Here is a 72,089-nt window from a genome sequence, read left to right as displayed (position 1 = left end):
ATTACTGAGCAGAGGACACTCCTGTGAGCATCATTACAGCACATCAATGATAAGTCAATGAATGCTCACATGTCAAAGGTACAACTGTGGACTTTGTGCAGAAACATGTACAGTCATCAGTTAATGTGTACTACTGCCAATATATGTATAAGGAATGGATGTGGAAATGTAACATACAACAAACATGTCATAATGTACTGTGACAGACTAAATTATCTTTACCATGGTTTATACATTAATGCTACATTGGAGTTTGATGCAGTTAGAAAAGGAGGACTGCCCATAGGTATAACATACCTGTATATTAACTCATAAGACATCAACATTGCCAACACATGGCACACAACACATCATGCCAGTGGGACAGCATGACAACTATCATCCTAAACACATGGGAAGTGATATGTTCTTCTGTTGCACATACGTGATATGGCAATACACAAATTTGAACCATACCACAGTGGTAGTGTTGGACTATGGACAGTATCTGTTTTCTGTCAGTTTCCCTCAGTAAAACACATTTACAGGCCAATTGTTGCAGCAGTATCTGCAGGTTAACTGCCACAATACATGGACAGTTGAATGTGATAAGAAAGTGTGATGTGTTAATGTGTGCCATGCACACATTGAAACATATTTAAATGCCACATGATGGTATCTGGATGGTATGTTTGCTCATGTAATGCATAAACATGGCAGCTACATGGTATGCATGCATGCACAAAAGTGCATAAACAGTTCAATCAATTATACGGCAGTCAACATGTTGGCAGCAGCATAACACAAATGGAACACACAGAAAATACTTATGAATCTGAGGACGAGGCTGATGGGGATGAACTTCATGAATGATCTCCTGGGCTATCTCTATGAACGAGATGAGCAAAGCCCATGCCATATCCTTGAAGAAGTTCCCCATCATGTCTCTCATTTGTGTTCAAAACACATCAGTCACAACCTCTCAGATCTCCTCCCAATAATCATTTCTGTGCCAGTCCTGGCTTTGTATCCTCTGGGGTGCAGTAGGCATGATGGTTCAGGCAGAAGCAGGTCCAGCTTCCTCATCACTGTCATCATCTGAGGACTCCAGCAGTGGCCTGGCATGTGATCATCATCTTATTGTTTGCGTCAGTAAACTGTTCATCTGAGTGTCTGACAGCATGTCATTATTTTCTTACTTTTTCCATTGCATATGTTCCCTGAGCAGTTGCCTGTGTCCGGATGTAAACTGTGGCCCCTACATGTAATGAGTCATATGAACAGCCACCAACTGACTGTTAAAATGAAGACAAAAGTGACATGACAATATTGTGGAAACTAGACAAGCCATATGACAAACATCTGAGCCAGTCAGCATGGTAATTGGCTGAACCCACATCAATATAATGAATATAACTGTATCAAATAATGTTCAATCATCACAGCCTGTGACATGAGAGTCTACTATATGTTGTACTAACAGCATTGCATGTGTAAAACTGTTTGTATGAACTTCTATCAATTATCAGTAATCAGTATCCTGCAGAATGCAAATACCCTGATGATGCTTGCCGATTATGAAATGTTACAAAGAAATGCCTGTCTGCACAAGTATCCACAAATACAGGATACAAGCATATTGTAACAGCAATACCCAAGGAGTTGCAGGCAGATTAAATGCCAATGCTGAACTGAAGGGTATGCCACACAGTCTGCAAACAACAGTGTGAACACTGGTACAGCAGACACCCATTCAGTCTGTGAGTAGGCAAGTTATGCACAGCAGATTGCTCACTGAGACACACATCCACATATAAAAATGTGCCAACACACACATTATAAGCAGCAGTGTATGCTCTACAGACATATATAAAACATTCACCTCAAAATACTTGCGGCAGATGCACCAATCCAACTGTCATTTAGGTTGTGGCCTACATTTCAAGAACTATTGAATCAGACTGCTAAGCACATGTATACCTTACTGATGCATGATGGTTATTCAGGCATTCAAAGCAATTTACATGGTAATATAAAAACACAGGCCTGTAACAGTGATCAGATGTATCTCATTTAATAAAACAGAAAAATTAAGTAACATACCTGTCTCCCTTCACTACTCCTCAAGCCTGTGCATCCACTCAATGCACAGGCACTATTCCAAGACCTGTCTTCATCAGCTGAAAAAGAAAAGAGCAACTATGAATAATGTAGTCCTCAAATAACAGGGATATACATTGCTCAGATCAGGTTCTAAAAACTGCAAACTTTGACACCTATCTGCCTAGCTAATCCATCATGACTAAGAGTATGTGTTGTGAATGCAGTTAAAAGACCTGGTATTATGACATCACCTGGATGGGAAATCATAGGATCACAGGATCATAGGAAATTACTAGGCTTTTTACCCAGAGGTCATTTCAAGCCTAGTCATTCTGTCACAGTCTAGTACCATAGAAATGTTAGGCAATACCCAAGACTGCATTTAGTAATGGCTGGGCTGTGGACACTATCCCTGGTAAGAATTTACGGTGCTCTATCCACTCATCTAGGTTCCTAACAGTATCAATGGCAAACAAGAACAATAGTGAAGTAGCAGCTTGTTGAGTAAGAGCAGCAGCAAGACAAACTGATATCAAAGTAAAAGTTTATTGGTAAAGCAAAGCTGTCAGGTACAACTATCCGTCTTCAGTGCAAGATAAAACACAAAATTCATTGCAACATTTAAATACCAATCACAATCAATCATTCAATTAAGCACAGCCAATAAAAATATGATATTAATCCTGTTCAACAATTACAATTTCACCCTAAAATAGTTGATATTAGTTTGTCTTGCTGCTCCTCTTGAACAGTGTCATAAAAGTGCTCTGTTTCACATGAATAGGTAGCCTCTTCTAAAGATGTGGCAGTCACTGGGGTATACATCTGTCCCTCCAGCATGTCCTACTTAAGTCACAGGCCATATTTAGGTCCCTGGAATGGGTAGCCCTAGTCACATTTCTAATATGAATCATGGCTTAGGATTTCAAAAAATGAACACGTGCTGGGCATATAGGTAAATACCAAGCAAGAAAGAATTCATGTCAGCACTGTGGTCACAGTTATTAACAGCAATGGAAAATCTTCATCCCTCAGCCAGTGGGACAGCGTCATGTATCACATAGCTTCTGTTAACAGAGACATAAAAGGTGCTGTACATCAGGGACACAGTAAGGTATGTGGGAGGACTACCTTTAAACATATTCCTTGGCAAAGTGCACATCAAAATCAAGTACATGCATCACAGTATCTCCCTGTTCTGCAGTTCAACTGTAACTCTGACCATCTGAATCAAAAGATAAGGTTGATGTGGTTGTTGAAGTGAATTTAATAATGAATTACAAAACAACACTTGATAGCACTTTTAGAAATAACACCATGTTGCACACATCTTTGTCAGACATACAACAGTCTGTGGCAAGCTTTACTAACCCTGCACTTAAAGAGCTGCTGTTAACAGACCATTACGGATTATGAATGCATTCGTAAGAATCTGACAAATAACCAAGTTATTTGTAACCATGCACAAAATAAGCATTAATATCAATATGATGTGTTTCTCCTATGTGGATTTGAACCCATAGCACACAGAAATGCAGGCATGTTGGCTGAGCTGGCAGGTAGCACATGTTTCTTTATAACAAAAAGGTGCTGCTTGTGCTTGTCTATATTCCTGCAGATAATGGAGGAATACAGAAAGGTCCAACACTTTATTGGTTATTATAATCTAAAGAAATACCAGTTATCAACACACAACTGAAAACAAATGTGTAATCAGTTGGACAGGTATTCCTCTTAGCTTAAACAAAGGGGACTAAGAAATGGTCATGTTTTAGGAGGAATGAAGTAAAGAAGTTATTTATAAGTTACTATTCAAACATATGCAGTTAGTAGGCAATACTGTTGTACTGTAATGCATAACTACGGAATGTATATTTCTCAGTTGCCTAGGCACTGTAGATGTCAGTGAGCACGAGTATAGTGGATGTGTGCTATGATGTCATTATATGTTGGAAAACAGATATACATCTGCAAAGTTCAAGATTATGTATATTATAAACATTAGTAAATAAATTAACAGCATGGCAATAGAACCCATACTCTTATGGAGAGCAGTCACCAGGTCTTCTGAATTATCCAGATGAGCCAGATGACCCAGTTGTCAGAACAGCTACATTAGGTATAAAAACCATGTACCTGATATATTTGTGACACAGCTATATCTCTAAATTCTGTAGGCATGCTCAGGTATATGTAAGATTGTGACACTTACTGTAGGGATCCATTGGGTGTCTCCACACCTTGTGGACCCTCCGATGAAGCTCTCCTGCATCACTCTGGTGCAGGCCATTGTAGGGGTGGTGAACCTGCCCTCTAGTCCAGTAGATCCATGTACTTCATTGATGTTCCATCACAAGCCGGTTCTAGATGTCTATCATTGCAAAGTTCCTTGGCTTTGTTCTCATCTGATGCTCCACTCCAGTTTAGTTCTGCTTGGTTCAGTTGGGTGCCTGGACATGTTGCAGCCTCCGGGACGTAGCCATCTTGATATTCCAATTGTAAATGTAGTGTAAATGGAAAAATGTTAGCCAAGGTCCCACTCAGTTTGCAGGTAGCAATGGTTTGATCTGTAAATGCATCAGAATCAATATTTAAAAGTGGCACTTATGTCATGTTATCAGATCATTAGATGATATGTGAGTCACAGGTAGCTGATAAGGTAAATTGCCACCTGCTAGCATTTCTGTTTTGGGGAATATTGACTCTCAACATTACTCATTTGCAAATGTACCTGTTTAGGGTTATTTTTATTGAAAACATGTCCAAAGCCAACTTCGTGCTACTCAAGTCAGAAGTGATAAACTTTATGACACCCATGCAGATGGGAACTGAAAGTTTGACTGCTGAATCCTACACTAAAGCTTTGTATGAGCATGTCCACTCATGCATGAATCATTCCATTCCAAATAGAACCAAGATACTTTCCTCCAAAAAAAGGAAGCCAATCTGGTGTAGCTCAGAGCAGATCTGAGCATTGCCATTTAGATTCTTGACGTATCTATAGAATGCCTTGTGGTTGTCTTTGGAATCTTTGGTAATTTTATTTTCGTAACTAGCTTTGGAAGATTTTATGAGGGATCCCAGCTTCTTACTGAGGCTGGTAAGGGAGTATTTTGCATCCTGGGATTTTCTTCTTTTCTACAACAGTTTCTTCCTTTTGTTGTAAAGTTTGTTTCTGGCAGGGGACCACCAGATTTGCTTCCTTTTTTTAGAGGAAAGCATCTTGGTTCTATTTGGGATGGCACGATTCATGCATGAGTAGATGTGCTCACACAGTGCCTTAGTGTAGGATTCAGCAGTCGAACTTTCAGTTCTCGTCTGCATGGGTGTCATGAAGTTTGTCACTTCTGACTTTAGTAGCATGAAGTTGGCTTTGGAGAAGTTTTTTACAAAGGTTTCCTTACTGGGAGGTGGGAGTGGGATGTGGATGTTAAGGGTGATATCTTATGGTCAGACCTGACCAATGAGGTGGTGACCATAGGTGTGAAGCATTGATTTCCCGTGTTGGTAATGACCAGGTCTAGGATATTGGAGCCCCTGGTGGGACTATGGATTAGTTGATCCAGGGCATTGGAATTTATGAATTCCCAGAACCGTTTGGCAAAAGTATTGGTACACGAGTAGTTTTCCCAGTTAATGGCAGGGTAGTTGAAATCACCCAGTATTATGGTGTTTGGTTATATCTTAATATTTTCCAGTATGTTTAGAAAGGTGTAGTGAGAATCTTGGGGCATGGTGGAGGATCTGTAGCAAGCTACAATTTGGATTTCAGTCTTACCTAGTGTCAGTTGCACCTGGAGAATTTCAGATGCATTGTTTTGGGCAACTAGCCTGGTGGTGTGAATATCCTTGGTGAATATGGACATTCCTCCACCCTTAGTTTTTCAGTCCTGGTTTGGTGGCCAAAAAGTGTGGTAAGAGTTGTAGCCTGGTATTGCAGGGGAGCTCTCTGGAGCCTTGAACCAGGTCTCAGTTACTGCACAGATATCGATGTTCTCCATTTTAGGAGTGCCTCAAGAGAGTGCATTTTGAGGTTTAGACTTCTAGCATTGAGTAGCATTACCTTCAGAATTTGCATGCTTGCACCTGTTATGGTGGTGGTTTTATCCTTTGAACTTTGCCTGAAAAAGGCACTATAGGGGTGGCAAGAGCCTTAGCCAGTAACCTGAATCCTAGGGGCAACAGGTGCAGATCATCTCTCGCAAAGCATTGTGGTCTGTCGATCATGTTGTCCCAGGCAGACAGATACTGGATCCCCTTTGAATGACACCAGAAGCTTAGCCAACTGTTGAAGTCAACCATTTTGTCCTTACACTGTGGTATCATTCTGGGCGAAGGCAGGATGCTACACAGGGCTAGGGCCATACCTACCTGGGCCACATTATCCGAGAGCTCTTCCATGTCTCTTTTCATGTAGTCCAGGGAGGTACGTCTCAAGTCATTCACTCCAACATAGACAATGACAGTCATATTTGTACTTGTTGTGGAGTGACTTGAGTGGATGTGTTATGTGGAGGATCCTGGCACCCGACAGGCAGCTGACTGTAATTTTCTCCTTGTTCAGACTGGTGAGTGGGACATCAGTGTGCCTGACTATAGAGTCACCTATGACTAAAGTGTTGGGTATGTTGTCTTGCCTTAGGGGCTGTTGTTGGGTGGCACACTGGTGTTGTGAGCTATGTGACACTTTGGTTGTGATTGATGTTTGAGTTTCAGCTTCAGAGGTCCTTGTTGCTCAGGCAGGTTACTGTTAAGGGCCTCCACATATGAGGGTTTAGTGTTGCTATGTGAGGGTATTGGTGGTGTGGGTTTAGAAGGGCTATGTGTTGTTTGAGGTGTAGTGCATGTGTCAACCTTCTCCTCATGACTGTCTAGCACAATCTTGGGTGGAGAGAGCTTTGCCTCCATTTTGGCTATGTAAGTGCATCTCTCGCAGGTTGTAGTGTTGGGTGGTAGGAGGAGAGGGTTGTCTGCATACACGAGGCAATTGCTGCATTGCCCCAGTATGTCCAGATTCACCAAGTGGACAGGAGAAATCACTGGAAGCTGACCCTTGGACATGCCTGGTTTGGTGATTTTTTTTTTGTAAAGTACAAGAGCTGTTTTCCCTTACCTTAACAAGGTACTTTGTAATTATAGGCTGTTTAGTGCCTATGATTAATTTCTCCTTATTAACAAGGAGAGTTGAGTGCTTGTATCAGTTTAAGGCTCCCTAGTGCTTTCCAGCAGGTTTTAGAACAAGTGGTAGTCACAGGGATGCTTAAAGGTAAGATGAAAAAAATGGTTTCTCCTAAACACTGCAGTGTGCACTAGAGGCGTTAGATGTAAAAGTCAGTAACTTAAGTTTTATTAGTCTAAAAAGTTAAGTTTTAGTGCAGAGTCACTATTTTTGAAACAGAAAGATTGAAAGGGGGTGGTCACTTTTATATTCTGGTACGATGGAATACAGTAGGATGGCAATGTTGATGTACTTGGTCAAAACAACCTGCATTGTTTGGAAAAGGTTTCTTGTGATCTACAAAATTAAACAGTTCTCTGAATTAAAATGGAGATGATGTGTTTTAAATGCATGTCAGCTGCAAACTCTTAAGATATGGAGTGCACAGTAATGAGATAGACAGAAGTGTGCAAGGATGATGAAACTTCCCTCTAAAGTCTCAAGATGCTAAGAAAGCAGTTAAAAGGTCAAATGTGAATTACTACAGGCCAGCACTGTGGCATAGAAGGACAAATCCCTGAATACAGCCCAAGTGACGTGAGTTTGATTAGTGGCTTGTGCATCTGAAGGGAGAGATGATCATGCCTGTCTTGTGGAGGAGAGAGGTGGACATGCACAGGGTACAGTGATATAGTTCAATTTCCCTGGTAAAGGCCAGAGAAACAGACATAAGGGGCTTCCTGAAGGGGGGAGTGGCATGCAACTGAGATTAACCACTTGCAGAGGTGACTGGGAGATTAGTGCTGATGCCTACTGCATGCCCCACCAATGGAGTGGTAACAGACACATGCAGTAAGTCAGAAAAATAGGATGACATCTCTCCCTTGCAGCAGTATGATGTTACCCAAGGGTCCCTGATCTCATTACTGGTTTTAGATATGCATTCTATATAACCCAGGGAGGCTAACTCAGACAGTGTGGATGAGGAAAGGAATAAGGGGCAGCTGATGGCCAACTGTGGGGTGCCAACAATGGGGGCAATAAAAGAATGAAGAAAGAATCAAATTCAGTGAATGCTAAACTCACACTTTGCAAGAATATTCAAGTTTTATTTTAAATAAAGATTAATCATTTTTTCTCAACATAATATCAGAATCTAGTTGCACAATGCCTGTCACATGCTTAAATAACTTTTGCTAGGTCATATGATCATTCAAAACTGTTAAAGGAGATATGCCCTAAAACAGCAATACAAGCTAAAAGCAGTATTTTGTTAAAAATCACTACACTTTCAAACTCACTTGTCAGGTGAATAACAAAACATATAACAATCAAAGACACATATAAACTAATATGTTAATTATCAGAAATACATAAAATGATGTGTGTTCTAAAAACAGCAATAAGTAGCATGAAAAAGAAACATTCCAGTGTTGAAAATAAAAGAAGTATAAGATGCACTCATTCATATATATTAATTTATATTTAGCAGATCTTAACTTTAGAACAATAAGCATGGAAATGTGGTCATTAAAGCCAAGGTTGTGTGTGGCATTCATCTGAAGCTGCCATGCCAGCTTCCTCATTTTCAATCTGTCCTCCCAAAGGCCCTCTCCTATATTTTTGTCAACATTTTCCAAAATAAAAATACATATATTTTTTTTAATTCCTGACACCTAGTTAAATGTTAGTAAAGAGCTTTGTTACTATTTCTGTTCTTAATATCACTACAGTGTTCATAAATGTTGGTATTTAATTTCCTTTCAGTTTTGTGTCTTTTGGCTTTTTCCCGGTTAGGGGTCGCCACAGCGGAACTCCGGTCCGCTAATGATTGGCAGTAGGGTTTTATGTGCTGGCTTGCTGGGTCTAACGCACAACCTTCAATGAAGGAATGCCCGTTCACGCATGTCGCCACACGGAAGACGCTCTAACTGAGGATCGAATGGGCAACGTCTAACTGTGAGGCGACAATGCTACCGCAGCATTACCTACATAAAAACTAGTACACAATGAACATAAAGCAAAGCAAACAACACTCTTACTGTAGCACTTAAATTGTCCTGGACACTATATACATCCCTCCTAGTCATGGACAGTGACATAAGGGCCTTCATGAATATACCTGCAGTGTGAATCGTGCCACACTTAGATATTCGCTTAGCACTGCAAAGATAGCTATTTATTACATATTCCACAATTAGTTCATCACCAAACTTCATTTTCATTTCCTGTCTAAAAACTGAGCTCCAGTTCTTTTTGGTGGCTGTCTTAATTTTATTAGCTGCACATGAACAGGGCTACACATGAACAGGGCAAGTGCATTATATCTAGATCTATAACAAGTCGTGGTATCCCCTGTTTGTTCAAGGTAAAAGCATTGTTGCCCAAAATCTGAGGAACTAGAATGTCTACTGATACTTCAGACAATATAACTATTGAGAAGGTCTCTGGGGCACCCTCTTTCAACAAACATCTGCATCATTTGGTCTGCCCCTTTCATGAAATTGTGGTCTTCAGCAATTAACCTTGATAGCTATACACTCTGTCCTTTGACTAAGTTCCATTTCTGGAAATAAGTTTGGTTACTGTTAAAATAGAAATAGTCAGACCTCAACTCATCATATTAAGAAAGCGTCTTTTCTGTAAATTTTAGACTGTAAACAATTGTTTACTGTGTCTTTTGTGATCAACACATCTAAAAAGTTGATCTTTATGAAGTTATGAGCCATGGGAAAGGAAGATTATTTCCACCAGGTTACTAGTGTGGCAATCAGTGCAGCTTGTATCCCACCTATTTATGCTAACATTGTCATTGGTCATCTGGGAAAGTAAGTTTGTTTTTGCGTTAAAGTTTAAGGGACACTTACATTCTTAGAACAGATTTCTGGATGTTATTTTTATTTTATGAAATGGCCTATTAAATGAATGTAATGATTTTATGAAGTATATCACAAATTTCATGATCTTTTTAAGGTTTATAATGTCTCTTTTTAAAAAGAGTAACTTTTTAGATGTGTTGATCAAGAAAAGACACAAAAACATCCTGTCAAACTTCATGTTGCAGTAAAATACCTGTTGGTCTGAAAGTTGCACATCATGTACAGCTGTCATGGGGGATGAGTGGGCACACACCCTAGCAGCAGTATGATGCTGCACCAGCATCTCATGTCTCCCCTCTCTCTTTGTATTTGGGTTGAGTTGAGACTGTGAAAGAAGATGGCAGGTTTAGCAGACTTAATGAGAAGAGAAGCTTATGGCAGTTGATGGCAAGCAGTGCCATGGTAAGAGAAGTGAAAAAAGGTTTCATACTTGCTGTCTCAAGGCAGTCTTAGATTCCAGTGCCAGAAATCTCACCACTGTTGCCTGAGTGTTGCTTTCCATTCAGTGCCCAGGAATGTTTCTCAGTGGGCCTTGACAGGCTTCATTAGTAATGCTATCAGCAATGCTGGATTTCAAAAATTGTTAGGTTTGCATAATGATTGACTGAATCATGAGGACTATCACCCAGCATGAAGTCAGAGAGATTGAGAAACTCGGGTATCTGGTACAAAAACAACATCACTTCCTCAATCACAACTGGTTTGACTGATTTTGATGCCTTCTTTGTTGATCTCAGTGCCTTAGTTGTACAGCTTCTTCAGTTTCTAGTTTCTACACTGCATTCATGGAAGTGATGTTTCTTTGAAAAATGGCAGCAGTAGAATACCTAAGACATTGTCTCCCAGGCACTAGGACAGCTTGGCAACCATTTATTCAAGTAGACTCAATAGAACCTAGATGCTAGACTTGGCTAAACTATAGACTACCCCTAGAAATCTTTACAATCATTTTGTGGCTTAATTACAAGCTGCCATGGAAACAGCAATTAGATTTTTTGTAAATCCTTTGCAATAATCAAAATTAGCTTTGTTTTTCTTCCACAATTTGCACTGCTGTATCCTTAAAATGGATAAGTCTAACTGTGGCAAAAGAAGTAACAGATACAAACAGTCCTTCTTTCACCCACAAAAAAAAGAAGAAAATTACTACACAGCATTTGCCATCACAGCAAGCTGCTAAAGTGCCTCAGCAGCAGTTATGTGACTCTGCTGTGGCCAACACTGCTTCCTCGGACTACTCATCTTTTTTTCCTGGCTCCCACTGATGTTGTCTCTATAACCACTATTGACTGGGGGTTAGACATGTCCACTGTGGCTTTGGAGTGTTCTTGACAGGCAATGGAGAGCCCACTACTGTCATTCTATGATAAGAGGCAGAGAATGTCACTCTGCCTAGCTGGAAAGATATGTTCTTCCTTAGGGAGTTTGTTTCCTGGCAAAAGTCTGTTTCTTCAAAAAAATCCTGTCAAAAAAGAAAAAAAATAAGACGTATGTCTTCTCCTGTCTCAGTTACTCTAGGCAGGAATGACTTATGGGGTTTATCTCAAGGTTTAATTCAGGCTCTCGACCCTTCATTTATAGCTGTTTCTGGTAAAAGATAAAGGGATTCTTCATTTTCTGAAGAGAGTCAAGAGACTGAATCTCAAAATGAGTATGACTTGAAAGACTTTGTTTTGCCTCCACAGATTTCTGATTCACATTTTGAGGACACTGTGGCTTTAGCCAAACCCTTTGAAGGACTCTCTTTCTCTGAAACTATTTTCAGAATGAACCAGATGTTTCAGTGGGAGAGTGATGCTTCTCTCAGTAATTAGTATGACTCGGTACCTTTAGAACCTACTCCATTTTCTCCTGTTATTTCTGCTTTAGATGATGTTTTTGTCATAGTCTGTAACTCGTCTGACAGCAGACTGCTGCATCCCCAAGAACACAGATAGACAATATAAACTTCCTCAAGTTTTTGAGTTTAATTTTTAATTATTAAATTTTTTTGCTCTATGTATGCTCCCAACAATTTTAATAAAGTTGTTGGCATTTTCTGCATGCCGAACAGCTAATTACTTCCTGAATGTGTGTCATCTGGCCCTGCTTTGTGATAATGTAATAGTGGATAGACATGTTTTCAGTACTTTGCAGCAGATTTCACTACAAAGTGGCACAGAATACAGCACAATCGTTCAGACAACAAACCAATAAATAAAGGATCACTGTACTTTAAAAACTACTAACTCTCATAACTTGCTCACTACTGTCTGCCAAACTTGATGCAAAAAACTCTTCTTGTAACCTAAGGCACTATTCACAAACAGTTCCTACTGTCACAACTTCTAGAGCTAACATCCACCGTACTAAACGAGCCTGTCTTGCATTGCTAATTCACTTTGACAATCTTTCCCAGCACACCTAAAAGAAAGTACCCACTACTCCAAATTCAGTGGAGAAAGTAAAAGATTTACCTATTAAAACAAGTGCAGTGTACCCACTTTTCTAATGGCCACGTCTCCTAACCTTTGTGACACTCATTCTTCCACTATCTGTGCTTGCTTTACTCCTCTTCTCTGCTTCCCCCCCGACTTGCAAATGCCAATACTAGTAATTTTTGACTGAATGTCAGCTAGATGTATGCTGCAACACTTATTCTGCATTAGATTAACTTCAAACATCTTTTTTTGTGTTAAATATCTTTACCTATCCTAATAGCAGTCTACACTTTTAGCAACTGTGAACATATTTTCTCCGAGTCAGTTTTAATCAGTGCACTACATGATGGTTAATATAATAAAATTATAAAGGATTATAATTTAGTCTGATTATAAAAAGCTTAGCATGTATCTGACGATAGGTAGGTATAACATAGGTAAAAGAGAAAGGAAATTCAGCCAGAGGATTTACGAGCATATGTACGCCATTAGGAAGAACAATTCTAATAATGCCTTGGCTGGGCACATCAATACAAATACAGACCATGATTTCTCTTTCATGGCCATTGATCATGTTGACATGGATGATAGGACACCATGGAGCCTCTATTTAGAACTAAAAGAATTGAGGTGGCAGATTTTGCTAAGAGCACATAAGTGGCCAGGCATCAATGAGATCACCTCTATCACACCTGTGTTAAAACTCAAGGCTTTAGAAAGAAATAAAGTTGTGGATAAGTGATTAAAGTTTAGTTATCTATGAAAGTCCAAATCACTATCAAGCATATGAGTGCATATACATACACATTTTAAACCAATGTATAATTTGTTGTTGTTTTTTCTGGGGACAGAAGGGTTAAACTTTTGGTGATGATGTGATTTTTACTTAATTGTTTATCCAATAATGCAAGAATGTGTATTATTTAAACCTTGCAAGGTTTTTATTCAGTTGTTTGATGAAGTTTATATTTTAATAAATGAAAGCGCTCACTTGTTTGTAAAAAAAAGTTTTGGATTTTTATTTACTTGGATCCAGTTTTAAACTCAAGACTTTGTTGTGTTTGCTGTGTGGTTTTGGAGGCACCTATCACTACCTATCTACTTTTCAGAAGTTGGTCTTTTTTTTTCGTTTGGTTTGCCATGGCTTTGGGTAGTGATTTGGACACCTGTCAACCATCCACAAGTCCAACTCAAAATGACCCGAATTTGGATTTTGGTCAACAAAAAAGATTTTACTGTATACAACTATACTGCATTAGATATTGAAGAAACAACAATGGGCAGGATTCGCGAAGCCTCCGTGTAAGAGATACAAGGCTTACACAGAGGCTGCAGTTAAACGGTGTGACATCAGCATGTCATGCATATGCATGAGGGCATGCTGAATCACACCTAAGGCTAACACGGTCCGTGGAAGAGAGTAGGGGGCGTGTCCGTAGGCTGAGCCCTGCAAGCGGACACGCCCCCAGAAGAGTAAAAGTGCCCAAAGTAAACACCCATGACAGAGTACATGGAAATGTGAATAAACACAACACAACACATGCTCCCACAGACTATGAACATAAAACTATATAAATGAACACGTTATATATTTTTTTTAACTGTAAAGATGTTTGCCCGTGAGTGCGCTCGTTGCGCGAGCGTGCCCGAAGCTCAGCCACAGTTAGCAGTAAGTGGAAAAGCATATAAGAACTAACTATGCGAAGTAAGCCAAAAAGCAATAGCATAGCAGTAGAGATGTCGGCTGAAAAGCAGGCAGTCATGGTTCGAGCCCCCAAAACATCAATTTTTATTTTTAGTGAAATAAGCACGAAACAAGTCCCTGACATATATGTACACATATAAAATTATATTTTATGTAAAATGTAATGACATAGGCCATTTATTTTGAAGAAATGTGAGATAACAAAATAATAAAAAATGCCAGATGTGCCTAGAGCTGAGCTACAGTTTAACAAGGTGAGTGCATCTGCCCGTGGGTGACCAGTGGTTTAACAGATGTAAAATGAGTGCCCAAAGGTGAGCAGTGGTTTAACACACTGAAACTGTGTGCCCCTAGCTGAGCTGAGCGTAATATGCGTGCTGACAGCCAAATGAGGCGTAACCCGTTTGCGCGGAGCTGCGCACCGAGCCAACAAGCTAACCGACGGGCAACGTTAAGCAAGCTGTAACAAAACTGCCTTTACACAGACACACCCCCTAGCCTGTCTAGACAGTCATAAAATATAAAAAGCAGTGGCCAGGTTCGAACCCAGGATACCATGCACCATAGTCAAGGCACTGAATCACTAAACCATGACAGCTGTACTTAGAAATGCAGTAATAGCAAATATATAGGAATAAATAGAAAGTGGAGCATGACAAAGCAAGTTTTGTGAAGTTGATACAATTCCAAAATGGCCAATCACAGATAAGTGCGGGAAAAACAGCATATATAAGCCCCATAGGCGGGAATACACAGCATAAACGATTGTAGAACTAACTTGCAGCCAGAATGTCAGGAGTAGGTGAGGGAAGTTGCTTTCGAGCACAGAGATGGGGCATTGAGGAGTCCAGATATATGGTCTGGCTCCTAGTCCACAATCATGAGGCCCAACTCATGCAGGGCCAGGTCCTGTGGGGAGCATATAGGGCTGAGGCGTGGGACCGGTTGGCTCATGATCTCACCAGTGCCACAGGGATTCCAAGGACTGGTGAGCAGGTCCGTCACCACCATGCAGACCTGAAGAGATGTAAGCAGGACCAATTGAACCTTTGAATCCAGGAGGCCCGGCAAATGCCCAACGCCCCACTACTAAGTTACATTTAATTATGTATGTAAGAAATTAAACTAGCTGATATTACGGAGATGTGTATTCCAATATTACTTCATTTATATTACAGCTGCAGGTGTCCGTTCTGCGAACCACAGAGCCTATGGCGATAGGCTGGTGCGGTTGCACCACCAGGCAGGTCAGTAATCCTCTCCCAGTAACTGTAAAGAAATATAAAAGTATGACAGTTAGCAAAAGAGTGCAGTGTAGTCACTAAGTAATAAAATGTGCAAGTAAGAGTGTTTGCAAGTATTGCTTGATTACAAAAGTGTGTTGCAGTCTGTAATCCAAACAGAAAAATGAAAATCTCTGAAATAAAGATGCCCCACCTGTAATATAATAGTACACAACCTGCAGCAGGATGAAAAGTACAGCTGCAGAAGATGAGCAAATCATGTGTGAAATATATCCCTGTTGAAATACTGAAACATGACAGAAGTGAGACTGCTGGAAAGGATTGTAATAACTACAGGTAAAATATGTCAATAAAGCCTAGAAGTAAGAACCATCCTGAATAGTAAAATGAAAACAAGTGAGAGAGTGTGAGAAAGAGTTATGAATCCACCAATAAAGTAGTAATAACCCCTGAATAAAGTATACTGCAGTCAGTACAGAATGAAATGAATGTGACAAGCAGAACCAAACTGCGAAATGTGTTCAAAGTGTTGCTGCAGCTGGAATGTGTATCCCAAAATCTGGATATGTTGCTCTCAGTCTGCAATATGCAGATAGTATGATTGTCTGAAATACCAAACATCCACAGTTGTCTATAGCTATATAAAGCAAATATAGCAGGATGATGTAGCTGAACAAAGCCAGATATGAACGTGTATGAATAACAATAAAATGTATATTGATGTAGCAGTAACAGTCCTATCACCAACTTGAAGTAGTTATCATATAGGAAACTGTAGTTAGAACAGTAGTGTGTATATATCTGCAGCTATTAGAAATGTACAGCATACGTATTGGTATTCGAAGGTGTTAATTATATTTTCTTCACCCCACCCTATAACCACATATAATCCATTCCATGTGAAATTGGTATGTGCAATCACAATTAACACCCCTGGACATTTGTCCTGTTGGGTCATACATATTTACATGTACGTTGATGCATCTGCCCTGTTCATAAATCCACACCTGATGGCCTGTTGCCATCAATCAACCCTACATATTGTTGGACTGTGTATTGCTGTTCAAATTGTGCATGTGTTATGCTCGCTGTACAATGGTGTGAATATCTGGGTGTTTGGTTAATGGGAATACTAATGCATGCTGTTACAACTAATTGCGAATGGTATTGTATGTTACTAACCCAAACTGTCATGACATAATGCAAAACATAGGACGACAGGGAAGGCAGGTTCCAGTGGACCCACCTCTCCCACCTCAGCTGGTGAGTGCACCTGGCACTAGTGCCCAGTCTGGACCCTCCTCCGGTGGCCCTGTGCCACCTGCGGGTGGAAGCGCTGCAGGGGATGGGGCCCATCCCCCCTCTGCAAGTGTGGCTGGAGGAGAACCACCACTCACCCTCCATAGCGTCCGGACTGTGGTGCGTAGGGAGATCTGGGACTCTATTCTTGGGCCCCTATGCCAGCTTGAGGCACAGGTGTCACAACTTATGGGCATGCCTGTTGCCCGGCCTACACAGCCCCCAGCACAGCCCCATCCTGGGCAGTGAAGGAACAGTGGAAACTGCCCATGGGTGGGGATATCAGTTCCACTGTTGCCATCTGTGGGCTCATGGGCTCTGGATATCCAAACATCTGTCCCTGTCAATTGTGTAACCCCCCCACACATGTCATACACCGCCCCTGTATGTGTCTTGTTTGTCTTGTCTGTTGACCTACCCAACCTACCTCCCCAGCTATACCGACTTCCTTTACCTGACATACCACTCTCACCTGAAAAAAAAAAAGGGCACTCTGTACCCACAAAAAAATTATGCCCCATACATAGCTGCCCATTCCACACACAAGTCTGCTGGACATGGAAACTATCAATTACAATTGGCTGTACAACAAGTATTATTGTTATCCTGACACCTCTCTCAGGGGTGGAAGGTTTCAAATGTCACACCAAATTACAAACATATGCACAGCTGTTGCTGATGAAGAAATGGGCAGCTATGGGCCTTACCTACATCACTCCTGCAAAACCCAAGCTTGTTTCCATACTGTTTTACCCTCTTTGTGACCCCTTTTTCACCACTTTCCTGTCTCCCCATTTTCATTTCTTTCAAAGAAAATAGCGCGGGTGTGTGCCAGAGTAAGCACTGTTAAGCAGTTGTAAGTGGGTGTGCGCGGAGCTGAACACCAGTGCGCATGCGGGAGCTCCACGCAAACCAGCGCTAACCCGGTTACAACTGCTTAAAATTGACTTAGTCACTCTGATTGTAGTCAGGTCAAAAGCAAAATAAAATCCCACTGTCAGTCCCGAACCCAGGACTTTGGAAACAGTAGCCTGCATGACTTACCACTAAGCCATGACTGTTATTCAAGAACATTGTGCTAAAATAAATATATCATGTAATAGTAGGAATGAATGTAAAGGGAATATAGGATGTGTAGTACACAAAGCATGTCATGTATACTTACTGTCAAATCTAGTGGATCTCTATAATAGTAGTATGTGAACAGAAACAGCCATGCTAGTTGGTAGCTAGTAGGTAATAATGTCAGTTAATATACATATATAAACGTATGTACACATATATATATATATATATATATATATATATATATATATATATATATATATAGTTGTAGGTGTCAGTGTGCATACACACTTAGTACAGGAAACAGGAGAGATGAATGGAGAAATGTGAATCTACAACACAGCCTGAATCATGAGAGAGATACTAACCTTTACACTCACAGAACAGTATCCACAGCATACCAGCATGGTCCCCGCCCTTACAATCTGAAAGGGCAATGCCTATCTCACATACCCTTTTATAGCACTGTCCTGAAATCACAGTAAGAACTGCAATCAGTACACAACTGGCTGCATGCAATTAGCAAATGCTGGCTTACAATTGGTGCAGAGGCCATCACATGGACTTATGCAGATACCTACAAAAGCATCCTGTACTCCCACTCCACACATGCAATACTTTCATTGCACCGTCTGGAGGCAGACAGAGAGAGAGAGAAAGAAAAAAAAAAAGAAAAAAAGAAAATAAGAACACAAAAAAAACACACGTAACACAAACTAAGTTGAAGCTGTCATCAGTGTCAGTATCAAGCTGGGCTAGCAGCAGCAGGAAGCTATAGTAACGGTAACGCAACCAGCTGCGACAAACACAGGTAATGTAAAGTAACAAGTTAATAGTCTACATACTGTGAACCCTCCATATGTGTCATTGGTCTGTATCTATAGGTATGTCCATGTGATAAGTTGTGTGCACATAGTTTCACCCAAAGGGGATGACTATACATTACATGTCATTCAGTGTTAGGCCATGATCCTGGCACCAGTTGTCCGTTTCAGTGAGGCCTGTCTGTAGGATGTGTGTGTCAGCTGGTGTAACGACTATGGCGCTTAGTTCGCAGTCATCTGGGAACTTTGTCATCCACAACCCGCACATGTTGGCTTTCACATCTGAGAAGTAAATGCCAAACAAGAGGGATCCTAGGAGAGAGCACTGTGGGATACCACATGTGACTGGTTTTGAGTCTAACATGGCTCCCGCAATATCGATATTATGGATTCTGTATTTCAACCAGTGTGCAACCCATCATGTGACATATGTAGTAACATGTAAGCTGATGAGCTTGTCTATGATGCCTGAGTGGAGTACTGTGTTGAAGACCCTAGGCAAGTCCAGGTAGGCTGTATGGACTGCTTTGCCCTCATCAATGGCTGTAATGACTGTTTTGAAAGGTCAACCAGGTTCAAAAGGCAGGATCAGCCCATCACAAAGGCAAACTGGGTGGGATCAAGTGTCTGCAGGTACCCAGTATCGCTGTATATGCGTCCCATAATGAATCATTCCATAGCTTTGCAGACCAGGCTGGTTAAGCTTATTGGGCGGTAGTTCCCAGGGTCAGTAGAGGTGCCTCCTTAGTGGAGTGGGACCACTGTTGCTGTATGCCAGTGTTCAGGTACATATCCTGTAGTATGGCCAAGGTTAAATATCAGTCTTATATGCGGTTGTATCTCCTCTTGGAGTTCACGTAGCACACATCCAGGGATACCATCAGGTCACATTGATGCTGTGTGTTCTGCTTTGCTGAGGCGGCCCTCACCTGGACATCTGAGATGATAGGGAGGTTACATTCAGCTGTGATAAGTATTTCTAAGTGTGGGGGAGAAGGAGGGGGGATACGTGCACTGAACCTGTCTGCCAGAATGTTGCCAATATCTGTGTGTTCAGTGAATGTTAAGTAGGTGTGTAGTAACTCAGAGCATATCTGAGGCATTTGGTCCATATGTCTAACATAACTGAAGAAGGCCTTGTGGTTATCTATAAGTGTCCGTGGCCATTTCCCTCTCAGAGTAGGCCGTGGATGTTGTTATGAGAGACCGTAGCTTATTACCAGTGCTGACCACAGATGCCTTCCCTTTATGTGAATCTGCTCTGTCCTGCAGTAGCCTCCTTCTATCGTTATACAATCTGCCTTTGGCTGGGGTCCACCAGACAGGATGCCTAACCTTTGTGCATAGGGTCTGGGCTAGAAATGTGTGTGCATGTTCCATGCATTCTTTGGGATGTCCATGGGAAGCATTCGCAAAGGGGTCAGCATTGTGGGTTGTGGCTTCCACTGGCCCAGTGGGCTGCATGGATACCATGTCAGTCCTAACAAGTGAATATCTGTCTATTCACATATATATCAAAGTAGTCTACTGTGCTGGTGGTGGGATATGTATATCCAGGCCGAGTAATTTGTGTCCAGATCACACTAGTGGATGGCGTTCCACATACAGTAGCTTGGTATGAACCCCCAGAGTGAGGTTGTGCATTGGACCTGTCTCAGTGTGCTGACCGATGGGGCTTGCTACTATGTTGTATGGAATGTGGCAGGTATTGTTGCACAGGTTTTGGCTGAGCACTGATATCTGGCCATGTACTTGTGTATCCACCAAGAGACACACACGTGCTACATATGGGAGTAGTAGTATATCACTACAGTTGAGTATCATGTATAGTATGTGTGCCATATATTGCTGACATAGTTTGCTGATATCCTGTTTGTGTTCTCTTTCAGGGACATGGCGCATCAGCGAAATCCTGCCTACTCTGCTGCAGAAGATTAAGAGATACACCGGAGCCTAGGGCGGGATTATGACATACTGTTTTCCCACACCAGCCAGAATCAGCAGGAGAGGGCTGCACTGTGGCAAGACCTTGTCCATAGGGTAAATGACATTGGCACGCATAATAGGACATAAGAGCAGGTACGACATCATTGCAGTGATTTAATCAGAAATGTCCGTCAGTGTGCGTCGGATATCCACAGGCAACAGGTCGCCACAGGAGGTGGGGTGGCCACACATCCCCCCCTCACCAGACTGGAGGGGCTACTCCTAAGTGTTGTAGCTCCAGCCCAGGAACATCAACAGCAACACACCTGCATTATGATGGAGGCTGGATCCACACAGCAACACGACATGGAGCGTGCAGGTAATATGCCATATGTACACTTGACTGTTTTGTACACTGTTAGTTTATGCATGTGTAAGGTGTGTCCGTGGTATGTAGCTGTCAACATAGTATGTAATTGTGCAGGTGTGATATTGCCAATATCAGCAGCTGATATATGAAAGGCAACTGGTGTACTACTGCACTGTATCATACGCAGTATCAATGGCACAGCTGTGCCCACTGACATTAATCCCCTCATTTCTGCAGGTCCCTCCAGTGTTACAGCAACGCAGCCCATCCATGCTGGTGAGTGTGTTTTAACAATACCTATAGTAGTCCTGATAGTGCTATTAATAATAGTGTAACTCAGTAGTGCTCTGTGTGTATACTGCGGGGTGTGCATGTGTGCATGTGTGCCTGTGTCCACGTGTGCATGTGTGCCTGTGTGCCTGTGTGCCTGTGTGCATGTGTCCACGTGTGCATGTGCCCACGTGTGCATGTGTGCATGTGTGCCTGTGTCCACGTGTCCACGTGTGCATGTGTGCATGTGTGCCTGTGTCCACGTGTCCATGTGTGCATGTGTACATGTGTGCATGTGTCCACGTGTGCATGTGTGCATGTGTGCATGTGTGCATGTGTCCACGTGTGCATGTGTGCATGTGTGCATTAGTGCATCACTGGTAACATTGTGTAGACATTGTAAACTGTGTTTCCTGTCTTCCTCCCACAGGTTCTGGTGCTGCTCTGGTGTCCTGCAGCAGAGAACCTGAATCTGGTGCCACAGGTACTGATAATGATGATATCTGTGTAATGGCACAGGAAGGTGTGTCAGGGTCCGTCATTGGTCAGCCAATTGACAGTACACAGCTGTCAACCCCATCATTGCGCACAGTCATCCTGCCAGTACATCCTATGTCTTCATTGTCCCTAGGTGATGGACAGGATACAGTGGGCATTGACCAGGGTAATGTGGTATCTGTGGCACATGCTTCCCCACACAGCAGACATGGGCAGGGTCCTGCAATGGTACCACACAGACAGTTGCCCATGGGTTCTCGTGGGAGCATCCGTGGGTGTACTGCCTCTGGCAGACATGCCCAAAGAGGTCTGTCAACCTCAGCTATGTTTCAGGCTGTCATGCAAGCACAGTCGCATATGGAAAGGTATATCAGACAGGGTCTGAGGGAGCTGAGAGCATGTCGCACAGCCATGACTGACAGTATGCATGACATCGCGGATGCTATCCGTAATTTCACCAATGTCATGGACAGACATTGTGGGGACATATTACAGCAGTTCCACAACCACATGTCCATGAGCCAGGGCAATGGTGGACGGTTGCGGCATCGACCTGGCCGTATGCCAGCAACAGCAGCAGCTGGCAGTCGGCGTGGATGACAACAGGCCCGCGGACACCCCCATAGTGCCAGCAGCAGCCCCAGCAATGCTGGGTCTGTGCTGTCATCAGACCACCCCAGGAGACCATGTGCACGTGGCTCTGGACAGTCCCAACAGGGACCTGTGTCCAGTCAACACACTCCCACTTCTGATGACAGTACCCAGTCTGGTTTAGTACCGGATACGGTCTGTAGCACCCCTGCCAGGCACAGGTACCGTGTCCGTGCCCACAGACACTGATCTGTATGACCTGCCAGGTGCAGTCTGTGGCTGTCCACAAACTCCAGTATATGGCAGCCATGAGGTGGAACTGTGTGCATGCATACACACATGCAAAATGTTAACACCTAGGACTACCACATACACGCACACACTGCACCAACAGTGCCCCACCCTGTACTGCTGTCCCTCACCAGCACACATACACACACATGTCAATTGGTGGTATCAGTGGCAGACTCAGGCATACCTAATTCACACCCTGTGCATATGATGAAACTGTGTCACCTCCTGCAATCTCGAACATCAGTGCAGGAACAGGTAAACACGTTGCTGATGCACAGGGTGACTTACATAGAAGTGTATTACTAGCATCATGTTGGTAACAGTACAGTGTGCTGATATGACTGTGTGTATATCCCAGCATCCCTGATGCAGTAACTGTATGACTGTCCTGAATTCTTATCTACACCCATAGTAAGTACCATAGTGTAACAGCTGCACATTATTGCATACCGGTGATAAGGATGTCAACAGATAGCCACATACATAGGTAGCACAGGGGAGAAGCTAATGCAAGTAGTGATACACAATAATGGACATGTACAGTAATGGTGGCATACAACGACTATGCAATGTGGATGTTTGTGCATGTTGATATGTGTGCAGTACCAATGTAATACAAATTACAATTAACTATGACATAATATCAGTTCTACCATGGACATCTGAGCTGTGCATTCCTGGGTACATGTTGATAGTGCCTGCATATTTGCACTGTTACCTACTGGAAGTGTTATCCCTTCTTTGTTGTACAATGGACTACTTCCAGCCCTGCTTACTGTAGCTTTGTTTGCATGCATGTTTACTTGGGGTTCCCTGGAACACTGCTTCCACCTGCAATGCAGAGTTACAGAGCTTCTGTGGATTCCTAATGACATCTGCATAGTGTACTATACGTATGTCAATTTTCCACATGACAGAACATCACTGTCTGTCCTGTTTGCATGTACGTTGCCTGTGACACATTGCATATGACTTACCTGGCATTTACCCACGTGTGCAGTCATATATGCCAGTGCTATGAAATCAGTAGCAGTACACCCACACATACTCACCTTCAGTATGTTGTTCCCCATTGGCCCTATGTGTTGGTAATCACCATGGCAATCACACTACTATGGTAGCATGTGCAAAGGTAACTTGTGAATCACCTCTATGGTCAAGTTGTGGTTTATGTGAGTCATGTGGCAATGTCACAGTTGCCACATGTATGCAGTCAACCCTCTCCCCTGGCCAGGAACATACAACACATGTGTGAGATGCCACCACATAGCCAATCTGGGGACTGAACACTCTGAACCCAGTACTGCCATACCCTGTCAGGTGGCATGACATACTACAGTGACTACAATACCAGTCTGACATAGACCCGCACTGACAGCAATCCGAACACACTGGGGCATACTTGGAGACTCAGAATAGCATCCTGCCTGAGCATCACACACCTCCGCAGCTGGCACACAGGCATACGTTAAGTCGGAACAGAGCACATGCCACACATGGCACACACATCCTGTGTGCCACACACTCACAGCCTGTAGGGCTACACAACACACCTGCTACAGATTTATCAGGTACCTCTCTTGGCCACTGCAGTGGGGTCCCACTCAACAGGCTGTACATGGTGAAGGTCACAGTGATATGCCCGTGGGGCACTATGGTCCACCACAAAACACATGCATACAGGTCAGTCAGAGGCATGGACTCATATGACTCAGTCATTGTCCATGCCACTATGGATGACCTGAGACATACCTCCCTGGACTACATGATAGGGAACATAGAAGGGCTCTCTCAGCATGTGGCACGGGCCAGGATGAGCCTGATCTTGGTTGCCATCATACCCTCACCAGGTATGCTACCACAATATGTAGGAAGGGTGTTCTATGTCTACATTCTGCTCAATCTCCAATGTCATTCATAGGGTATCCAATGGCTATCAACGTGTGCTTACATGCTAGGGAAGCCACAATGATTTGCGAGGAGCAGCTTGCACGTGACACCCATGGGCCATTGTATATCGGCGAAGCCCCTTGATACACACATAGTGCCTTTTGCTGCAGGACACTGATTACATAGCCACCTCCACGGGTATCACACAGGATAGGACACTAACAGTGATGCTACACAACACCAGCAGTGTACACCACAAGATGCATGCACTGGACACTGTCCTCAGCATGGTAAACTGCAATATCTGTGCAGTACCAGATTCCTGATTCATGGCTCACAGGTGCAACCCATCACTGCCAGGTTATACCTCATACCATGCCTGTCGTCCCCTACATATGTAACACACATGGACAGGGGGGTGGTATCTCAAGGCACTACAGATACACACACCTCCAGGTTGTTGGCACAGCACAAAGCATCAGGGCCTATCCATGAGCAGTTAACAGTGTGTTGGACTGCCTTCTGGTTCATAGCCTGGCACACACAACCCTCCCATACACAGGAAACCCACCTGTCCTCCCTAACAACACTGGCAATATGACAGTCTCTAGAAATGTCTTTATATGGCTGGACTGCATCCAGCCAAACATTGTGCGTGAGCATTACTGCAGCTACAACACACTAGCTGAAAGGTTCCCAGCATGTAGTCACTGAATTGCAGTGGAACAACATGTTACCACTCCCACAACAGGTGGGAACATGCAGCACCTGTTCATCGACTACATGTAGACTATATGGCCCAGACCAGATGTGTATCCCCTGCTGTTGGTATTGTACCATATACAACTCACACTGTATATACACATACCGCATGTGGCCCCTGCACAGTAAGACACAGTCATAATGTTATGCATTGCGAATACCATTTATCCACTTGAGGCACGTGTCAGACATGGTAACTACTGAAGGTCACAGGTATATATGTGTATGTGTCACACACATACATCATGTGCGCATTGCCATTGCTGGTTTAGGCAATGGCATGCATTGTTATGAACAACAACCCACACATGGTCATATTGTGTGACACAACCACATGTGGCAGTTGTGGGTTTCCAAAACATACCTATCTGTGCTCTGACAGTGGTAATAGACCCAGTAGCAGAGCGCACTATTGGCATTACTGGGCAAGTAGCCCTGTTTGGCTGTACTGATAGTGTGGTGACATCCCCTGTGTTTACTGGGGGAATATGCAGCATCTGGTGTATTGTAGTACTTGCCAAAAGGATCTGTTCTCTCACACTTGCAATTACACACACCCTACTACCCCCCACACACTTGCCATTTGCAGGATTTATACCCCTGCCTAACTATGTCACACCACGTGAGAGAGACACATTAGCGAAGCGCACTATTCGGATTACTAGGACGTTCCTCTTCTCCAGCTGTACTTGTAGGGTGCTGACATCATCAGTGTTTGGAAAGGGTAATGTGCATCATGTAGTGTGTTCTCCTGATTGCCAAAAAGCACATGTCTTTCATACAGAATTACATACACACAAACTCCCTCATCCAAGCACACACACTTGCAGGTTTCAAACCCCTACCTAACTATGTTAAGACAGGCACATTAGCAGAGTGCGTTATTCGGATTACTGGGAGGTTTCTCTTCTCCAGCTGTATTTATAGGGTGCTGACATCATCAGTGTTTGGAAAGGGTAATGTGCATCATGTAGTGTGTTCTCCTGATTGCCAAAAAGCACATGTTTTTCATACAGAATTGCACACACACAAACTCCCCGCATCCAAACACACACACTTGCCATTTGCAGGTTTCAAACCCCTACTTAACTATGTTATGACACTTAAAACAGACACATTAGCAGAGTGCATTATTTGGATTACTCCAAACACACACACTTGCCATTTGCAGGTTTCAAACCCCTACTTAACTATGTTATGACACTTGAAACAGACACATTAGCAGAGTGCACTATTTGGATTACTGGGAGGTTTTTCTTCTACAGCTGTACATATAGGGTGCTGACATCATCAGTGTTTGGAAAGGGTAATGTTCATCATGTAGTGTGTTCTCCTAATTGCCAAAATGCACATCTCTTTCATACAGACTTGCCAACACACACACTCGCCTTATTCACACACTTGCCATTTGCAGGATTCAAACTCCTACCTAGCTATGTTATGACACTCGTGACAGACGCATTAGCAAAGTGCGCTATTCTCATTACTAGGAGGTTTCCCTTCTCCTGCTGTACTTATAAGGTGCTGACATCATCAGTGCTTAGATAGGGGAATGTGCATCCTGTAGAGTGTTTTCCCAGTTGCCAAAAGGGACATTTCCCTCACACAGACTTGCACACACACTAACCCCCCTCCACACACACTGGGCAGTTGCAGGATTCAAACCCCTACCTAACAATATTATGCCACTCGTGACAGATGCATTAGCAGAGTGCGCTACTCGCATTACTGGAAGGTTGCCCTTATCCTGCTGTACTTATAGGGTGCTGACATCATCAGTGCTTAGAAAGGGGAATGTGCATCCTGTAGAGTGTTTTCCCAATTGCCAAAAGGGACATTTACCTCACACAGACTTGCACACATACTAACCCCCCTCCACACACACTGGGCAGCTGCAGGATTCAAACCCCTACCTAACTATATTATGACACTCGTGACAGACACATTAGCAGAGCGTGCGATTCGCATTACTGGGAGGTTTTCCTTCTCCTGCTGCACTTATAGGGTGCTGACATCATTAGTGCTTAGAAAGGGGAATGTGCATCCTGTAGAGTGTTTTCCCAGTTGCCAAAAGGGACATTTCTCCCACACAGACTTGCACACACACTAACCCACCTCCACACACACTGGGCAGTTGCAGGATTCAGACCCCTACCTAACTATGTTATGACACTCATGACAGACACATTAGCAGAGCGTGCTATTCGCATTACTGGGAGGTTTTCCTTCTCTTGCTGCACTTATAGGGTGCTGACATCATCAGTGCTTAGAAAGGGGAATGTGCATCCTGTAGAGTGTTTTCCCAGTTGCCAAAACAGACACTTCCTTCACACAGGCTTGCACGCACAACAACCCCGCTCACACACACACACACACACACTCAGCATTTGCATGGTTCAAACTCCTACCTAACTATATTATGGCACTTGAGGGAGACGCATTAGCAGAGCGCGCTATCCGAATTACTGGACATCTGTTCTGCACCTGCAGTATTTTTAGGGTGCTGACATCTTTATTTCTACAGAAGTATGTACATCTAGTACTACCTGTCAGGTGGGGGATAGCATATATATGCATTTGCAGCCACCTACTTCAGGGTCAGATATGCAAATTGCACTGGCAGGTTATGTTCTTTACCATGCTTCATGACCACAGGGCCTGTAACACACAACACAAGCAGTCCAGAACACCACTCCCACATCCAGGACACACACTTTGCTTCCCTGGGAACAGTGCCGGGATATGCAGGTGTTCACATACACCATTCCAGTTGTTAACATCAGGTACAGGCATATTGTGTGTGGGAACTACTCAGGCCTCTACAACATTACCCTACAGCCACTACAATTTGTGGGTCCATGTGCTATGGCAGAACCACTCACCACAGCCACATGGGGAATACATATTGCACCTGTCCATCTGCAACATGGGTACTCACTGTTCCACACCAGAGGTAGACCACCATTGTTGATATCTGACCATACCCACCTTTCCCTGGACATCCATATCCCATCCCCACCCCCAGGCAAGGTTGTCACTGCAAACAAACTGTATTTAGCACAAGCAGACTCTACACTTGTGAAGACTGGGGTGGAAGACTTCAAAGGACCCATGCTGGGGGACTATACTGGCCACTCTGCATAATCCTTGACAATTGCATTCTATGAGCATGTGTAAGGTTTGCATTGATCATGCTATCCCACATATACCCATGACTGCTCCACAACAGGACACCTGTCAGGTGTACACCAGCCATATATGAGCCGTCCAACAGACAGAGTGAGCTAATACATTGCAGAGGTGTAGCCCACAGAGGGAGGACATCTCTGAACAGTACCGGCATGACACTTCAATCCCACATAATCATCACAACACAGTGTTGACAGTGGAATTGTCCAGACAATGCAGATAGGGCTCCCCTCAGTCTGTTATTGATGCCCACTTACTGTTAGAGGTCCTCAGCAACCCTCTTCCATCACACACCAACAACATGGATGTGGATTAGCACATTCAAACCCTAGGATCTCCACTGTGTCCCTGCTTGACAGAGGCACAGCACACTAGCATCACAAGTTGCCTTATGTGACCTACTTTACAGTGGCACAGTAGCCTACTGTACTGGGGATGCAAATGCCAAGCACACTCTGGCTATGCTGTCATTCCCTAGGGCAAACAGCCTAGCATTGACCTCTACTCCCATATGTTTAATTGTCAGATGCACAATATTTGTTGCTGTTAGACTGTTTGCAGGTCTTTATTGCCATAGCATTCCCTGTTCCTATGAACAACTTGTGTATCTGTGTAAGATGTTTGAATATGAGGGCGATCCACTATATCACTTATGTCTCTGTAGTCATTTACTGTGTGCACTGGGCAGATTGCTGTGTTGTGGTTGGTTCCTGGAATGACACGTACAAATACCAGATATGTGTGGCCAACTGCTAAACGGAGATATGGCCTAAGTGTGTGAGCATGCCCAGTTCAGCCTTTCCATGGCATGTTGTCTGAAATATGCCTCATTTATCAAAGTGTGCGAGCATGCCCAGTGTGAGCTTTCCATATGTTGCTCTGCAGTCCACCACATATTTGAGTGAGTGTGAACTTCAACAATATCTCACGTTTATGGTTGTGTGTTGGTTGTCATGTTGTGTACTTACTGGCCAACTGCTTCGTGTCTGACCACAACAGGGATTATACTGTGCCTGCAGGGATTGCATGGGATACTTTGCATACAGTTGTCAACATCCTTTCATAATGACCTAACACTGTAGTACCGTATAGTGTACTGGTTCAGTACTTTCACTGTGGTGGACAGTATCCTGGGCTTTAGTCCTATCAGTGCTTAAAATCTTCATAGTGAGCACAACAGACTGTGTAGGGGCTAGTTGTGCACATATGACCATGTTGCATTATGTTCAAATATGGACTACCTACACCAGGCTTGTCCAACATTGGTAGTGTATTCCACAACATAGGTGGACATTGGCAAACACTAGTGATGTGCCCTAGGCCATTTCTGATGCTAGTCAGAGAGTGTGTTTGTCCTTCGACACACATTGTAACTGGAGTTTGCCATGACATATGTCATGGTTAGTATACTGTGCCTCCGTCTACCTGTGACATAACAGGGATACCCAGGGTAAACCTACCATCTCTCATCCACTCATCAAGATTCCTCTTGAGGGGTGTCAATGGGTGACTCTCTGGCTAACCTGTACTGGGAGTTTACTCAAGAGTGGGGGTGGCTTCTGTGCTATGGATCATTCAGTACAGCTTGTCCTATGTATGTAAGTGCTGGGGTTCAGGTCTCTCATGTGCATAGCTCACTGCCATTCAGATTGTACAAGGTGCAGCATGTTCATTGATTCCAGTTTGGACATGGCTTCATACATCAGGCACAGCTTGCCTCTGGGTGGGCAGTATGGCAGTGTGCGGAGCTGCAGTTTGTTTAATCAGGCAACACATGGCATCTGTTCATGCTCTTTGCTACTCCTGATGAGGTACTGTTGTGGACTTTACAGTTGATGGAGGTGGCTGCTGAGGTACATCCCACAGGGGCTATTGTAGTCAATTGTGACGCTGATGAAGGATGACTGCAGAGCTACAGTGACCTCCCCTTATCTAGATCTGACAACCTTCATGATTGGGTGGGTATATGGTATGTTTCTGTGAACACTACAGCCACATGTTTGTCCAATGCAGGATATCTATCACCTTGTGTCCCCAGGTCTCTCATTACATGTTAGGTACGTAATGGGTTAACACCTGTGTGGTAATTGGTGGGTACTTACTGTATATCCACAGTGGTTGTCTATACACATTTCTGCAATTAGCATGCTGACATGGCTATGGCACCAGTTGTCTGTTTCTATGTGGCCCTTTTGTGGGTTGCTTGTGTCAGCTGGGGGTCAGATATGGTGGGCAGTTTGTACTCCTCTGCATACATGTTCAGTCACAGTCCTTCCATGTTGGCCTGTACCTATGAGACATATATACAGAACGAGGGAGGTCCCAGGACCAAGCTTTGTGGGATGCCACTTATATCTGGTTTGTAGTCTGACATGGATGCAGCATGTCTGACCATGTCAGTTCTGTCCTTGGTCTGGTTTGCAACCCCTCTACTGACATAGGGGTTTATATTTAAGCTGGTGAACATATCCATACTGAACACGTAGGGTATTGTCTGGAAGCATTTGCACGGTCCAGCTACGCTGTGTGGACCACATTGCCCTCATCGATGACCTTAATGACTGTTTCAAATGGGTCAAACATGTTTAGGGGCAGGATCTGCACTTACGACAGCCACGCTGGGTAGGGTCCGGTGTCAGTAGGACCCCGATAGCTTTATGTCTGCGGTACATGATGATCCTTTCCATAGCTGTGCAGACCAAGCTTGTCAGGATCCTGGGGTGGTAGTTTGCAGTATCCATTCAGGCAATACCTTTGTTGTGAAGGACCACTGTTGTTGTACACTGTTCTTTGGGTACATATCCTGTGGTAAGGCTGATATTGTGCAGTAGTGTGATTTGGCATTCCATTCTTCTTTGAGTCCATGTTGGACTCAGCCCAGGACACCATCTCATACCTTTGCTGCTGTGTGTTTTGCTTTGTAGATGATGGCTGTTACCTCAGCATCTGCAATGTCAGGGGGCCAGCAGTCTGCTGGGATAGATATTTTGCATTCTGGGGGGGTTTGCGCTGCACCTGTCAGGTTGTATGTTGGCAATATGTGTGTGTGTTTGGTATGTTGTTTGTAATATCTGTGTGATTGGGAGCATATCTGTGAATTCCCAACATGGTTCCTACCATCAGTTGAGTAAGCCTTGTGATTATCCTTAGTGCCCTGTACAATGTGTATCTTCATAAGTTCATAGGTTCATACTAGGCTATCCACCCTAGGGCATTTGTAAGCCTTGCCAGAGTGTGTGTGTCTTTTGCCGCCCCTTGCTATGTGAATATCATGGCCATTTATGATTTACTTTACTGTGCCTCTGTCTGGACATGACACAGTAAAGACCCCCAGTGTACATCTATGATCATCCACCACTTGGCAATATTCCTGTTGAGGGGTGTCAGTGAGGGGCTCTGCCTAACATGGAGTGGGATCCTGTTCCAGGGTGTGGGGAGCCTCTGGGTTATGTATCTGTCCCTCCAGCACATCCTATTTCATTATGTGTTGAGGTTGGCATCTGTCACTCTCACAGCTCCAATGGCTTTGATTTCCTGGGGTGGAGCATGTCCATTACTCCTGTGTTGGACATGGCCTTGTACAACAGACATACAATGCCTCTGTGTAGGCAGTCTGTGACTGCATTCAGCTGGGGTGTCTACAGCCAGGCAGCATATGACATATATTTGAGACCCTTTATCCTCTTGGTGAGGTACCTTTGAGGTCTTTCTAACCGCTGCAGGTGTCAGGTAAGGTACATCCCATATGAGTCATTGTACTAGATTATGGGTCTGATAAGAGAACAGTACAGGGGCACAGTGACCTCTGTTGATGTAGATGTGAATCCTTTCATGATATGGTGTCCAATATAGACAGTCTTCCTAGCCACATTGGCATTGTGAGTGTCACATAACAGGTTACTGTTGACTTGTGTCCCTAGGTCCCTGATTACTCCTTGCATACATAATGGTTTACCACCTATGTGGTAATTTGTGAGTACCTTGTTTGGTATTTGGTGGGACATTCATACTGTCCAGTGTCTTCAGGATGTCTGGGTGGGGTTCCTGTGTGTGAGAGTGTGGTCTGTCGCATGCTACAGACTGTACAGCAGTTTTGACTACAGTTAGGTGCACATGGGTGGTCTCCGCTGCTTCGTGCATTGTCAGTTACCTGGCCATATGGGTGTCTGTGCTGCATATGGATACTCCCCCTCATTTGATGTTTTGGTCCAGGTGTTGGGGCCATAACGCATGATATGAGGTATAACCTGGTAGTGCTGGTGTGCTGTCAGTAGGCTTGCAGAAGGTTTCTGTCACTGCACAGACATCGATGTTCTCCATACTGGGAAGTGCCTCAGGAGCATGCATATTGCAGTTTACACATCTGGCATTGGTCAGCATTACCCTTATGTTTCTTACCACTTATGTTTTCTAGGGTGGTGGGTTAGTCTTTTCGGCCTTGCCTACGTACGGCTCTATGAAGGTGGCAAAGGCCTTATCCAGTATCCAGACGCCCAGGGGTAACAGGTGCAAGCCATCCCTGGAACAGCAGCATGGCTTGTCATGCATGACATCTGAAGCAGACAGACATTAGATCCTCTTGGACTGACAGCTGTAATTGTGCCAACTGTTAAAGCTGATCATTCTGTGTTTGTACTGTGGCATCATTCTTGGTGAGGGTTGGATGCTGCAAATGGCTAGTGTCATACCGGCCTGGAGTACATACTCAGAGAGCTCATCCATGTCTCTTTTCATGTAGTCCAGAGAGGTACATCTCGGGTCATTCACACCAGCATGGACAATGACTGCATTATATTTCTGCTTGCTTTGGGGTGACCTGCATACTTGTGTTATGTGGCGTATTGTAGCAGCCTACAGGCAGCTTACTGTACCCTTTCCCTTGTTCAGTCTGGCAAGTGGGACAGCAGTGTGTCTGCCTATAGACACAACTATTACAACTGTAACTGTTTGGCACACCAGCTTTGTGTACTATGTGTTGCATGTGCTATGTCTGGAGGTTGTGGTTGCTTGGGGTCTGCTTTGGAGGCCTCTGTTGGTGTGGTGTGTTTGCAATTAGAGCCTCCGGGAATGTTTTTCTGTGTTTATGTGTTTGGTTTACAGTTGTGATAGGTCTATGTGGGACTGGGTTTGTGGTGTGTGTGGTTACCTTCTCCTCCTGACTAGTTTTGACAGTATTGAGTTGGGGGGAGCTCAGCCTCCGGTTTGGATAAATGGTTGCATCTCTCACATATATTTGTATTTATTGGGGGGAGTTGAGGGTTGTCAGTGTACTTGGGGCAGGTGTAACATTGCCTCAGGATTCACAGATTCTACTTGTTGTAGCTGGCCTTAGTGGATTGTATGTGTGGACATATTTTATTGCCATACTACTGATCAGTGATTACTTCCCTTTTTATGTTTGCTCTATCATGTAGTAGCTTCCTCATTCTCTTGCATGGTTTGGTAAAGGCTGGAGTCCAGCATGCCAGATGTCTGTGTGTATGGCATTGTGTCTTGTTGTTATTTGTGATTGCATAATCCAACCATTCCTGGCTGTGTTCATGGAATGCCTGTATAACAGGTTCTGTGGTGTGTCCCATATTCTGCACCTGCACAGGGCCTTTAGTGGATTCCACATCAGTTTGGAGGGGTGCAACTTATGCTTTACACATGTTTTTCACTGTGGTTTTCTGGCCAGGGATTGTGGTCAGGATGTGTATATCCGGTGTGATTACTCTATGGTCTGGTCTTACCAGTGAGGGATACACTTCTCATCTTGCCATCCAGTACGCATGTTGCTGATTATCACATCCAGTATGCTTACCCCTCTTGTGGGAGTGGTACGTTGTTCCTGGGCATTTTGGTTTATGGATTCTAGGAACTTTTCTCCTATTGTGTTGGTGCTAGTATAATGCTCCCAGTGTATGTCTGGGTATTTTCAGTTAACCAATATAATGTGGTTTGGGGGGCTTGATATATTCATGTATTCTAACATAGGCCAGGTGCAGTTCCTGGTGTTAGGACAGTAGTCTGCAGCAGGCTATATACTGGGTGGTGGTTTTAGCCACTAGTACTTGACCATGGCTAATCCATGCTGCTTCTTGTTGTGGTACCAACATGGGGGTGTGGTTATCCTTGACAATTATTGCTAGTCACCCTCCTTTTGTAGCTTGTTCCATGTTTTGAGGCTGTACAGCACAGTATGAGGTGTAACCTGGTAGTGTTAGGGTGCTGATGTGAGCCTTGACCCAGTTTTCTATTACAGGACAGATATCAACATTCTCCATACTGTGTGTGTTTACACTGCACGCATCTTGCCGTTTAGACTTCTGGCATTGGGTAGCATTACATCTAGGTTCCTATCCCTTGTGGTACCTATGAAGGTGGGTTTGTGTTTTGAGACTTACCTATTCAGGGCACGCTGTGGGTACTGACAGCCTTTTCCAGTATCCATGGGGCCTGGACTGATAGGTAGACGCCACCCCTAGCAGGTGGTGCATCATATCATGCTCAGCATGTCTTCCCAGGCTGAAACACATTGGCTCCCCTTTGACTAACTGCATTACTTCAGCCAATTATTGCAATTGATCATCCCATCGTCATATTGTGGCTTCATGCTTGGTGAGGGTGGATGTTAGTCAGGGTCCTCAAGTGTTCATATAGTACATGGTGTTACATTACTTAACACATGGCATTCATGCCTCAGGTGGTGCTGCAGGGCTGCCTCTGTCGGATGCACATATTACACTCCCTGTACATGTTTGTGAGCAGGCCATGTCATTTTAGGCATCCCTGTTATTATTTGAGTGAGTCAGAGAGGGGTTTCATTCCCAGGGTTCCTACTGAGCCAGTGTATGTGCTATGCGTTGCCTCTTTGCCAAGGCCAGGGCATACTGGGCACTCGTCCTTCTGCCTACTGGGGCAGGCTCAGGTTGTTCATCCTCCGAGTCACGCTCTGCCTGTGATGGCCTTGGCAATGGTGGGGGGCTGTTTGGCCCGGCCCTATGCTGGTCCTGCTGCAGCTGTTTTCGCAAGATCATATTATGTAGCATAGCACATACCATGACAATTTGGGTACATGTAGTTGGTGAGTACTGCAAGGCTCCACCAGATGTGTCCAGACACCGGAACCGTGACTTGAGCAGCACAAGCACACGCTCTATTACATTACGTGTTTGTGCTTGTGCCTCATTATGGCGTTCCTGTTCAGGTGTGTGTGCGTTTCTGATGGGTGTCATCAGCCACGGCTCCAGTGCATAACCTGCATCCCCCACTAGGTGTCCATGCGGGATGTCCCCATTGGCAAATGTCTGGTACAGCTGCGTCAAATGCCAGATGTGGGAATCATGGTAGCTCCCAGGGCAGCCAGCACACACATTCATTATTATGCCCTGGGCATCACACATGACCTGGCAGTTGATGGAGGGGAAGCCCTTGCGGTTAAAGTAGGCCCTGCCCCGCTCACCGGCTGGTGCTTTGATGCATATGTGCGTGCAGTCTATTGCACCCACTACCTCAGGGTATTCCGCTATTTGCTGGAAGAGAAGCATATTGCTGGCCAATATCTCACGGGCATTGGGGAAATATACATGATCACCGACATGTGCTGACATGGCATCCAGGAACTGGTGCAGTACCCTGGAGGCTGATGCCTGTGATATCCCCATCATATCACCAGTTGGTCTCTGGAAGGTATCTGTTGCTAGTATTCTTAGGCCAACACATACCTTGGTTTCCACTGGGATGGGTTCCCCTCTGTTGGTTCTGTGTGTGAGGCATGGCCTGCACAGCTCGACAATTTGCTGCAGGAGGTCTCTGTCCACTCTATAGAGCTCTACTATCTCCAGCTCATGTAACCCGTGGTAGGTGACCCTAGGCCTGTACACTCTTCTCCGTCTCCTCACTGTGGGTTGTCTGGCACTATCTGCATTGTCACCACCCTCAGCAAGTCGCCTATGTCTCATTATGACAGCTATGGCAGCCCCTAGCATTTCTGCTCTGAGTTCAGCTTTTTCAGTTTTCACTTCTAATAGCATACTCCTGTCTTGCAGTGTCTCTTGAGAGAAACATTTTGCACTGCTGTTTGCAGAGTTTTAAGTGCTGGGCTGGGCTACTATTCTGCCTGTGTAATTGCCTGCTTCTAATTGTTTTCACCTGCTAGCTCCAGCAGTATTCCCTGCTAGCTTCCTACTAATTCTGTTGCTTCCTTTTTCCTTTCTGTTTCCTCAGGGGGGAGCAGCATGCATACCAGCAGAAACATGCTCACAGTGGCTTACACGTGCGCACACATGCTTACACGGTTCAGGATCTGCCTATTCAGGTTAAACCGTGCACACACCAGCACAAACAGTGTTACAAATCTACCAACACGCTCCCACATGCTCAGTCTGCCTTACACGCGCGCACACTGTCCTACTCGTGCCTCATGGCACACGCCCAACAAGAAACTTTGGTGTAAGTAACAGTGTACACCTTCCATTTCTTGACTTTCCCATGCTTATCTTGTGGCACTCCTCTTTCCATGATCTGTGTCTGTCATCTGTCATGTAACACTGACCTCCAATGAACTGCATTTCTTTCCACCATTCCCCCCTGTGATGTCACCTATCTCCTACTCTATTCCTCCCTCTTATGTATCTCTTACACTACTCAGAATGTGCTCATTTACTATGTGACTGTGGGATTCAGTATCCTAGCCCTCATTTACATCAGATTGCCTACTAATGCTTAGTTACATGTCTTAGACTCAGCTTCCCCCCTTAGCAACCACTACACGGTGGCCATGTTGTTTTTGGTCTGCTGGTCCCTGCATTGTCATTCCATGTATTGCATAAAACCCACATTTGTGGGTTTATAACCTTCATTTTTATGTTTTATACAGTGCAGTCCGTTTGCGCGGGGCTGCGCTGCGTTTAAACATCGGCGATCGCCAAAAAAAAACATTATTTTTTTTAATATTTGCATTGGGGTACCTTGCCAATGGCCACATATTTGGCCATTGGTATGTTGCCTGACACATATGCACCCTTTATTTGGAGCTGACATGGCTCCATTGTGATTTTTGCAGAAACGTACTCAGTTGTTAACTGAGTACATTTCTGCAGCTAAAACGGCTCTTACACGGGCTGCTTTCTGTTTCGTGGATCGCTACTCTACCTCATTTGCATGCCTTTCGGCTGCAAGTGAGGTATTTAGCATATCCACGCCCAGTCCATGTAAGAGACGTTTTAGCTGGTCTCTTATACAGAGTTTCGGGCTGTTCCTGGATCGCAAGGCTTGCATGGAGTGTTACACGTCTCTTACACTCCGTGCAAGCCTTCGTGAATCCTGCCCAATGGATTTTCTATCTAAAGGTATGACATTTATACCCAGTAAGAAATTTAATGTAGTTGATACAATTATTGATTTGAAAATCTACTTAAGAAAGTTGAATCTACATTTAATACATGGCATTTCAGAAATAAATATGAATAAAAACATTTTTAAGATCAGTTCCACTTACAATCCTCCTTTACATCCTAGGCTAACTGTCTATGAGAAGCTTTGTGAGCTAGATTTATATAATTTGCAGAAATGTAAAAAACCACTACACATGGTGACTCTAATATTAGTGAATTGGAACATAATTGTTTGAAATCATTAGAAAGACAGGATATAAGGATTATGAAGCCGGATAAAGGTGGTGGGGGGGGGGTCGTGATCATGGATGTGGAGACCTACACTCAAAAACTGTATAGCATGCTTGATAGTGAAAACTATAGAGAAATCTCACTTAATGAACTGAATGGGACCTACAGAAGAATTTCGGGACAATTAAATATGTTCATAGAAAGAAGAATTGACATTTCATTATATAATTATTTAAACAATATCACTCCAAGAGTCCCAGTATTCTTCAGTATATCCAAAATCCACAAGGGCCTCAATGACCACCCCCATGAGGCCGCTAGTGGATGGAAGAGACTCAATTTTATCAGCATGCACTCAGTATGTAGATTATGAATTTAAAAAAGTGTTAGTAAGAGAAACCCAAATTTGCAAGGATTCTTGGACCTTCCTTGCACCTTTTGACAGCATATTAACAACTTAGTCTTTGATAAAAATGACTTATTAGTTACAATTGATGTGAAAAACTTGTATACTGTTATCCCACATACAGTTGGTTTGGATTGGGTTAATAAAATTTTGTTAGAACACAGAATCCATCAAGAGAAAATGAATCTTATCTTAGAACTGTTGGAAATAGTGTTGTTAAATAACTTTTTCTCTTTTGATGGCAAATATTACCTTCATCAGACTGGTATAGCCATGGGTTCAGTATGTGAGGGTGCATTTGCCAATGCAGTCATGGCACATTGGGAGAGAAAGTTTGTATTCAAGTCTATGCACAATTCTCACATCAAAATGTACTACTGATACCAAGATGATATAAGTCTAATATGGGGAGGCCCCCAAGAACTGTTAGATTCTTTTTTATGTTATATCAATACCACTGCTTCTTTCCTACACTTCACTTGGGTAGTGGATAGTCAACATATGGATTACTTGGATGTCCATCTTTTTAAAGACTTAGGTAATAACATGTATGCTACCACTATCCATAGAAAAAAGATGTATTCCAACTCATTTCTTCATCACAGCAGTTCCCATCCCGAGCACCAGAAAAAGGTCAGTTGTTAAAGGCCAAATGGTAAGAGCGGCTCGGATGGTTTCAAGGGAAGAAGATTTTGAGTTGGAATGCACTAATTTGAAAAATATGTTTTTCAAGAGAGCATATCCAATAGATTTAATTAACAAAATATATGAAGAAGTGACTAGTAAAAGACAGTCTGGACATTTTAAACCCATAGTGGGTTTCTCTTTGGTAGACGAACATCAGCCTGTTAGAGTAATAGATCTAATATCACATCACCAGGCTTAGTTACTAATTTACAGACAAATGAAGACACTAATTACCAAGGAAAGGAAGTTTCAGTTCCCATTTCTACATGTGATATTCCTTTAGATCATCATATGCACAATAGCAATAGAGGAACTTTTTAAAGATCTTTTATAATTACATATAATACAGACTCAAGTGTTTTGAAGATGATTTTTCAGAAAAACTGGGACATTCTCATGTAGGATGTAGACATGAGGGTCAGTGTAGGAGATAGACCTTGTATAACATATAGAAAAGGCAGGACTGGGACATTCTCACGGAGGATGCAGACATGAGGGTCAGTGTAGGAGACAGACCTTGTATAACATATAGAAAAGGCAGGACTGGGACATTCTCATGGAGGATGTAGACATGAGGGTCAGTGTAGGAGACAGACCTTGTATAACATATAGAAAAGGCAGGACTGGGACATTCTCATGGAGGATGTAGACATGAGGGTCAGTGTAGGGGACAGACCTAGTATAACATATAGAAAAGGCAGGACTGGAACATTCTCATGGAGGATGTAGACATGAGGGTCAGTGTAGGAGACAGACCTTGTATAACATATAGAAAAGGCAGGAACCTAAGAGATCTTTTAAAGAATAAGCATCAGCCTGTCATACAACAACACCCAGGTACCTTTAAATGTGGTTCCTACCACGGTGTCATAAACTGAAGCTGGGAAATTCTTTTGAAATTAATGTTGTAAAATATAAAATCAAAGGCAAATATAATTGTTCTTCCAAACCACTCATATACCTGGCTGAGTGTAACCTATGTCCTGTGTTTTACATAGGTAAAACAGAAAGGAAATTCAGCCAGAGGATTTATGAGCATATGTACGCCATTAGGAAGAACAATTCTAATAATGCCTTGACTAGGCACATCAGCACAAATACAGACCATGATTTCTCTTTCATGGCCATTGATCATGTTGACATGGATGATAGGACACCATGGAGCCTCTATTTAGAACTAAAAGAACTGAGGTGGCAGATTTTGCTAAGAGCACATAAGTGGCCAGGCATTAATGAGATCACCTCCATCACACCTGTGTTAAAACTCAAGGCTTTAGAAAGAAATAAAATAGTGGATAAGTGATTAAAGTTTAGTTATCTATGAAAGTTCAAATCACTATCGAGCATATGAGTGTATATACATACACATTTTAAACCAATGTATAATTTGTTGTTGTTTTTTTCTGGGGACAGAAGGGTTAAACTTTTGGTGATGATGTCATGATTTTTACTTATTTTTTATCCAATAATGCAGGAGTATGTATTATTTAAACCTTGCAAGGTTTTTATTCAGTTGTCTGATTAAGTTTATATTTTAATAAATGAAAACGCTCACTTGATTGTATAAAAAAGTTTTGGATTTTTATTTACTGGAGGCACCCATCACTACCTATCTTCTTTTCAGTAGTATGTATCTGACAAATGGATGCCAAGAAAGTTTCCTCAAGAGCAAAGCTGCAGAAGGGAATCTTGGCATCCATGTCAAGAACACATAATAAAAGATCATGTTTGGTGACCCAATCAAAAATCTTTGTTGTGTATGGAGCTTTATCTGCTCTATGTACTGCCAGTTACAGGGAAAAAAGAAAAGAAAGAAAGAGAAACTGTAGGAAAGTGATTTTTTTATTACCAGCTTCGAAATTTGGCAAAATACAGCACTGCTACCTGTCAAGTTCTTTGATTAAGTATTCTGGACAAATCCAAAAATAAGGGATGACAAATGATAAACTCAGGGTACAGTTTTTAAATAATGCTGTAATTGACTAGAAAAGTTAAGAGATAAACAGGTTTTGCATCAACATGCATTTTCTGAAGAATAAAGTATGAAAATCTAATGACTGTCATCATTACCGACTGATAGTAATCCTCAGTGACAGTGATTTCCCAGAAATTCAAAACATCTGCAAGGGATAGTGCAAATATATGACCCAAAATAGGGAAAAGATGAGTAGTACAGAAAGTTGGAAAACAAAGCGCTCCTCTATAGAATGAACAACTTCAAAAGCTGTTGCACACTTCAGTATAACACACTTTCTGTTTGTAAAGGTGACACAAAAAAAAAAGTTAACAGATTTTAAAAGTTGGATAAAAAAGCTAGGAAATCACTCCACTGGTCACCCACAAGAAAAAATAAAGTCAGTTTTATTAAGCGCTTTTCTACTCTCCTTATAGGGAGACTTCTTCAGATAACAGACATGTACAAATGCAAAGTTTAAATAAAAAAGTCATCAATCATGTGACATGTAACACACACCTCCATTTAAAGACACCCTTCCCTATAACATCCAAATATTAACTATAACATTTATTTCAATATTTTGCAAGTAATGCCTTAAATATACTCTTACTAAAATATTTAGCCTAAAATTTGTAATCAACATTATTTATTTCATGTATATTTTTATTTTTAATGTCTTCATTCTGATGAAAATTAAAATATTAAAATAATTTATCCTGACCCATTCTGTCCACATGACAGCACCTTACAACCAGAGGGTAAGGACTCAGTTACAACTTTCATGAGTTTACCTCTCTAGATTTTTAAAAAGTTGTTCAACCTCCTGTTGCTACTCTTTGGTGGTCATTACTATATACTGTTATTCTGACTTTAACAGCATTTAGATGTAATTAACAAGCTTTTGTTAAGCACCTGTAAGTGCTGCTAAGTTTGGGTCTTGGACTAGAAGTTCTTAACAAGTTTATCTTTTTCCTGATTTTGGAGCATAATCATGGCACTCTATGCACTACAAATAAATCCCTAGTAAAATGTATTTGTACTTGGCATACAGTGTAATAACACAGAAGTCACACTGTAGTAAACAGCTGTATATCACACTGTAGCAAATAGCTGTATATCACACTGTAGAAAACAGATGTATATTATACTGTAGTAAACAGCTGTATATCACACTGTAGTAAACAGCTGTATATTATACTGTAGTAAACAGCTGTATATCACACTGCAATAAACAGCTGTCACACTGTAATAAACAGCTGTATACTATATTGTAGTGAGCAGTTGGCTACTATCAAATGATCACTTTGCTGCATCTTCATTTCATCAGTGCACAAACTCTTCCAAATTTTTTATTTCCAGCACCAATCCCTCGTTCATATTACATACAAATTCACTGTATAGTAAGGCTATCACTCAGGTCATTCACACCTGCATAATTTTCTCCCCAGAAGTGATAAATTCATTGGTAGGCAACTATTTATTAAAGTTTTACATCTGCTTTATTACACTGTATGCCAAGCACTATACAGCTCATTAAGAATCTTACCCTGTTCCATATTACTTTTGTTACCTTCTAGTTGACTATAGCTGCATTTATTTTTTTATTTATTGTCTAACTGAGTAACTGATTATTGTGCAATCTGGTTACTTTGTAATAAAATCTGCTGCAGTCTACAGAACACATGCCTACCCACCAAAAATGGTTTCTCTCCACTACTACATCATCAGAAGTTGGGGCTGGATGACATGGAATCAGGATGTAATTGGACAGTTGCTTATAACAGAGTAAACAGGATCACAAGTTTATTACACTTAATAAATTTAGGTCCAATGAAGCAACTAAAGGAGACACTACATATGTTACAATCAGATAACCCACTTTAATTGATGAGGGTATAATTATATAACAAAAATGGTAAAAAACATTTGCACAAAACTATTCCTTCATTTATGCTTAAAGTAGTATCCGAGCTTACCTTAAGCCAACCTATCAATCTCCCTGTCTTTTTTCCAGAGCCCAAAAATAAGGGAGAAAGAATACTCCACACTTTAAATGCTCACAGACAATTCAGGTATCATGTTTACACAACATTTTTTAGAACTTCTGATCAGTTGTTAATTTAATGTGGAGACAAGAATAAAGGACGTGTCAAAGCAGACTGTTTCCAAATGGTTGTCCCATTCTATTTCCTTTTGCTATACCCATCACAACAAAACTATTTCAAGGAGGATTAAGGCTCATTCTAACAGGGCCTTGGCTAGATCTTTGTTTTTTAGAAATGGTAGTATTCTGGAAGTATCCCAGAAGCAGCAACTTCATTCTCTGTTCATATTTTTATGTAGTACTATAAACTAGATTCCTTCACCAGGTCTAGGACAGGCTTTGCCAAGACCATTGTCTAGGGGCTTTTGGGACCTAATCCTTTCTCCACCCAGTCACATTAAGCTATGGTAATCTACCCATATAGCTTAGACTACTGCAGCAGTGATCCATATGAAGAACATGGCAAAGTTATGTAAATGAACTTACCATAACAGTAGACATTCAAATGATCATTGCTGTAATATCTGCTCCCTCCCTCCAACCTCCTTGAGTAGTATGTTCTTAAAACCAGGCTGTGGACATTTATTATTAATTTCCTATCATTTTCCTTCTCAGTGCTTTAGACTTTCTCTCTCTCCTTGTCTCTCTCTTGGCATGAGATCTCTGAAGGAATTGATGCCCAAACTTTGTCTTTTAGGCAGCTCAGCTCAAGCTAATGGTTTGGGCATGTGGAAGGTGTCCTGATGCTGGTCAGATGTTAAATCCTTAGTAGGGTATAACCCATATAGCCTAGGCTATTGCAACAGTGATCATTTGAACAGCTACTATTATAGTAAGATTACTTAGACAACTGTAATGTTTCTGCTCCAGGCCCAGATCATAATGTTACAATTGCATGGCTTCAACAGGGGAAGTGATTCCTGCAGGCCTTCATTGTACAACAGCAGCTCCATGTGAAACAGTCTCATTAGTGTATATGCACTAGCTGGGTGGCCTCTAGTTATTTTCAGTAAAAAAAAAACAGTGAAAATTTAACCTGAAACTGAGACAATGTGCTGCTTATGCCATATCACCCCATTCCTACTCACGGCAACGTTAAACCAGACATACCAAAAACATGATTAAGTTACAAAACAAAATCCTACCTAAATAATATCTTAAACATTTAATACTCAACTATGTTTTGTTCCAATCTGATGATTTTTGTTTTTAATGTGTCAGACCATGTAACATGTGAGTCCCTATTGGGAACATTACTAAACCACGGGCCTCCGCTGAAAATGGACATATATCCAATTGGATTATCCCGGTCAACAAATGTAAACTAAATAAGAGGTGAAAAGAAAGTGAGGAAAAGTGGTGCCATAAAGAGAAATAGGAGCTTGCTAAAGATTGGGCACAGCACCCTTATGGCTTCCCCAGTACCAATGTCCACACATTGTGTAACAGCCTTCTTCATCACATCAAACACCATCTATAGTCACCATGTGCTCTTCTTGAATACCTTTAGCTAGCCTGGAGGTCCCTGAAATTTCAGTGTGGTCCTCCAATCCCAGGCAATACAATGGAAATTATCTTGGTAAGTTAATTCTCCCAAGTCTAGAAGGTTTAGCGACCATTTTTTCTATTATAGTGTCACTGCTGGGTCACATTTGGAGGCAGCCCTCTGATTTATTCTAACTCTACCTACACCCAATTACTGGTGTATTATACAAGGTTTTATCTATACTGCCACCTGCTGGTGCCAGCAGTCCTGAATCTGCAAATGATAGTCACGGGGACTTTTAACCCCTTAACACTGGATGCTGAAGTAATTCCTAACCACAAGGGGCAATGGCTAGAATACTAAGTGTTGAGGTAATTGCTTTGTGGTATCCTTTACATTTTATTTTAATACCATGAAAACTATGATTTAAAACACTTTATAATGCTGACGTTATTTCAGAGATAATTTATTTAGTATTACTAATAATGTAATTCAATTATAACCCTAACTTTCAGTAAAAAAATTAGTGAAAATTTAACCTGAAATTGAGACAATGTGCTACTTACGCCATATCACCCCATTCCTACTCACACATTAACAGGCTTCAGCCAGCCAATCCATGGTGTATTACTATGAGAAAAGCACAGACCAGCTACTCAGAGCAACATATATCACTATTTACTCGACCATCTGCAATGGTTTTACTGTATATCATCTTTTGGACATGTGGCCAATTTCTAATTTTTTGTCATATTCCCAGACCCACTTCCAGAGATATGTTTGATATTAATGAACTTCATCTGTAAGCTTTCAATTCTTACATATTGTTTGTTATATTATGGTGTTACTATGGCTGTGTGGTAGAGTGTGAGAGGAAACATCTATGTGGAAATGCATGGGGGCACTTTACAGGCAAAATCAGTTTAGATATTTGTTTTGGAGGACTGTGTCTTAATAGTTTATGATCAATAACTTTACATTCTGGGATTGTATGCAGTGGAACCTTATGCATTAAATAAGCAGACTATGATCTCCAGGCAAGATTTTTACTCTTGTCTATTTACAAAGATTACTAGCACAACAAAAGATAAATCTGTTAGCTATTATAACTCCAAATACTGCCAAAAGAATTGGCAGAATGTTTAAAAAAAGCAGCACATGCTGCTTCTGAAAGGGCACTGCAGTAAACTCACCACCAAACAGTACATGCACATAGGGACAAGGTGAAATACATGACTTTGGCCACTGTTTCTTTCAGATGATTGGAGGCAATTATCAAAAGTGATAAAAGTCAAAAATCTTTTGGGGAAGGAGGAGCTACCTTGTGCATAAAGACAAATGACATAGCAGTTAAATTATTGCCAGTATGATTTGTCAATAAGGGTAGTGCATGTGACTTACAGCAAGAAAATGAAAATGCATTACTGTGGTCATTATCAGTTTCAGACAATCACAAGCATAAAATGTAAAGACAATAAGAAAATTATTACATTCAAGGGTAGAGAAGCAGGCTTTGTCTGAAGGTAAGAAATGCTTTCTTGATCTTAGTTAAATGCTCACAGATATGGATCACTAGGGAGGGGCACTGTGTGTGTGTGTGTGTGTGTGTGTGTGTGTGTGTGTGTGTGTGTGTGTGTGTGTGTGTGTGTGTGTGTGTGTGCGTGTGCGTGTGCGTGTGTGCGTGTGTATGCCAGATAACTCAAATAAAACAAGATACTGTGTGCATTATTTCTTTCACTTGATCATAGACAAACTTCAGAGGTGTACACAGTCTGTGACAGTCATTAACTTTTAATTGTTGGGGTGGAGGAGCAATCTGTGTGTAAAAAAAAGCTGTCCCTCACCATCACTGCAGCACAGTTAAATCATCTTGGTTCAGCTTATCAAGGGCAGTGTGAAAGCACATGAATGTTTGTGCATGTTGGGAGGTGGGGGAGGGCTCTATGTGAATACCATTACCTTTTATTTGTGAACTTTTTGAATAACTTCACATGCAAAGGAGGTGTAACCTCAAACTTTATGGTGGGAGCTCCAAAACATGACTGCTTTATAATGATCTTCATTTTGGTCATAGGGATATCATCTAAAAAAATTAAATACTGAAAGACTAATACTGAGGAGGTAGTGCTTAATGCACATAATAAATGTTGCTAAGTGAATGAGTAAAATACTTACTTGTGTTGTACAGTTTGCTTTCTGGCATTTTTTCACTCTCCCTTCCTTAAATACTTGCTCAATACAGTGAGGAAGTACACAGGGGCATGGACTGCCTTAAGGAAGTCATCCAGGGCCAGCAACATGGTATCAAAAATGAAGAAAGAAAACAAAAGATATTGTTAGAAAATAAAACAGAAAAAAATGACCAAGTTCACAGCTCCAGGAGAGGTAATCTGTGAATACTAGGGCTTTCAGAAAGAAAAAAAAAGAATGGATTGATTTCTTTAAATGCCAATGAAAATAATCCAGACAGAGATATAGACATGGAATCAAAATTCACAGGACTACATGAAGTTTGGACCCTAAGGATCAGACATAGCATGTTTTATGCAAACCCGAGTTTAACATAAGCAAAGAATGGATTTTAACCAATGTAAGGAAATCCAGACTCAGAACTTTGGATGGTCATGAAACAATAATCATACCAGACTATTCAGCACACCTCATACACACGCACACACAATAGCATCTGATAGTATAAAAGAATAGTATGAGTAGGGGAGAAACAGAGGAAACAAAAGAAAACAATGGCTCTTACAATGTAATTACATCTGTGACAAAATTAGATCACAGTTTCGTCATTGTATTGTATTATGTAGCATTTTACAGCATTTTTATGCTTTTCATTTCCCTAACCTTCTTCTGCATTCTTGCCAATACCTTTCCTGTTTTACCTTGTGATCTTACAAAAAGTATGGGCGGCACAGTGGTGCAGCGGTTAACGTTGTCGCCTCACAGCAAGAGGTTCTCCGGTTCGATTCTCGGCTGGGGTGCCTTCTGTGTGGAGTTTGCATGTTCTCCCTGTGTTCGCGTGGGTTTCCTCCAGGTACTCCGGTTTCCTCCCACATTCCAAAGACATACATCTGGAGCGTTTCTCCCCAGGCCTCCGCTGAAAACAGGCTCTGTGGAACCTAGTCGGACATTCCCGGTCAACAAATGTAAAATAAAATAAATAAATAAAAGATCAGAGAAGGCAAATCAAAGAACCACATGTCAAGGAGGTTAGCTTAATGCAGAACATAGAAAAAATTACAAAAGTAGACAATGAAATAACATAAAGAAAACACTTTTTGTAAGATCACAAGGTAAAACAGGAAAGGTATTGGCAAGAATGCAGAAGAAGGTTAGGGAAATGAAAAGCATAAAAATGCTGTAAAATGCTACATAATACAATACAATGACGAAACTGTGACAAGGAATGAGGGAGAAATTAATGAAGAAATCAGCTTTAATCAAGGACATTTAAAGAGGCATGGAACAAGACTACTGTAATGGAAGGGAGATACTAATGAAAGATGAGAGAGAGACAGAGGCAGAGAGCAGACAAGCCAATCAGTGAAGAGATAGACAAGAGTTATTGGCAGATTTAAAAGGAGACAAATCCCATAAAATAAATTGTAAAAAAGTGAGAGCAGATTTGGTAAAAGTATATAATAAAGACAGGGAAGAAGGGGAATTTCCTAAACTCAAGTGGAAGGTGTAGATCATTGTGTGCATTGTACCTTGTCAGCCAGTGTAGCTAGATAGCTCATGCATATAAGTTACTGAGCACATGCAAGATCAGTGCCATTTTGTATAGTTTGTCAGAGTGAATGCAGGCATGAATGAAGATGCAACATGCGAGTGTGTTTGAAGTACCAAGTCAGTCAGTTAGCTTATGTAGTTCAACATATATGTTCTTGATACAGCTCCTGATGTGTTTATGTACAATAAATGACTTGAATTAATACCCAGCCTCAGTGTCTCATTTGAATATGAGACATACGACATGGTGTCAGAATGGGATTCGAAGTTGAAGCAACTCACAAACCATGAGGCACGCAGTTAGAAGTGGAGAAATATACAGGAGCCAACTCACAAACAGGTCAGCAGTTATTCAAAGGTACTTAAACTCGTTCAAATGATGTTTCAGTCACCAAATAAGTGCTAAAGCATTCAAAACATTCAAAATAATTAGTGAGATAAACAAAACACCAAAATAGAGATATACTGATAAATGTATTCAAATAATTACAGAAGTGTTCAAAATAATTTCTGAAGTGTTTAAAATGTACAAAAACACTAAAACAACTGCATTTTTTCACGATGTACTACTTTTTCACATTAACTAAAACTTTTAGAAGTATTCACAGTTTCTGGAATGTTCGCAGTGTTAAGTAAAGCCTTTTCAGAGAGATTGCTGTTCAGTTGAGCATAATTAGAAGTACCTGGTCTATGCTTATATTTAAATGAATTTTGTAGTTATGGCAGAGGTATTTCATAGACCTGGACTGCTGGTGTTTGATAATAATACTGCAGAGAATTGGCAAGTGTTTGAGCAAGACAATGATATTTTCATACAGGCTGCATTTCCTGATAAAGACACATGTACAAAGGCATTCATACTTTTTAACTGAGCTGGCTTGGAAGCCATTGAGAGGGAACGTTCATTTATATATGCACCTGGCATTCATGCAAGGGAGGGGGAGAACCACCATATTGTGATACAAGCTGAAACCTGGGAAGATCCTGAGTGCTTAAAACTTCACTTTAGAGAAATGTGTAACCCTCAAATGAATATTACAATGGAAAGGCACATTTATTATTTTTATTTATTTATTTTACATTTGTTGACCGGGATAGTTAGATAGATCCAGGATCTACTTACAGAGTTTGCAAAGAGAGAATCACCGGCTGTGTTATTAATTTTGCTAGTTTGAATTAGTAGTTTGTTAGAGGATCGAAGTGGTCTAGGATTGTTATAGGGGGTGATAATATTTTTAAGTGCAGGAGTATTGTCCAGATTATAGAGGATTTTATAGGCCATAATCAGTTGGTTATACTGGATTAGGCTGGGTAGTTCAAGCCACCCAAGCTGATTTAGATTGATGCAATGATGTGTCCTAAAAGGCAGCCCAGTGGCAATCCTGGCAATGTGGTTGTAGCAAATTGAGAGTTTGTTAAGGACAGTCTTGTTTAAATTCGAGAGTAGAGGGGATGCATACAGAAGGGTTGAAAGAAGGTGAGAGCGAGCTATGGCAATTTTAGCTGGAGAGGTTAGGAAGGCTTTTATTCTGTAAAGTGACCCTAGTTTTTTATTGATGGATTTGATAGTTTGGTTAACATGTAGGTCAAATTTTAGATTATTGTCTATGATGACACCTAATAGTTTTGTAGATGGGTCAGGGGAGATTATTGTGCCATCATTTGATTTTATGGTAAAGGTGAAAGTGGTAGACCTACGTGTTGGTGAAAATAACAGCATTTTAGTTTTTTTGGGATTTAGGATCAGACAATGTTCAGAAAGCCAGTTTTCTATTGTATTAAAGGTGGTCTGGGTAGCTGACCATAACTCTACTGGAGATGTGGCTGAGCAAATCAGAGTAGAGTCATCAGCATATTGGATACAGCTAACTTTTGGGATGACAGTATAAAGGTCATTAATGAAGATAGAGAACAGCAAGGGCCCTAGTATAGAGCCTTGTGGTACTCCAAGGGTGTTAGGTAGAAGGTGAGAGAGTTTGTTCTGCCAGAGGACAGCCTGCTGTCGACCATTCAGGTAGGATTGAAACCACTGGAGGGCTCCAGTATCTACACAGAATGTTTGCAGGGTGTGGATTAAAAATTGGTGATCAACCATATCGAATGCCTTGGAAAGATCCAAAAAGAGGGCTGAGGATATATAATTATTGTTGCGATTATGGTTTATGGTGTTAGTAAAGGCTAGGAGGGCTGAAGTAGTGCTGTGATGAGGACGGAAGCCATGCTGAGTGTCTGCCATAAGGCAATTTTGGATTAGGTGGTGCATGAGTTGTCTACGAATACATTTTTCCATAATCTTTGCAAGTGGAGAGAGTATAGCTATTGGCCTATAATTGGAGAATTCAGTAGAGCTGCCTCCTTTGTGAAGTGGGATGACATAGAATATTTTCCAGATGGTGGGAATTTTAGCTTCTACTATAGTTCGATTGATTAGTATTGAGACGGGGTAAGCAATAGCATCAGCTGATTTTTGTATGTACTCGGCAGGGAGTTGATCAGCAGAAAGTGTAGTGGGTTTTAATTTTTTGATCAAGGTACGGATAAGTGAAGTGGCGACTGGTTGGAAGCTGAACGTGAGTAGGTTTCTAGGGGTGCTACTTTTAGGACCAGGGGAGCTAGGAGGTAGTTGGCTAGCTAGGGCTTGAATTGTCTCAGTAAAGAATTGGTTAAAACTATCAGAAACATCTTCATGGGTTTTATCAATAGTAGCAGCAGGGATTGGGGTTGAAGTTTGTCCAGGATGTAGTAGATTATTTAAACCTGCCCAAAACTTCTGAGGATTATTTTGATTTACTGTCTGTAAACTACAGTAGTATTGTTTTTTGTCTTGTAAAATTGATTTTTTGGTTTCGTTCCTGGATTGCCTGTATTTAATGTGATCTTGAGGGTCTTTAGAAGAATGCCATAAAGCCCATGCTTTGTTTCTAAGGGTAATTTTCAGTTTAGACTCTATAGAAAGCCATGATGCAGTTTTTGCCTTGGTTCTCTTTGAACGAACAGGTGCATGCAAATCAAGGATCTCAAGGAATTTGTTGTTAAAGTATGCTACTGCTTCCTCTAAGGGGAGGTGTTTTAGAATAGACAAATTACTTGAGTTTAGTTTTTATTGGAATTTGGCAGGGTCAATGTTTTTATTGTTTCTAACCTTTCTGAGTAAGGGTTGTTGGGAATTAATGGTTTTATGCTTAATTACATATGTGAGAAGGTGATCGATTAGGCCATTAAGGAGGGTACCAGAGGTGTACAGTTGGGGGTGACTGTTTATGAGTACCCAGTCAAGAATACTTTCCTTTTGGTTGGGTTTACCTATCCTGGTAGGGGTGGATATGATTTGTGTAAATGCATGCAGGTCAATATGGGTGGTTGGGGATTCTGAGGAACAGGTGCCCCAGTCTATGTTAAAGTCTCCAAGTAGTAGGGTTTCTTGGGGGTAGTGACATGATAGCCAGTGCAGGATATCTTCAAATGTAAATATATTGTTACCTGGAGGAATGTACATACAGATGATATTAATACATTTATTTTTATTAAGCTGCAATTTGGTGGAAATAATCTCTGAGTTATTAATCTGAGGAGGTTGTATTACATCTATGGTGACATTCAACTCAGATTTATAGAGTACAGCTAGCCCACCCCCCATTCCTCAAAGCATGATCCAGCCTGTGTATGTTGTACCCAGGTGGTAACACTTCATTGTCTTTAGTGTTAGGTTTTAACTAGGTTTCAGATAAACAGAGAATCTCAGGGGAGTGGACATCCAGAAGTGCATGCAATTCATGTACCTTCTTATTAATGCTTCTAATATTGAGATGACAGACTAGGAGAGAGTTAGTTGGCCTATTAATTGTAGGTTTGTAGCTTAGATTGCAAGTAGAAGGGGTACGTGTATCTGAAGTGAGTGGGCCAGGGTTGGGGTGAATATCACCACCAAGTATTAGGTTGAGTCTATACTTGGTGATGAACTTCAGGAATTTGTTTATTAGTTTGTGGTAGTGTTTGGATCTAGAGCTAATGTGCCTGGGGTTGAGATGTTGATAGACTGAACAAGATGTTGGATAGGATCTGGTACTGTAAGTATGGTTGAAGATGGAAGGATTTACAGCTGGGGTGATAGGATGGCCTTTTGGGACCTGAAATCCTGTGAGAAACTGGTTTTCATACAAGGTAAGGAGGTATGGTGTGAACAAGAGGGGTAGTAAAAAGGAGTATATCATTATCTGTGATTCAGCTAGTGAGTTAAGGAACTGTTTTAACTGATGATGCAACACCAGAAGATTGAGTGGTGAAGTAAAGGTACTGGAAGGGGGATGGGAGAATGCCACATGAAAGCTAATAGGTGCTATTAAAATGTAGGTAGTAGAATGGGGGTGGGTGGAATTATACCAGTTGAAAGCAGATAGGATCTAGAAAGTGGGGGAGTGGCTATAGTACTATAAATTTAGAGGTACTGAGGGTGGGAGGGAATTGGAGGCAGGGAGGGGAGCGAAGAGAGCCTGAGCGTAGCGAGGTGAATGTAGCAGGGCTATTGCAGTTTACAAGGTTTCCTAAGGTGTCCTAAAGCTATAAGGTAAGTATTACAGCTCTTAATGTAAGAGTCAAATTTACTTCAGTTACAGGGGAAGGAGGCAACCACTCAAGTAGAAACAAAGAGCGCTATGGCTGACCAATATGGTGACCTGCTTAATTACAAAGCACTGTAAGTGAAAGCTTAACAAATGCTTTTTTATGTGTGCAACCTACTCTGTTTAAATGTTGAGAGAAACTGATTGCAGTCCTGTAGACATCGTTTTGTAGGGAACTGTATAGTTCAACTAGGAAAAGAGAAAAGCAGAGATTCTAGGGTAAGCATGAAGGCAACAACAGGCAGTTATTATATAATAATGCATTCAGAAAGGTTTGGTGTGTGTGTGTGTGTGGGGGGGGGGGTAATGTAGCATACTTCAGAATGAACCAAGATTTATAGCTAAGAAACCTAAGCAAGAGAGCAATGCAGTAAATAAACACTTGCCAGATTTTAAAGATATACCAGAAAAACTAAATCAGTTATACACAATTGTACAAATGGAAAATTGCCAGTAATAGCACTTCTGGTATAGCTAGCCCAAGTTATTCAAGTCATAAAAGCACTTCTTTAATGTGTGTATGCAATTTAAAAATTAAAAAACACATGCAGCAAGGAGGAGTTCTGATTATACACTTTCTCTAGGTACAGGTTCAGTTTAAACACAAATATTACCACAGAAATTCAGTAAAGTCACTAGCTACTTATAGAGCCTCTGAAAGAAAATACAGCAGTCTGTGCAGAATCAGAATTTAGCAGCAGGTCATCCAGTTACACAAAAAACAGTAAAAGATCCATACAATGAAGAAACTTACACTAAGTCACACCAGGTCAGCCAAAGCGGGAAGAGAGAGGGAAATCCTAAGCACCTATATTTGAAAATGATGCCTGTACTGAATTGTAGCAGTTTAACCTGTTTGAGGAAAGAGGGGGCTGGGGGGAAAAGAGAAGGCAGTGGGAGTGGTTAGAGGGATACCTTGATTGACTCAAGACACCACTCCAGAGATAAATTGAATGTAAGGGCCTAAAATCTGCACTCAGCACTGTGTCATTTGCACTCAGTACTTTAATTTTAATGTTACTTGCACTCAGCACTGTAATTTCACTTATGTTTAGCAGGAAAGACAGACCAACAGTATACAATTTTGGGAATTTTTACAAGGGTCACTTGTTCAAATGTCAGGCTATTGCAGTTTACAAGGTTTCCTAAGGTGTCCTAAAGCTATAAGGTAAGAATTACAGCTCTTAATGTAAGAGTCAAATTTACTTCAGTTACAGGGGAAGGAGGCAACCACTCAACTAGAAACAAAGAGCCCTACGGCTGACCAATATGGTGACCTGCTTAATTACAAAGCACTGTAAGTGAAAGCTTAACAAATGCTTTTTGTGTGTGCAACCTACTCTGTTTAAATGTTGAGAGAAACTGATTGCAGTCCTGTAGACACCGTTTTGTAGGGAACTGTAGAGTTCAACTAGGAAAAGAGAAAAGCGGAGATTCTTGGGTAAGCATGAAGGCAACAACAGGCATTTATTATATAATAATGCATTCAGAAAGGTTTGGTGGGGTGGGGTAAAGTAGCATACTTCAGAATGAACTAAGATTTATAGCTAAGAAACCTAAGCAAGAGAGCAATGCAGTAAATAAACACTTGCCAGATTTTAAAGATATACCAGAAAAACTAAATCAATTATTCACAATTGTACAACTGGAAAATTGCCAATAAAAGCACTGCAGGTATAGCTAGCCCAAGTTATTCAAGTCATAAAAGCATTTCTTCAATGCGTGTATGCAATTTAAACATTAAAAAACACATGCAGCAAGGAGGAGCTCTGATTATACACTTTCTCTAGGTACAGGTTCAGTTTAAACACAAATATTACAATAGAAGTTCAGTAAGGTCACTAGCTACTTATAGAGCCTGTGAAAAAAAGTAGAGCAGTCTGTGCAGAATCAGAATTTAGCAGCAGGTCATTCAGTTACACAAAAAAATGTAAAAGATCCATACAATGAAGAAACTTACATTAAGTCACACCAGGTCAGGCAAGGGGTGAAGAGAGAGGGAAATCTTAAGCACCTAGATTTGAAAATGATGCCTGAACTGAATTGTAGCAGTTTAACCTGTTTGAGGAAAGAGGGGGCTGGGGGGAAAGAGAAGGCAGTGGGAGTGGTTAGAGGGATACCTTGATTGACTCAAGACACCACACCAGAGATAAGTTGAATATAAGGGCCTAAAATCTGCACTCAGCACTGTGTTATTTGCACTCAGTACTTTAATTTTAATGTTACTTGCACTCAGCACTGTAATTTCACTTATATTTAGCAGGAAAGACAGACCAACAGTATACAGTTTTGGGAACTTTTACAAGGGTTACTTGTTCAAATGTCATGCTATTGCAGTTTACAAGGTTTCCTAAGGTGTCCTAAAGCTATAAGGTAAGTATTACAGCTCTTAATGTAAGAGTCAAATTTACTTCAGTTACAGGGGAAGGAGGCAACCACTCAAGTACAAACAAAGAGCCTGATGGCTGACCAATATGGTGACCTGTTTAATTACAAAGCACTGTAAGTGAAAGCTTAACAAATGCTTTTTGTGTGTGCAACCTACTCTGTTTAAATGTTGAGAGAAACTGATTGCAGTCCTGTAGACACCGTTTTGTAGGGAAATGCAGAGTTCAACTAGGAAAAGAGAAAAACAGAGATTCTAGGGTAAGCATGAAGGCAACAACAGGCAGTTATTATATAATAATGCATTCAGAAAGGTTTGGTAGGGGGGTTAAGTAGCATACTTCAGAATGAACTAAGATTTATGGCTAAGAAACCTAAGCAAGAGAGCAATGCAGTAAATCAACTCTTGCCATATTTTAAAGATATACCAGAAAAAACTAAATCAATTATTCACAATTGTACAACTGGAAAATTGCCAGTAATAGCACTTCAGGTAGAGCTAGCCCAAGTTATTCAAGTCATAAAAGCACGTCTTCAATGTGTGTATGCAATTTAAACATTAAAAAACACATGCAGCAAGGAGGAGCTCTGATTATACACTTTCTCTAGGTACAGGTTCAGTTTAAACACAAATATTACCACAGAAATTCAGTAAAGTCACTAGCTACTTATAGAGCCTCTGAAAAAAAATACAGCAGTCTGTGCAGAATCAGTATTTAGCAGGAGGTCATTCAGTTACACAAAAAACAGTAAAAGATCCATACAATGAAGAAACTTACACTAAGTCACACCAGGTCAGCCAAGGGGGAAGAGAGAGGGAAATCATAAACACCTAGATTTGAAAATGATGCCTGTACTGAATTGTAGCAGTTAATCTGTTTGAGAAAAGTGGGGGGGGGGGGGGCGGTAGGGGAAAAGAGAAGGCATTGGGTGTGGTTACAAGGAATACCCTGATTGACTCAAGACACCACACCAGAGATAGGTTGAATGTAAGGGCCTAAAATCTGGACTCAGCACTGTGTTATTTGCACTCAGTACATTAATTTTAATGTTACTTGCACTCAGCACTGTAATTTCACTTATGTTTAGCAGGAAAGACAGACCAACAGTATACAATTTTAGGAATTTTTACAAGGGTTACTTGTTCAAATGTCAGGCTATTGCAGTTTACAAGGTTTCCTAAGGTGTCCTAAAGCTATAAGGTAAGTATTACAGCTCTTAATGTAAGAGTCAAATTTACTTCAGTTACAGGGGAAGGAGGCAACCACTCAAGTAGAAACAAAGAGCCCTACGGCTGACCAATATGGTGACCTGCTTAATTACAAAGCACTGTAAGTGAAAGCTTAACAAATGCTTTTTGTGTGTGCAACCTACTCTGTTTAAATGTTGAGAGAAACTGATTGCAGTCCTGTAGACACCGTTTTGTAGGGAACTGTAGAGTTCAACTAGGAAAAGAGAAAAGCAGAGATTCTAGGGTAAGCATGAAGGCAACAACAGGCATATATTATATAATAATGCATTCAGAAAGGTTTGGTGGGGGGGGGTTAAGTAGCATACTTCAGAATGAACTAAGATTTATAGCTAAGAAACCTAAGCAAGAGAGCAATGCAGTAAATCAACTCTTGCCAGATTTTAAAGATATACCAGAAAAACTAAATCAATTATTTACAATTGTACAACAGGAAAATTGCCAGTAAAAGCACTTCAGGTATAGCTAGCCTAAGTTATTCAAGTCATAAAAGCACTTCTTCGATGTGTGTATACAATTTAAACATTAAAAAACACATGCAGCAAGGCGGAGCTCTGATTATACACTTTCTCTAGGTACAGTTTCAGTTTAAACACAAATATTATCACAGAAATTCAGTAAAGTCACTAGCTACTTATAGAGCCTCTGAAGAAAATAGAGCAGTCTGTGCAGAATCAGATTTTAGCAGCAGGTCATTCAGTTACACAAAAAATAGTAAAAGATCCATACAATGAAGAAACGTACACTAAGTCACACCAGGTCAGCCAAATGGGGAAGAGAGAGGGAAATCCTAAGCACCTAGATTTGAAAATGATGCCTGCACTGAATTGTAGCAGTTTAACCTGTTTGATGAAAGAGGGGGGGTGGGGGAAAGAGTAGGCAGTGGGAGTGGTTACAAGGAATACCCTGATTGACTCAAGACACCACACCAGAGATAAGTTGAATATAAGGGCCTAAAATCTGCACTCAGCACTGTGTTATTTGCACTCAGTACTTTAATTTTCAGGTTACTTGCACTCAGCTCTGCAATTTCACTTATGTTTAGCAGGAAAGACAGACCAACAGTATACAGTTTTAGAAATTTTTACAAGGGTTACTTGTTCAAATGTCGGGATATTGCAGATTACAAGGTTTCCTAAGGTGTCCTAAAGCTATAAGGTAAATATTAAAGCTCTTCATGTAAGAGTCAAATTTACTTCAGTTACAGGGGAAGGAGGCAACCACTCAAGTAGAAACAAAGAGCCCTATGGCTGACCAATATGGTGACCTGCTTAATTACAAAGCACTGTAAGTGAAAGCTTAACAAATGCTTTTTGTGTGTGCAACATACTCTGTTTCAATGTTGAGAGAAACTGATTGCAGTCCTGTAGACACCGTTTTGTAAGGAACTGTAGAGTTCAACTAGGAAAAGAGAAAAGCAGAGATTCTAGGGTAAGCATGAAGGCAACAACAGGCAGTTATTATATAATAATGCATTCAGAAAGGTTTGGTGGGGGGGGCTTAAGTAGCATACTTCAGAATGAACCAAGATTTATACATAAGAAACCTAAGCAAGAGAGCAATGCGGGAAATAAACACTTGCCAGATTTTAAAGATATACCAGAAAAACTAAATCAAGTATTCACAATTGTACAACTGGAAAATTGTCAGTAATAGCACTTCAGGTACAGCTAGCCCAAGTTATTCAAGTCATAAAACCACTTCCTCAATGTGTGTATGCAATTTAAACATTAAAAAACACATGCAGCAAGGAGGAGCTCTGATTATACACTTTCTCTAGGTACAGGTTAAGTTTAAACACAAATATTACACAGAAATTCAGTAAAGTCACTAGCTACTTATAGAGCCTCTGAAAAAAATAGAGCAGTCTGTGCAGAATCAGAATTTAGCAGCAGGTCATTCAGTTACACAAAAAACAGTAAAAGATCCATACAATGAAGAAACTTACATTAAGTCACACCAGGTCAGCCAAGGGGGGAAGAGAGAGGGAAATCCTAAGCACCTAGATTTAAAAATGATGCCTGTACTGAATTGTAGCAGTTTAATCTGTTTGATGAAAGAGGGGGGTGGGGGAAAAGAGGAGGCAGTGGGAGTGGTTACAAGGAATACCCTGATTGACACAAGACACCACACCAGAGATAAGTTGAATGTAAGGGCCTAAAATCTGCACTCAGCACTGTGTTATTTGCACTCAGTACTTTAATTTTAATGTTACTTGCACTCAGCACTGTAATTCCACTTATGTTTAGCAGGAAAGACAAACCAACAGTATACAATTTGGGGAATTTTTACAAGGGTTACTTGTTCAAATGTCAGGCTATTTCAGTTTACAAGGTTTCCTAAGGTGTCCTAAAGCTATAAGGTAAGTATTACAGCTCTTAATGTAAGAGTCAAATTTACTTTAGTTACAGGGGAAGGAGGCAACCACTCAAGTACAAACAAAGAGCCTGATGGCTGACCAATATGGTGACCTGTTTAATTACAAAGCACTGTAAGTGAAAGCTTAACAAATGCTTTTTGTGTGTGCAACATACTCTGTTTAAATGTTGAGGGAAACTGATTGCAGTCCTGTAGACACCATTTTGTAATGGACTGTAGAGTTTAACTAGGAAAAGAGAAAGGCAGAGAGTCTATGGTAAGTATGAAGGCAACAACAGGCAGTTATTATATAATATTGCATTCAGAAAGGTTTAGTGGGGGGGGGGGTAAAGCAGCATACGTCAGAATGAATTAAGATTTATAGCTAAGAAACCTAAGCAAGAGAGCAGTGCAGTAAATAAACACTTGCCAGATTTTAAAGATATACCAGAAAAACTAAATCAATTATTCACAATTGTACAACAGGAAAATTGCCAGTAAAAGCACTTCAGGTATAGCTAGCCTAAGTTATTCAAGTCATAAAAGCACTTCTTCGATGTGTGTATGCAATTTAAACATTAAAAAACACATGCAGCAAGGAGGAGCTCTGATTATACACTTTCTCTAGGTACAGGTTCAGTCTAAACACAAATATTACCACAGAAATTCAGTAAAGTCACTAGCTACTTATAGAGCCTCTGAAAAAAAAATAGAGCAGTCTGCGCAGAATCAGAATTTAGCAGCAGGTCATTCAGTTACACAAAAAAACAGTAAAAGGTCCATACAATGAAGAAACTTACACTAAGTCACAACAGGTCAGCCAAGGTGGGAAGAGAGAGGGAAATCCTAAGCACCTAGATTTGAAAATGATGCCTGTTCTGAGTTGTAGCAGTTTAATCTGTTTGAGGAAAGAGGGGGGTGGGGGGAAAAGAGAAGACAGTGGGAGTGGTTATATGGAATACCCTGACTGACTCAAGACACCACACCAGAGATAAGTTGAATGTAAGGGCCTAAAATCTGCACTCAGCACTGTGTTATTTGCACTCACTACTTTAATTTTAGTATTACTTACACCCAGCACTGTAATTTCACTTATGTTTAGCAGGAAAGACAGACCAACAGTATACAATTTTAGGAATTTTTACAAGGGTTACTTGTTCAAATGTCAGCCTATTGCAGTTTAAAAGGTTTCCTAAGGTGTCCTAAAGCTATAAGGTAAGTATTACAGCTCTTAATGTAAGAGTCAAATTTACTTCAGTTACAGGGGAAGGAGGCAACCAGTCAAGTAGAAACAAAGAGCACTATGGCTGACCAATATGGTGACCTGCTTAATTACAAAGCACTTTGTGTGTGCAACTACTCTGTTTATATGTTGAGAGAAACTGATTGCAGTCCTGTAGACACTGCTTTGTAGGGAACTGTAGAGTTCAATCTGTTTAAATGTTGAGAGAAACTGATTGCAGTCCTGTAGACACCATTTTGTAGGGAACTGTAGAGTTCAATCTGTTTAAATGTTGAGAGAAACTGATTGCAGTCCTGTAGCCACCGTTTTGTAGGGAACTGTAGAGTTCAATCTGTTTAAATGTTGAGAGAAACTGATTGCAGTCCTGTAGACACCGTTTTGTAGGGAACTGTAGAGTTCAATCTGTTTAAATGTTGAGATAAACTAATTGCAGTCCTGTAGACACCGTTTTGTAGGGAACTGTAGAGTTCAATCTGTTTAATTGTTGAGAGAAACTGATTGCAGTCTTGTGGACACCGTTTTGTAGGGAACTGTAGAGTTCAATCTGTTTAAATGTTGAGAGAAACTGATTGCAATCCTCTAGACACCGTTTTGTAGGGAACTGTAGAGTTCAATCTATTTAAATGTTGAGAGAAACTGATTGCTGTCCTGTAGGCACCGTTTTGTAGGGAACTGTAGAGTTCAATCTGTTTAAATGTTGAGAGAAACTGATTGCAGTCCTGTAGACACCGTTTTGAAGGGAACTGTAGAGTTCATGTTTAAATGTTGAGAGAAACTGATTGCAGTCCTTTAGACACTGTTTTGTAGGGAACTGTAGAGTTCAATCTGTTTAAATGTTGAGAGAAACTGATTGCAGTCCTGTAGACACCATTTTGTAGGGAACTGTATAGTTCAAACTAAGTCACACCAGGTCAGCCAATGGGGAAGAGAGAGGGAAATCCTAAGCACCTAGATTTGAAAATGTCTCATGTTTTACACAAGAAATCAAAAGCCTGGTGAAACTATAGCAGCATATATTACTGACTTAAAAAATAAAGCAAAAAGCATGCAGATTTGGTGATCTGAGAGATGAGTTGATAAAAGACAGGCTTGTGTGCGGTGTTAATAACGACGCAGTGAGAAAGATTTTGCTTTGAGACAGTGATTTAATGTTGAGCAAAGCCACTGAGATTTGTCAAATACATGAGCTTTTATTTTAGCTTACGAATGAGAAAAGCATGCATGCAGTATCTGCCAGTGCGAATGTTTATAGTGTACAGCATAAAGTTAAGATGAAAAAGAATCATAAACCAAACAGAGCCACAGCAAACAACCTTATTGTTAGCTAACGTAATTGTGAAGGCAGTTATGAACCTAAAAGAGAGAGGTGCTTAGCTTTTGGTCAGCAGTGTCATAAATGTAAAAATTGGACTAATTTCAAAAGTAGCACATGTTTTTATTAAAAGACACCATCTGAAGAAGCAAGTAGATTAGATAGAGAGCTGTGAGCAACCTTGTATAATGATAGTGTCTCTGTGATTGATGAAACAGTTAACACAATAGATTATCAACTGGCAGCAAAGAATGAAATATTTTCTACTGTTCAGATTAATGGGAAACCTACAGAACTTAGATACTGCATCCAAGTGCAATATTACATCAAAACAAATGTTTGCCAAAGTAAAAGCTGGTGAGAAACTTGATTTAGCGAAGTGTGAAAACTAGTTGCTTATGGTGGTGAAGAGATTCAAATTGATGGCACAGTAGCTGTCACATGCCATTCTGCTGGGAACAGCTATGACTTGCAATTTTATGCAGTCAAAAGACACATGCAGTCATTGTTAGGCCTCAAAGACAGTTTGAGAATGGGCCTGATTTCATTTGATAAGAAGGTCTACCATATAAGTCTGAACAACAACGATAGTTTCACACAGAATATTTTTGGTGAATATGCTATTTTCAAAGACAAGCTTGGCAAACTTCTAGTCACATATTCCGTGAAAAATTAAGTAAGCTCAGTTGTCAGACCAGAAAGGAAAGTTCCATGAGCAATGCAACGCAGAGTAAAAGCAGAACTAGACAAAATGGTGAATTTGGGTGTCCTTACTCAAGTAAGAGAACCAATTGAATGGGTATCCTCCATTGTTGTAGTTCATAAGAAAAACTCAGATGATATTCGAATATATATTGATCTGACAGACTTAAAGCACTTAAATGTCCTCATCATCTGATGCACACAGTAGAAGAACTAGCTGCTGTCATGCCAATTGCAACTGTTTTTTCAGTCTTAGATGTAAAAAGCTTTTGGCAAATTTTGCTGGATCACAAATCTTCATTTTTAACCACTTTCTGTACACCATTAGGTAGATACAGATTTTTAGAATGCCATTTGGGATAAATTCTGCCAGTGAAGTTTTTCAACGTGCAATGGAGCAATTTTTTTATGGTTATCCATGTGCTTTTATAATAGATGACATTATTGTAGGGGGCAATGGTGAAGACGGACATGGTAAAAACCTCAAGAAAGTTCTAGACTGGGGACATGAAGTCAATCTTAAACTGAATCCTCAGAAATATAAATTCAAATTGAAAGAAGTTGCTTATGTGTGTCATTTGTTTTACAGTTCTGGCTTACAACCAGAGCCATCTAAACAAGCAGCAATTCTTGGGATGCCAGTTTGAGACAATGTTACATCTTTACAGTGTATTCTTGGTATTGTCAACTATTTAGGAAAGTTCATCCCAGACCTGAGTGAGCTTTCAGCACGGTTATGTGAGTTGACACGCAAAAATGTAAACTGGTCCTGGTTGGAGCAACACCAAAGAGCATTTGATGTTCTGAAACAGAAAATTGCAAATCATCCCACACTGAGATATTATGATGTTCACAAACCTGCAACTCTTTCATGTGATGCATCAAAGTGTGGTCTTGGTGCAGCATGTCTTCAAGAAGGCATACCAGTAGCCTAGGCATCCAGAATTTTAACCCAAACTGAAATGCAGTATGCACAAATTGAAAAAGAGCTTTTGGCAGTAGTGTTCGCATGTTTGAAATTCAATGATTATATATATGGCAGACCTGTTCAAACAGAGAGTGATCACCAGCCTCTAGTGAGAATTCTGAAAAAGCAAATACATACAGCTGTAGCACGCTTGCAAGAAATGAGGCTAAAATTGCAAAAGTGCAATTTCAATATTGTCTATACAAAAGGCAAATTTCTATACCTTGCTGATGCTTTGTCAAGAGCAGCCAGACAAACAACAAAACAGCATGACAATAAGAAAGCAGACTTTGAGGTCATGGGACTCATGGAAGTCAGAAATGTTTCCTCATCATGTCTTGATGAACTCACACAGCTTCAGACCTAATTCAACAGAAGCTAAAACATTTTATCAGTCAGGGATGGCCAGCACGACAAACTAGTTTACCACTTGACATACAGAAATATTTTTGTTATATAGATGAGCTTCTAATGGAAGATGGAATCATCACAAAAGGTCCTAAAGTGGTAATTCCTTCAGCATTACAACAGAAATATATCAAGATTTTACGTCATGGTCACCTGGGTACTGATTCAACCAAAAGAAGGGCAACAGGCATAGTATTTTGGCCTTTTATGTCAAAAGATGTAGAGAAGGAAACTCTAGAATGTTCCATTTTCAACAGTACTAAATCCCACCAACAAAAAGAACCACTTCAGCTAAACCAGATTCCTGAACTACCATGATCGATGGTTGTTAGTGATATTTTCGAATGGAATGGTCAACATTAGTATTAGTAGATACGTATTTAAATAGGTTTGAAATTGACCTTCTTTCTAATTTAACGTCCAAGCACTGTCATTACAAAGTTGAAGAGACTTTTTTCTGTCCATGGTAGTCCGCAAAATGTTATATCTGACAATGGTGCACAGTTTACAAGTCAGCAGTTCAAGAATTTTGATGAGTCTTAGGACTTTGTCTGTGTTGCTAGTAGTCCTGAGTATCCACAGTACAATGGATTATCTGAGTGTGCAGTTCAAAGTGCAAAGTACTTCTTGGAGAAATCCAGAAGAGATGGTATCTATCTTTTTCTTAACTTAGTTAATCTCAGAAACATTCCTCGAGATAATTTGCTTGGTTCTCCTCCTCAGAGATTGATGTCCAGACAGACTAGAACAACATTTCTAATCAGCAAACAATTATTGATATCAAGTGCAAAGAACAACAGAATGGTCAAGACTCAACTTTTGAGAAAACATCAGTCAAAAAATTGTACTATGATAAACTCAGCAAACCTCTCAGACCATTAAGACAAGGAGAGACTGTGAGAATGCAAACATCTAAAATGATATGACTAAGTGGAATCACAAAAATATTTGTGAAGAACTGAGATCTTACATTGCACAATATGAAGGAAAGGATTTCAAAAGGAATTGAAGACATATACTACCAGTTTCCGAACCAGTGATGCAGCAGATTGCCTGTACCAATGACTCTGCTTCTCAGAGTGACTCTACACTTGTTTGAATTCCAGAGGACAGTGTACTTTCATCAAGTAATCCTGATGTAATGCTTAAGTTCCAATTGTAAAAGAATACCCAAAGACTGTCACTGTTGCTAAACCCAGTCAAAGATTTTATGTGACCATATTGGGTAGAATTTGTAGACCCAGTCTGAAATACACAGCGACTTGGACTTTATTAATTTGCTGCGAAATGTTGATGTGATATCTAGCTTGTAAAAAATATCTTGTTCTCCTATTGCATGTCAAGCAAATCAAAGAGGGAGGGTGTAGATCATTGTGCGCACTGTACTTAGTCAGCCATTGTAACCAGATAGCATGTGTATATAAGTTACTGAGCATGTGCAAGATCAGTGCCATTTTGTATAGTCAGAGTGAATGCAGGAACAAATGGAGATGTGCATGGGCGTGTGTTTGAAGTGACAAGGCAGTTAGTTAGCATATGTAGTTTGAAGAATATGTTCCTGTTACAGCTGCTGATGTGTTTATGTACAAGTAATGATTGAACAAATACCCAGCCTCAGTGTCTCATTTGAATACAAGAGACATGTGACAGAAGGTATGAATGATATTAATCCCTAAAGAATCAACAACAGTTACTGAGTTAGAGGAACTCTTGTCAGTTTATCAAATAAAGATAGAAAATCTGTCAAAAAAATTAGCAAACAGGGTAGAAATAACCCTCAAAAATATATACCCAGGTAGGCCATGTGAGATCATAAAAGGGATAACCTTAGTGGAGAAATGCTGACAGGTGTTGAAGCCCATAAAAGGAAACAAGCAGATGTAAGAACACAGAGATCATCTTAGTTGATGCAAACAAAGCCTTTGACTCCCCTAGACTGGAGGTTTTTAACTGAAGTACTTTCAGATACGGGCACAAGGGATACATTTAAAAAATGGGTAAAGGAAATGTACAATTATCCCACAAAGAAAATAATGGTCATCAGACACCTCGCAGAAAATGTGGCATATGAAAGGGCAATCAGGAAGAAATGATCCCTCTTCCTTTTCCCCCTTCATAACTGCCATGAAGGTCAGAGAGGTCCTGAAAGAACGAGGCAAAGAGGATAGTCTTCTTCCTTCTTTTCACCAACAACTGCATACAACCCAGCTGAAAACCTTTAAAATCCAGGGAAAAGTGTTGTGGAGGTATAAGGAATTCAATAGCAATGCGGGAATTGAATGTATTCTAAGAATTAAAGAGCTATTTACATTTGAATTGGCCAGGGAGTTAGGGAAAGATACAGTCCAAAAAACTGAGAACTAAGTGCTGATTATAATTTAATTCAAGTAGAAAACTGATAGCGACTCAAAACAAACATAAAATACATCCAATGCATCAAGCGCTTTCACCCGGGCTCTCCCAGGCTTTCTCAAGACAAATTAATACACCTTTCAATGGAACTATTTATACTAAACCTTGCCAATTACCAAAATAATTAATATTTCAATTGAACAATTAAAAACATACTTTGCTATTTACTAGGTGAAAGCGCTTGATGCATTGGATGTATTTTATGTTTGTTTTGAGTCGTTTTCAGTTTTCTACTTGAATTAAATTATAATCAACACTTAGTTCTCAGTTTTTTGGACTGTATCTTTGCTTACCAGTGTGGTATTGGGTGATTTACATTTTTTCTGCAGGGAGTTAGGGACCCCATGATGGCCAAAAACAAACAAAAAAAAACAGCCTGGAGATAATGCCTAAGATTATAGATTTGGGGAAACTGCAGTCAAGAAAAGGGAATTAAATTAAAGAAAATTTTTCAAGGTTCTCATGAAAAGATAACAACAATGGAAACACCATAGCAGAAAGATAAAGATAATCCATATAAATACATACAAATCATTTTGACACAGTAAGTTCCAGATGGTCACGGTTCAGTCCATTCTTCCATTATTTGAAAAGGATGACTGGATGTGCTCTATAGATTTTCAGCATGATTCTACCACATAAAGATGGACAGACAATCCAGAAGGCACCTACGCTTCTGACTGGGAGCCAGACATTATCAATTCAGGGTTCTGCCCTTTGGTCTCACAACAGCCCACCCGAGTGTTCACCAAGTGCATGGAAGCAGTATCAGCTGACTTGAGACTGCAAGGATTCCTTGTGTTTCCGTATTTGGATGACTGGCTTATATCTGCCCCAACCAGGCATCTACTACTAAAAGCAAGAGACTATGTTATCCAAATGTGTTCCAGTCCGGGAATAACTATACATTACAAGAAATAATTTCTAGAAACCACTCAATGTTTAGAATTTATAGGTGTAAATCTAAACACAAGCAAAACAATAGCTTCTCTTCCACCTACAAGAGTAGAAACTATCAGATCACAAGTCAGAAAGATTATCAGCAGTATAAAGGTCTCTACACATCTGGTTCTTCAGGATCCAGGGTCTATGGTAGCAGCAATAACACTTGTTTTGCTGGTGAGGTTTCACATGAGAATTTTGTAGTGGCTTCTTGCATCACAATGGTCCATTCTCCATCAACCAATGTAGGCCCAGATAAGAATCACCAGCATTTGCAAGAGAGACATGTCATGGTGGATTGAGTCCAATCAGATTCAACAAGGCCACCCGTTTACCCCCACCAAAGCCAATTGCCATAGTGACCACAGACGCTTCCCAGCTGGGGGGGCACTTTCTGGGAATACAGTCAAAAGGCACTTGGTCCCCCAAAGAGGCCAACTTGCGTATCAGTACCCTAGAGATGAGAGCAGTGTTACAAGCATTGCAGGTCTTCCAGGATGCTCTTCCCCCGGGGCAATTGCAGTTCAAACAGACATGTTTGTAGTTTGGTACATTAACAAACAAGGAGGAAAGAAATCCTATCTCTTGTGTCAAGAAGCACTCAGAGTGTGGCAATGGGTGATCTCATCCAACCATTTTCTAATTGCAATGCACATTCTGGGGAAGTCCAATGTGATAGGAGACAAATTGAGCAGATGCATCCTTATGACTCATGAGTGGTCCCTCAGTCAAATTGGTGGAAAGGATATTCTGCAAATGGGGTTAACCTTGATGTGATCTTTTTGCCTCTCCCCTAAACAAGTGTAGCTATTTTCCCTTGATCACCACAAGGGATGCTATTCTTCATGATTGGCACCCCAGTCATCTTTATGCCTTTCCTCCAACCCCCATTAATCCCCAAATTTCTAGAGAAAGTGAGCAGGTTGAAGAGAAAAGTAATCCCGTTGCACCATACTAGCCTCAATAGATTTGGTTTCCCTTCTTTTGGCCTCATTCACTGACATAACTATGGATTCTGGATCCAACTCCAGACTTCCTGTCTTGCCTGACAGGCATGATTCACCCAGATGTTCCAAATCTAAAGTTAACTGCTTGGTTTCTCCTATTCCATTAATAGCCAGACAACCTGTGCTCTCTTCTGCAATTCATCACATATTCTTGTCTTCTCATAAGCCATCTACACATAAACTATACTCCTGTAAATGGAAGGGATTTGTTTACTGGGCACAGCAGAATGACCTGGTCTCATTCTCAGCTCTGAATCATAGGAACCTTGAGTTCTTAGCCGAATTGTTTAATGAAGGAGCAGCTTCTTCTACAATAAAGGTACAACTAGCTGCAATTTCCAGTTTTCATACTGGATATCAAGGATCTTTACTTTCTTCACACAAATTCTGTAAAGCTTTTCTAAAAGAAACTCTTTTACTTAAACCCCCTTACAAAGACCCTACTCCTCCTTGGGACCTGAATTTGATGTTGCAAGAAATTATACAATCCCCCTTTGAACCAGCAGCTAAATGTGATCTCAAGTTCCTTTCTTGGAAAACTATATTTTTAGTAGCCATAACATCTGTAAGAAGAATTTCTGAGATTCAGACCTTGTCATCTCAACCACTATATTTAATCTTTCATAAAGACAGGGTTTCATTACGTACTAACCGATCCTTTTTACCTAAAATAGTGTCAAATAACAATATCAATCAATCCATTAATTTACCAGTGTTCTTTCCAAAATTTTCAAATAAAGATGAATACCTGTTATACTTATTAGATGTTCACAGGCAATTACATGCAATGGCTGAGTCAGATCCAAGGATCAGATCTGAACCCACAGATATGAAGATAGAAAGAAAACTGGCATCAGATCAACAGCTTTTGCATCAACATGCATTTTCTTAACAATAAAAAGTATGAAATTAGAATGTCTTGCTTTATTGACAGACTGTAATCTTTGGTGATTTACCAGAAAATCAAATATTTTATGGGAGGCAAAATAAACTTTTAAGTCAAAATCAAAGACGTTATGCAAAATTCTGCTCTGTCAAAAAGTGTGCTAGGGTCTAGTAACGAGCAAACACTATTGCATCAGTGCTAGAGATCCTCATCTGTGTTGTCCTTGGAAAAGTAGTCTATCAGTCCAAGCATTCCCTTTGGGAGATTTCAACAACCTCTACATCTGCTTACCAACCCAATACAACCAACAAAGATTGATTGATTTTCCGTTACCAACATTTCAAAAGATAGATGCCAGAAAACCAGATGTAGTGGTCCAAAAGAAGACAAGAGTAGCATTAATCATTGAAATTGCCACAGCCAGTGACTACAGTGTCTTGCATACAGGGAGACACAAAGTCATAAAACAGCAGGATCTGCAGGCACTAATGAGAGCAATGAGGAATAAAGATAACCAGACAGTTCCAATAGTAGTAGGAGCAATGGATCTTATAAAAAAGAATTTACAATCATATTTAGATATGTTACCAATACATGTAACTCCATACGAACTGCAGAAGGAGTCGTTACTGGGCACATTGCAGGTGCTGCGAAGAGCACTACTAACTAACATTAAAGATTGAAACAATACTAATTTCATGAACTTTAATCATACTTTGACTTAGGAATGGGGTCCATTCAGGTCCTGGTATTAGAAACCCAAAGAACTTGTGGAAATTAAAAAAAAATGGATAGAGAAAGTAAAAGAAAGAATAAGAAGTTCAAATGCACAGAATATGAAACGGGACGAAGTAACAGCCAGATAAATTGAAACAAAGTTAAGAAAAGCTCCTAATTGGAAAACCCCAGGCCCAGATGCAATACCTAACTTGTGGCTAAAAGTATTAACATCTTTTCATGAAGATTTAGCCATGAGTAAGAACTATTTATATGTGCACCCCAAACAGACACCAACCTGGCTAACAACAGAAAAAACAATGCTCCTATGTATGAGTGAATCTGCAAGGTATTCTAAAAAATTGTAGACCAATTACTTGCCTTCCTATGATATATAAACTATACACTGGAATTGTTGCTGGCAGAGTTTATAGTCATTTAGAAGAAAACTCAACCGTGGCAAAAGAAAAAAGGGGTAATGAAAGAAAGAAAGTCCTATGGAACAAAAGATCATTTGTTGTTAAAGTCATAATGGAGAACTGAAAAAAGGGGAACAATCTAAGTATGACATGGATAGATTACAAAAAAGCATTTGACAGTATCCTACATTCATGGATAATAGAGTGCTTATAAAATGTATAAGATACTCCCTACACTGATCGATTTCATCACAGCAACCATGAAACAGTGGCAAACTACTTTGCAGTTAAGCCATGATATGGATAGATTACAAAAAAGCATTTGACAGTATCCTACATTCATGGATAATAGAGTGCTTATAAAATGTATAAGATACTCCCTACACTGATCGATTTCATCACAGCAACCATGAAACAGTGGCAAACTACTTTGCAGTTAAGCCACGATAAAGGACAAATTATTATTCCAGGGATAAAAATTTCAAAGAGGGATATTCCAGGGTGACTCTTTGTCACCACTGCATTTTTATCCTGCCCTTAACCCATTAAGCTATCTACTTAACAGATTAGGTCATGGCTACAATTTGGCTCCCAGAAAAGAACTAAGTGTAAAGACTTCTCATCTTCTTTTTGTGGATGACTTAAAACTGTATAGTTCAATAGATGCGGAACTGAAAGCACAACTGCAAGTGGTCAAAAGTTTTTCAGATGATAATAAGAATATCATGTGGTCTTCATAAATGTGCAAAAGCAACCTTTAAAGCAGGAAAGCTGCAGCACCAAGAAAACATCAGCCTGGGACAGGAACGTGATATAAAAGAACTTGAGCAAGAGGGAATATATAACTAGTTGGGAACTGATGAAGGATCAACAGTAAAACATGAACAAATGCAAATAAAATGTAGTAAGTAATATTTTAGTAGACTAAAATTAATACTGAAAACAGTGCTGACATCTAGGAAAAAAGTCCAAACTATAAACAAATTTGCTGTTCCTGTCCTAACTTACAGATTTTGATTGATTGACTGGCCCCAAAAGGTGTTGGAGCAGTTGGATAGGAAAACAATAAGGATGCTTCATGCTTATCAAATAATTTGTAGAAATCATTGCATACCAAGACTATATATTCCACATTCGGAAGGAGATATGGGCTTCCTTAAAATTTATTACATGTATAAATCTGCAACCGCAGGACTGCATACACACCTGCTGACCTCACAAGACCCAAATATAGTGAAAGTTTTAATTCATGAGGAGAATAAGTCTAAGATGACTTCCCTGCTTAGTTTAGCAGAACTGAATCGGTATCAAGGGGGAATGGAAATTAAACCAGAAATAGATAAAAATCAGGCAGCATCTGAATTTGCCAAAAAAACAAAAGAAAGAATATAAGGTGAAGGATCAGATGAGAAGGCAAGAAATGTGGAAAATGCATAACTATACTTACTTGCAAGTACAGAAAATTCTTGGAACAACCTCATGTTGATCAGGATCGAATGCAGGAATAGTTACAGAGAGGTGAATTTAAACCAAAAGACAAAATGTTAATACTGGAGGCCCAAGACAGTGGAATACATACACATTGGTTTACAAAGTCCTGTGAACATGTTGGAGAAACAGACAAATGTAGGTTTTGTAAAACAGAATTGGAAACAGTTCTGCATGTTGTTGCTGGTTGCAAAATACTAACGGTAGAAAGATGCATACTGAAAGGCATAATAATATGGCAAAGACTATTGCATTGGGGAGAATGCAAACATTATAATATTGAAGTAGCTGTAAAACATTGGAAATATGAGCCACAAACCATTATAGAAAATTATGAAGTTTATATCACTTGGAATCCTCCATTACCAACATTTCAAAAAATAGATGTAAGAAAACCAGATATAGTAGTCCATGAAAAGAAGACAAAAGTAGCATTGATCATTGAATTTATTGCATCCAGTGACTACAGTGTCTTACATTCAGAGACACAATGCCATAAAGTACCAGGATTTGCAGGCAGAAATGAGGGCAATGTGGAAGAAGGATACTCAGACAGTTTCAATAGTAGTAGGAACAATGG

This window comes from Protopterus annectens, chromosome 4.part0 (assembly GCF_019279795.1).
Source record: "Protopterus annectens isolate FY-2018-M chromosome 4.part0, PAN1.0, whole genome shotgun sequence".
Taxonomy (NCBI): domain Eukaryota; kingdom Metazoa; phylum Chordata; order Ceratodontiformes; family Protopteridae; genus Protopterus; species Protopterus annectens.
Note: the sequence above shows the minus strand (reverse complement) of the source record.